The sequence below is a fragment of the Manihot esculenta genome, chromosome 14, assembly GCF_001659605.2.
Source record: "Manihot esculenta cultivar AM560-2 chromosome 14, M.esculenta_v8, whole genome shotgun sequence".
Lineage (NCBI taxonomy): Eukaryota > Viridiplantae > Streptophyta > Magnoliopsida > Malpighiales > Euphorbiaceae > Manihot > Manihot esculenta.
This window is the reverse complement of record NC_035174.2, coordinates 7,926,178-7,998,032: the sequence shown is the minus strand read 5'-3', so window position 1 is coordinate 7,998,032 and position 71,855 is coordinate 7,926,178. Positions and strand designations below refer to the sequence as shown.

Here is a 71,855-nt window from a genome sequence, read left to right as displayed (position 1 = left end):
TCAGGGTAACATTTTAGTTCTTTACCAAAGTTGACAGGTAACTTTGTTGTTATTCTTAATTGAATTTCCTTCATGTATTTTGTGCAAATTTCTTCCTCCCATAACTATTGTAATACAGTTTGACTCAAAAAATATTTACTAGGCTGACACAGCAAAATCTTATGAGATGACGGGGTTGAGTGAGGAAGTAATTGGTTCATCAGAATATGGGGATGAAGATGAAAATATAGCACAATCAACGAGGATGAAGCGGACTATATGATGATGATTGATGACGATCATCCTGGTGAATTTTCCATAGAGAAAAAAAAATCCCAGACATTTTTTACTACATGACGAATGACTTCAGTGCTGTCCTTCGGATCACATTTCTTTCTCTTATAGTACTGACAATATATGTACACTGTCCTTACTGATGCTGATGGAGAAAAAGAGATCAGCTGATGTGGGGCTGACCTTTGAAGGGAAGTACTATGTATATATGGCTTTGAGCTTTCACATTTTAATTAGTACAGCCCATATTTCAGATGAATTATTTTCCTTCCTTCATCCATCATTAATTTATGGGTCTGTGCCAAGCAACCATGGTGAATCAACCTCATCTTTGCCCTATTATATGCGACATGAAGAGGCAGGATCACTTGCGCTAAAAATCTCCCCGCATGCTTTTCTGCACGAAGAAGATAGAGCAGGAGCAAGATTCTCACAAGGAAGAATGATTACATTAATTGGCACGGTCAACTAGTGGCACAAGTTAATTAAACAAAAATTAGCCGATGCTTGAACAGCTGTGTTTCCTGTCGAGTGAAGTCTCAGAAGCTGGATTGGTTGAATAGAGTTATAAGCTTTGTGCGATTGAAAGTTCAAATCAATGTTCTTTCTTTTCGTTTTATAATTTTCTAATTGCAAATGTCAAATCTTTATGGCATATCCATAACGAACTAAAGCATCAACCTAATGATTGGTACTTGAATAAGTTGATTCCCTCAAATACTCAGTACTTGCTAGTTTCATCATCAAGCTCGTAAACTAAAAAAAGCTGGTTTATCTGTATAAAAAAAAAGATCCCTTAACTTGAAAATTTGAAATGTAAGTAGAAAATAATAATTAATATATATAAATAAATATTTTTCAGTAAATATGATAAATAGTGATTAACAGTTACTCAGCTGATATTTTTCAAAATAAAAAAGAGAGTAAATTGAAAAATAACAAAAAAAAAATCAATTTTTTTTTATGTAAATACGCCAAAATTTATATAATATTAGGTAAGTAAAGAAGCGTGAAAGATAACATTAAGTAGTCTGCGGCAGTTTCCATGGATTGTTCACTGTTGAGCTCTCTCCTCAATGCAGCCTCTCTAGAAAGGGGCAACCACTAAAAAAGTAATAGGGAAAAGGACATGTCAGTCTGGCAGGGAAAAAAAATTATTAGGAGCTATGTATAGTGTGGGCTATGCCTTCTCAATCTCCTTATCCTTGAGGTTCACCAACTAGGTAGTGTGGTCCATTTTCTAAGCTTAATTACTGCTGCGTTTGGGCCTTCTTCTTGTCTTCTTCTTTCTAACCATGCTTCTTTCTTCCACACCTTAACTAATTACACTCTGGCTTGTCTGGTTTTTAACCCGAAGGCTTACCCGCAAAATAGACACCGGTAGTCGTTGACTTTCTCCACGAAAAAATTAATAAATTTTTTTAAACGAACAAAAATTTAATAATAAAATAATTAATAATTAAAACTAATAAAATAATTAATTAATAAATTTTGTAAAATTTAAAAAATATTTTAATTTTTTTTAAATGAAAATTAAAAATTTAGAGGAGTAGAATCTAAATCATATTAGATTTATTTAGATATATTTATTATCAAATTAAATATGTAAGTGTATTTTAATATTTTTTTAAAATTAAAATTATATATAAACTGAAAAATAAACTTTTAATTTATTTCACATTCCATTACTATTAAGAGGAGGTGTGATTTGGTCAAGGACTTAATAATCAATTGGACTAAATTTATTTTGATAAAAATTAAAATATATTATTGTAGAAATTTTTTTATATGATAAAGGATTGGACATCGAAACCTAATTCAGCCGACAAATTTTTGTTAGGAAAAATTATTATAGGATACTTAGATTTTAATAAAATTAATTATTAAGTCCTTATAGTTATAAGTACCAACTAAAATGTTTCTCATATTTTCAAAATAAAACTATTAAGTTTTTTGGTTAAATATTCAATTAGTGTAATCATTGATCAAATGAGAAAGAGTACGAAAAAAATTACAAAATTATCATCAATTTCCTTTACCAAAATCGTATCTTTTCCTTTTTCTTATTTCCTCTTCTGGCACCCATCTTTCATTGGCTGAGTAATGGATGAGCTTCCCATGAATCTTTTGCTCGCGATTTGCATCATCAGTGATGGAAGCTCTCCTTTGACTACCATCGGCTTGCAGTAACCACCGATAATCAACTACGATCATTCCCAGCAACAACGTCCCGCACACAACGTCCTCGGAGCAACCTTTCCTCGCGATCAAACTTAAATGCCTCCATTAGGCTACGCCACCAGTTACCTGAAATAAATTGCGACTCCGATAATTACTCTCCTTAGCCAAAGACGATTTTTCTTTTTTAAAATTTTTTCAAAATTAATATTATAGTACCAATTATACTTTGTGCCATGTTGTTGTACATAATGGAAATTTGCTCTCTTCCTTCAGACTTTTTTTTTTATCAACTCATTTGATTATCATCATTATGGAGATTTTACTTGATATCACTTCTATTGATTGTGTAAAATTGGCAGCAGTGTATAATTTCGCTTGTTGATGGTTTGGGGAATTTTGTTGATTTTAAGAATTTTCTGGAAAGGAGAATGATGGGAATCATGTTAAAATTAGTATAGGATTGTAATGGGTTGGAGGATGTGAGCATTGCAAATTAGAAGAGAAGCAAAGGCTATCAGTGGTATCTCTTTCCACCAGACTAAGCCTTAGACCTTTCAAGACTACAGGATGCACTTTCCACCAGACTAAGCCTTGGAGTGCTTATTATTCAAGCGTTTATCTCTTGATATGAGAAGTTAGAGATTTAAACATAAAAAAGTTTAATATGAAAGGAAATAAAACAAATAAATCCGAAAAAGACATAAAGAGAAAAAGGAACCAATAGTGTCAAAGATGAGAACATGGTATCTATGAAGTGAAAAGATTTTATGTAAAAAGCGGGGCAATTGTTTTGTTGCCTTGAATGAGCATCTCTCAAGAACAAGCTGCTATTTACTCCAACAAGACTTTAACTCTTTCGCTAAACCTATTTGCAGGTTTCAGCAGTGTCCTTACTTTTTATAACCTCAATGCTTGTGCTGTCCTTTACTGTGTCTCTCTCTATCTGACAACTTCTAACTAGACCCCAATCCTCCCCAGAAAGAAAGAACAGAAAAGCGAAACCCAAACCGAAACTTTGTCTTGCATGCATTTACATGCATATCATTTTCTTCTTGCATGGCCAATGGATAATGGTCCCCCTTCTTCTTCTTCCTCCTCTCAAGCCTAACCCTAAGGCCTAAAGTTTTCTAATTCATATCTCCTCTTTAACCACCTCCCCAACCGTAAATTCTGAACCTGCTGCTTCCTTTTTACCATTCGAAGTAAAATATTTAATGAAAAACTTATAATAGCTTATCTTTTTTGTTAATGGAAATAATTCACAAATATGTGAAAACAATGTCTCTCGTGGGTTCATAGCAAAAACCGTATACCTTTCCTTCCTTTCGCTTTCTGAACAACACAACTCAATCTCCTCCACACTTACTACTAGATCTGTTCGTATATTTACTGTCATTACTATTATTACTTCCTCAGTTTTGAGATGTGTGCTTAAGTCTTGTGTTCTCTGCCTCTATATTTCTTTCCATAATCACAAGGAAGCCAGTGCAAGTTCTTGAGTTTTGCTTTCTTACTATGCTTCTCTTTTCTCTCCACTGCTGCTACTTTTACTAATACTTCTCTATCAGTGGTTTTCAACAGGGTCCCTTTTAAGATTTTTGCACCAATTTGGTGGTTTAAGTCCTCAATTTCGTTTCTTTCCTTTTTGTGCAGAGGTCTTCTGCTATTTTGCATTGACCAGAATGATGTTCACTTCACTCTGATTTCCTCTGTTATTGTTCTGTTTTCTTCTATCTAATTTTGAAGAACTTTGTTTTTCATTTTTTTTTCTTTCTTACCCATGAAGAGCTTTATCACCACTAATCAAGTCATCTTGATGTTACTTTGTTTGCTCGTTTGGTGCTCTGGTGAAGCAGAAAATGATGCTGCTCCAATGGAGAAAGGGGAGCAAGCAGTGCTGTACTCTGCTATACAAGGTTTTGTTGGAAACTGGTGGAATGGTTCAGATCTCTATCCGGATCCCTGTGGATGGACTCCTATTCAGGTACTTTCTATCTGCATATGAAATCTTTTACTGTTTCAATGCAATTTTGTCCTAAGCACAGACAACCACCTCATTTTCTTTGTTACTGTTCTTTTTCTCCGTCTCAGTAGATTCCTTTGGCACTTGATAGCTGTAACAGCCCGCTTACCGGACCATCACCGGCACTAGGACCCAGATCGGCTTAAGGCCGCCGGGACCCGTAGTAAGCCTACTGTCAACTCTGTGTACCTGATAAATCCCATACATGATCATAAGTAACAGTTTTAAGCTTAAATATGATCATGTATGGGATTTATCAGGTACACAGAGTTGACAGTAGGCTTACTACGGGTCCCGGCGGCCTTAAGCCGATCTGGGTCCTAGTGCCGGTGATGGTCCGGTAAGCGGGCTGTTACAATAGCTGAGATAATATTTGTCCAAATTTATATATTAATCAATTGAAAACCGTTATGCACCATCTCTAGTTTGAACTAAATTTCAACTGCTTTTCTACAGGGAGTCTCTTGTGATATCTTTGATGGGCTTTGGTATGTTACTGACTTGAGCATTGGTCCTATTCATGACAATTCTCTTGATTGTGCTCCAAATGCTGAGTTTAGGCCACAACTCTTTAAGCTTAAGCACCTGAGATCTCTATCGTTCTTCAGCTGCTTTATGTCACCCTTCAAATATCCCATCACCATTCCTAGCAAAAAGTGGGAAAAACTTGCAGGCAACTTGGAAAAACTAGAGTTTAGATCGAACCCTGGTCTTGTTGGACAAGTTCCTAGCAGTTTTGGTGGCCTAACTAAGCTGCAGTCTCTAGTGCTACTAGAAAATGGTTTATCTGGCGAATTGCCAAGAAATTTAGTTGAATTATCCAACTTGAAGAGGCTAGTTCTTGCTGGTAACCGTTTTAATGGTAGGATTCCAGATAGTTTCGGTGGGTTAAGTCAGCTGTTAATCTTGGATTTAAGCAGGAATTCGCTATCTGGGTCTTTGCCTTCTAGTTTTGGAAGCCTGTCTTCACTTTTGAAGCTTGATCTGAGCAACAATCTGCTGGAGGGGAAACTGCCAGTAGAGTTTGGTTATCTGAAGAATTTGACACTGTTGGACCTAAGAAACAACAAATTCTCCGGTGGGTTAATCAATTCACTTCAGGAAATGGGTTCCTTGGAAGAGATGGCCATGTCAAACAACCCTATTGGTGGAGACCTCCAAGCCATAGAGTGGCATAACTTAGAGAATTTAGCTATTTTGGACCTCTCTAACATAGGCTTGACAGGTACAATTCCCGTCTCCCTTGCTAAGTTGAGAAATTTGAGATTTTTGGGTCTTTGTGACAACAATCTCACTGGGAATCTCTCACCAAAGCTAGAAACTTTGCCTAGTGTTAGTGCGCTGTACCTAAATGGAAACAATCTGACAGGAGAGCTCCAATTCTCTGAAAGATTTTACAGGAAAATGGGTAGGCGTTTTGGGGCTTGGAATAATCCAAATCTGTGTTTCCCAGTTGGGCTAATCTCAACAAGCCATGTCCCATATGGAGTAAAACCATGCCAACAAAAGGTCACATTACTTGAACCTCATTCAGATTCCAAGTTGTACAATGGCAAATTGAATCAGAGTTCCCATTTAATGGTCTCTTTGGGATTCTCAAGCTACACTATTGATGGGTTTTGGTGGGTTACGCTTCAGATAATTGTGACGTTTCTACTTTTGGGTAGCTTCCAATCGTACCTTTTTGGGAACATAGCTTAGAGGGCAACTCATGTAACATGAAGCTAATTGCTTGTCTTGGATACAAATCTCTCATATGCAATCACGTGCTTGGTAAATTTTCTTACAATTGAATTAACATTTCCTCTTGTTCGAATATAATTCATCATGTTTATTGATAATATCTTTTGATTTCAAAAATAAACAGCAACGGTCATGGCTTAAACTGGGATCTAGAATTACTTTTTTTCTGAGTAATTGGGGTTAGCATTCAAGCATTTGGGACATTAACTTATATTGAGTTTGCAGGACTAGAGCTGTAGAGGACTGTAGTGTCTATAATGGGTAGACTTGTAGCCTGTATATATGGTGCTTTTATGGACATCACTGTATGCTAAAAGCTGATGATGATGATGATGAACTAGCTAGGATCCATCAAATATAAGACAAAGATAAATATTTAAAAAAGAGAAGGAAAAAACTAGTAAAGCTGCAGCCGCTGATCTCGGCTTCCCTTTTTTTCTAGGTTGGCTTCTCCTATAGCTGTGTCCTTGAGAGCATTAACTAATTAGCTCCGTCACCTGCTGAAGAAATTGAATGTTCTTCACTCCTTCCAGACTTTTCCATGGTTCCACAATTCCATAAGATATTTATTAGATTTCCTGTTTTTTTTTACCTCTCCAAGATAGAATTTCATTGAAATAAATGTCCAAGGCTTTTTTACACCTGAAGCCCATATAGGGCTAAACCAACTAGAGAAGAAACGGATCCATAAAAGACAAAGAAGAGCCCACTGAAACTTTAGACCCAACAACCGGAAAATGACCCGACTCTCCAACCTGAAAAAAAAAACCCACAATAATCCCGCTGCTCTGTTATTTGAAGGCCAAAATCACTTGCGACAAAGAGTTGGGAATCCCCAACAGGGTAGTCAAAGTCTTAAGACACCTAGAAGAAGTTCAGAGAGGAACCACCAGCCGTAGATGAATGCTTTACAGTAGCAGCTGCGAAAGAAGGAGAGTACCTGAATTAAAATAGTGACATCCAACTACTAGTTTTAAATTTTATGTCAGATTTGAATTGTACTTAATTTGACGTATTGAGAAAATACATAATAATTTTTTAAAAAAAATTTCGAAATGCATGAATTTTAAAAGTGTGACGAGTATTACAAATTTATCATAAGGTTTTATATAAAAATTTTATAGTTTAAATGTTAATTTTATATTTTAATTATTTTTTTATATAATCGATGTGAATTTTACATTTTAATTATATTTTTATATATTTTATAATTTTGCATATTCAATTTTTTTATTATTAGAAATAGTTTTTCTTGGTTATTAATGGTCCACCTTTCAATTATTGAAAAATTTCTATAAAACTATTAATTTTTTAATTTATTTTATTATATCGTTTAACCAAATAATATTATTTAAAACTTTTGACGAAATATAATCAGTTTTTTATCAAATGGCCAGCGACCATGATTCATATTTGAAGACTAAAATGTCACATGCAACCATAACTAGATAGGTAAAAAATGACCGAAATCATTGAATACTATAAAAAACAGAAGCACAACATATTTAATAGATTTCAAAACATTAATTTAATCCTTATTCATGTTTAATTTCTTCCCTGACACAACACAAACAACTTTTAGTTGTAGTTATGGAAAATTAGTTTCCCTTTTTCAACAACACCAACTCAGAAAAATAAGATTCAAAATGTCAAAGAAAGGAAAACGATGATGGACCTTAGAAAAATAAATTCTCATCCTTAAATTTTTATAATTAATATTTAATACTTAATTAGTAATTATTTAAATCCTTAGATTACATACTGACCACGTGTAAATGACTGAATGTAACAGTTAAATAATTACATTTTATTATTAAATATTAAATATGAAAAAATCAATATAAAGATTAAGAATAAGTTGATGTATTCAGCCAATTTAATTAATCATGTGCAAGATCCACAATGGAATAGTAGTGTGGAAGGAGAAAGTGAAGTTAGCAACTTTCTTCCTGTTGGACTCGACCCATACTCAGAATTTCAGTGTTTGAAAATGGCACTTTTGGTCTAGTGGCGGTTAATTAGTTGAGAATTTTTTACCTTTGAAATTTAGCTCAGAATTTTTTACCCTCTAAAATTTAGAAATTTAAAGTCAATATATATATATATGACATACTTGCCAAAATCATATATTCAGACGTATAGATCAGACCGATAAAATATATGATATAATTATTAAAATTATGTATTAAAATATATACTCTTAATTAATAAAATATATAATATAAAATCATGATATTAATGAAATTTACGTAAATCCAAATACTAGTAAGAAATTCCTTTATCTCCAACATGCTTTTCTTGGACGATTGAAATAGTCAAGCGGATGCAATCTTCCGAGAAAAACATTGCCAATAAAAGACTATGGGGTTGGAAGATTGAAATAATCTTTCAGGAAAATTGATCACAAACAAAAGAGTTGTATGCCAAATTGCCAATACCACTGTTAAAAGACAGTGACTCAACCATAGAGATAACGACTCTTAACAATGCATACACACGTCAAGAATTTTAGCCAACTTAGCTGGACCTTCCCAATCTAACCCAAGTCTATCTAGCTAACTGAAATCGACCCAAGTCGTTCTTTAACATCATCTACATTCCTGACTCTGTTCATGAGACGTTTTTAACATCATTGTTTCTTTTACGTTTAAAGAAAATATAAACCCAAAATTCATATATTGATCAATAATTAATTTATGTTTGTATTGATATTTACAAACCTAATGAGACTTTTAAAGATTAATTAGAAAAAAATGTTTTTTTAATCCCCAGTTTTGGCTTACGTTAATGCTTATCTTACCTGCTCTTAAATGTCGGTCTCAATGAGTCCTAATTTCTCCTACATAATATTATCAGCTTTCGTAACAAAAACAAAATCAGGGAAAAAAATTCCAAGTTTTTTTTTTTTAAAAATAAGAATAAAAACAGACGGATTAGATCATCAAGGCAGCCACGTTGACAATTGACATACCAAGTTGCTCACAAGCCATTCTTCAACACGTAATGCTTTGTTCAAAGCCATCGCCATTATATGGGTTTTTATTTTTATTTTTATTTATTTATTGATTGATTTTTCTTAACTATGTTTCCCCGAGTATCTACCTAGCCAATTTAGTGTTTTAGTTATTTTCTGAAATTATAATGTAACAGTGTAAAATGAGATTATAATTTTTTAATATTTAAATTTTATAAAATTAAAGATTTTTCTTTTATTAAAAGTAAAGAAAATCACAACTGATTTAGAACTTGCTAACAAATTAAGTTAATTTTATATTTTGGATTCCGATGACCGTCGAGTTTTTTTACTTTGGACGAGATCGGTTCTAACAGAAGAGCTCTGACCCAAAACTCATCAAACCCCTTTAGCTCCTTTAGCTGACCGACCCAATATTTTAAGCTCCGATTCAGATATGCGGGGCAGGCCGAGTCTACTACAAGCCTAGGTCTAATGAAAAGTAGACTAGCCCAGTGATGTGATGTGAGAGAGAATAGCTGACCTAGTCACTTCGCAGCCCTGTCCGTATCCCCACCGGGGGAATTAAATGGCCGCTTAGCGTAGAGAGGAGCTCTGACGCATCTGTATATACGAATATAAATGACTGAAACAGATAACACTATAACAGAGAAGCTGTAACGACCCGAAAACTGGACCGCTACCAGCGCTAGGATCCAGATCGGCTTAAGGCCGCTGGGACCTGTAGCAAGCCAAACATACATCCTGTATACCTATTAAATCCCATACATGATCAAACATATACATAAAATATTAAACTTTTTCATTCATTTACCAAGCTTAACCTGTGCATGCACAACTCATAAGCATAAAACCCCACATTGCAGCCCTCATCAAATGCTCCAATGGGGCAACATATCATACATTAAGTTTGGTTTCCATAAACATCAATAAATCATTTCCTCAATAAATCATTTCCTCAACAAGATCATGTACCAAAAAGGGATTAACCAACATACTAGGGTCAAGCACAACTCTAAACCTTAATAAACATCATTACATTACATTCTTGTACTATACTTTACATTACATTGTCTTTCTCATGTCCACAACTAGCTATTACATAAGATATAACTTTATTCTTGTTGACTTCCTGATCTATCCCGTACCTGCAAACCTGGGGGATTAAAGGAATGGGGTGAGCTACTAGAGCCCAGTGAGCAGAATAATAAAACATTATATTTAAAGTTCATACTTTCATGAAATGCATCACATCACAGACAAATCACCTTAAAGATGAACTTGTCACCAATAGCCCTCTACATTTCCATTAGTGCCAGAACGTAGAATGGGTCCTGGTCTTTCTCTTACATAACATATCATAACATTCCAATGTGCCAGGGACGTAAAATGGGTCTTCCTGGACTTCCATACCGTATCATCATTATATCATATCATACCATACGAGGGCTAATGGATCACTCAATGTTCATCCACATCAACAACATAATATGCAATGCAACATATTCGTGAATTCTAATACAAACAACCTAATATATCTCATGGCATTCATGATGCGTGATTCATGCTAAAACTTTCATTATTTGCTTTGAAACATAAAGAGTCATTCTACTCACCTCAGGCTAGCTCCGACAAGACACTGAAGCAGCTATCTCACTGCTGGGGTCCTCGGTTCCTCTGGTCGGAACCTACACAGGTGGACTCAAATGAGGGACCAAACATACATGAACATGACTTTAAACTATTCCCCAAAAACTCCCTAAAATACCTTAAAATAATCATAGAAAACATGCAAAGGAAGGCTGAACAGGGCACTTTCAGCCGCAGGTTCGGCGGCCGAAAGTCCCTCTAAAGCCGAAACTCAGCCACTTTCGACGGCACCTTTGGCGGCCGAAAGTGGTTCCAGAGCCGAAACTCATGCATGTTCGGCGGCACCTTCGGAGGCCAAATCTTCCCTCTAGAGCCGAAAGTTCACTTTCGGGGGCAGGGTTCGGCAGTCAAAAGCTTGCCTCCACAGGCAGGTTCGGCGGCCGAAAGTCCTTTGGCTGCCGAACCTGAGTTCTTCCAAATGGCAGAACTCAGCCTCTACATGCACAATTTGCCTCCCAAACCATTCAAACATGCATTTAGCTATTCTACAACATGCATACACAAGCAAATAAGCATTTAGGGATCTCAAACTATCCTAAACCCCAACACAAACACATAAAGCAACTCAAACATCATACATTACCCAAAAACTCAACATTTACCCTAACAACAAACAACTAACTTACACATGCATTTCTAACCCATAAACTTTCATAAAACTTGTTTAAAACATGAAATGAGCTAAGGATCTACTCTTACCTCTTGAAGATCGAGAGGGGAGGCGATTTAAACTTGGAGATGGGAGAAATCTAGCTCCTTGGGTCTCCAAGCTCCAAAACTTGATCTTAGCTCCAAAACTCTTCAAAACCAAGTTAGAACTCGTTAAAACTTGAAAGATTTGAGGAAAATCATCAAAACCAACCATGGGAGAGCATGGACTCACCGTTGGCCGAAAATAGGGGAGAAATCTCACCCATTTTCGGCCATGGGTCCTTTTATAGGTGGCTAGCTAGGCCACATTCAGAAGCCGAAGGCGACTCCAAAACGCATGCATGTTCGGCGGCCGAACATGAACCACATTCGGAAGCCTAACGTGCCCCCCTAAACTATCCCACGTTCGGCGGCCGAACCTGGAAATGCCTCCATGGTCTTTTTCATTTAAAACCAAATTTCTTTCTTACTCAAAACCATGAAATACATGAAAACATTTTATAAAAATATGATTTTATCCTTCTAGAGGTTTTCGACATCCGAGATTCCACCGGACGGTAAGAATTTCGATACCGGAATCTAGCCGGGTATTACAGAAGCAGTTAGATATCACTAACAAATAAAGAAAAAAGAGATAAAAGGAGAGGAACGTCTTCCTCTCCATCCAAATTTACACAACCACTATAAAACTACTTTTTTGAATTTAAGAATATCAGATTTTATCTTAAATTTCTTAAATATTAAATGTTTAGCTGTGTACAAAATTTTCAATAATAAATTTTGAATGGCGTGAGTTCAGATTTTAATATTAAATTGAGACTACAATTATATTGAATAAAAAATTAAGACAACAAATTTAAATTAAAATATACGAATACGTAAATTATCGGGTGTTGTTTTTCAATGTCCTAATTAAATTGGTTAATGGCACTTACTAATCATTAATATGAGAAATTAATTAATTAATTAATTAAGAATGAGATTAGCAGTGATTTGTTATTGCAGATGCAGGTTTCTATCAATGTCAGATTGAATGTAAGAAGGGATTAGTGGACCCCATTAATCTTGTTTCCTTAACAGAGCTTCGCACGCAAAAGATCCCCCACATTAAAAACTCCAAAAAAAAAAAACTAATATAATAAAATCATACATTTAATTTCTTAATTAATGTCTGTAAAAAAAATATTGCATAATATTATGTGAAGAGAATAATATGAAATTAGGCACGATGGAGATGGTAGTAATCTAATTTTGAGACGTATTGCTTTTTCATGAACTATTGTATCCATCACAAGACATGGGACCATTTGTGTAGCTTGTTCATAATTGTCTAATTGATAGGGGCGATTGTCATGTAATGACCAATGAGAGAAAGGCAAATTGAAAACGCATATCTCTTAAATATAATTGAATTGATAGCTTCGAACTCATCATTGTAATTATTTCTCAATGATTGTCAAGATGAAATGCTTTAGAATAATGTCTTTTGTCTATGAATTAGCATGTCTACAGGATGCGTGTAATTCCTCCATTTCGAAAATTTTAATTTATAATTAAAAAAAAAAGAGAAAAGAGAAATATTTTTGATGGTTGAAAAGGAAAAGGGGGAGATGGGACAGTAAAATATAAAATTAAGAAAGTGAGGATGTAAAGTCTAAGCCGGCACCAAATATTTAGAGAAAATGAAACTTGAAGCGTTGACATCACAAATATCAAAACGCAAAAATGCAATGGTCGTTAGCGTGCGTTTCACTCCTCTATTTCCTTCTCTTTACATACCCACTTTCCTTACTCTCGCTCTTTCCCATGCATTCATCCCATAATATAATTAACTTCCCCTTCTCTTCTCTTCTCTTCTCTTCTCTTCTGTAAAAAACCCATTTCTCTCTACCTAAAACCCTAGCCTTCCATGGCTTCTTCTTCGAGATCTAAACGCCTTTCTTGCAATATCATTTATCTTCTCTTCATCTTCGCTCTTCTAGTAAGCACTTCTTCTGTGTCCGCCAGACATCTCACGATTGATAAAAGGGTGGCGATGCAACCGGAAAACGTGAAACCTCCCCACCGGGGATTGTACGAGACGAGCTTCTTATATCAGAGCCAAATGTTCAACTTCTTGCCCAAGGGGGTCCCTATACCACCTTCTGGTCCATCCAAGAGGCACAACTCAAAGCAAACTTGAGTAACCAATCCCTTCTTGTGGTCATAATTTAATTCATTATACTCATATATATATTTTCCGTTTTCCAGTTTTTGGGTCAGTGAGTGAAGGACAATGTTAGAAATTCTAGGTTTGCTTTCTTTCAGTTACTGTATAGTTGAATAGGTGAAGGTCTTTTTTTTTTTTTTTGACACCTACAGTAATCGATTCATCTCAACATGAATTAAGCTGCAAGCTTTTACATTTTTTACATTTTGTAATGATCAAAGTTGATCCTGTTTTGCATTTGTTAAAAGTTTGAGATCATAATATAACAGATGATGATCATTCTTCTTTTTTTTTGGGGTGTGAAATTTGACTGTGAAACTTGGAAAAGTGGCAAAAGCCAGCGTTTGGATCTACTAATTTGAAATGGAGGACTGTAGATGAGAAGTCCACAGCCGTTACCTAAAAGTCATCGAACGTGGTTGTCTTGTATTTTTATAATAGACTTGGTGTGGTGGTCATGCCTAGCCCTGCCCCACATGCCCTAGCCTTCCTCTCTTCGCTTTTCCTTTCTTTCAGGGCAACCTTCTTCATTTTCCACGATTATTTTATTCAGTAGAACCTCTTCTCTTTTTTTTTTAAAAAAAAAAAAAATTTACCAATTAATCTCTAATCTTAATCTTAAGTTTAGTTGCATTTACTTAAAACAGAAGGATAATAAAGGAATAAAATATATAAAGTTGTCCAAGAATTTAATCCAGTACAAGCAACTTCAAAAATAAATAAATAAATACGAGATTATATTTTTAATCATGCAAATGAATTAATTTATTGCTTCTCATATTTCATTTTGTTTTTTAAATATTAAAATTATTATATATTAAAAAAATCTCGTGCAAGGCATGTCGACCACAAAATTCAATTTCTGCCATCTAATACTGATGCAATGTGCATATTTGTCACTTTGACCATTCTTATATTAATTAATTTTTATTACAATAAGTTTTAAATTATATAAATATAAAATAATTGCACGGAATATGCCACATCTGCGTATTTCCATAATACATTTATAATTTATTAATAATCATATATAGTAAATTGTGCAATGTATAATAAATTAATATTTATAATAAAAAAAAGGAATGTGCAATATGTCAATTAAATATTAAATTTATTTATTTTTTTACATTAAATTATTAATATTAAATTTTAGAAGTTTGCTGAAGCCGTACGTTTTATTTCTTTCTTCACGGAGATGAACTCATTAATAAATCAATTCACCGTGTAGTTTAAAGAAAACTCTATGCTTTAATCAAGTCATCTTTGTTAATGGTAAGTTCCCTTCATGTTTTATCAAAATTAAATATTTAATCTTTAGTTATTATTATTATTTGATAACCGCTGAATTTTTTACATTTAAAGTAAGGGTAGACCTTAAAAGAGAATACTGATTCAAACCCCATCAAATTCCACCCTAGCGAATCAGTCCTGCACTGTGTATCCTAGTTCGAAAATGTGAAACAGGTCAGACGGGTTGCGCGAATGGGTCCGTGTACGAATGAATTCGTGCAAAAAAAGTCTAACCGGTAATGTGACAAGAGATAGGAGAGCGAGCCAAATCACCTCGATCGCAACCCTGGCCTCATGCGCGTTGAGGGAATTAAATGGCCGCCAGGCATGGAAAACACATTCATACGTACGGGATTGAATGACAGAGACAAATGGTACTGTAATAAAGAAACCAGTTAGACATTACTAATAAACAAAATGAAAAGAGATAACGTATTATTTTTTAACCAAACTCATACAACTTTTTATTTTCTGAATTTTAAAATATTATTACTCAATTAAAAAATTGATATATTTCATACTAATTTATGAATGTATTGTATGGTCCTTGCAAAAGATGGATGCTTTGAAGCCTCAATTTTGAGCACAAGGAGACAAATAATTTATAGATGTTTCCATACAAACCAACTTCACATCCAATCATCTAACGTTTCAAAATCACTAATGATTAATTTCAACAAAACCACATAATTTATGGGAAATTTGTAAATTCTGAAAATTTTTAATGTCTTAGGTTACAACTTATACTTTGAATTTATATAACAGACAGAATATTAAGTAATTAATTTATCAAAAACATGTCTGTGTACAAGTGTTGAGATGTTACTTGCAGACAACTGCATAATTGAGTCTTGAGGGCAACCAAGGCCCTTATATTATTAATTCTAAATCTAGGTGTTGCCAGATTTTGTCTAATACCCTAAATTTTTAAATGTTATACCATAACCTCTAGATAGATTTAGTTTTCTGAAATGGTCAATCAATTTTATAAAAATATATATATTAGGTAGAATCTTAGGATTTTCTTTGCACTTTACATAATTTAAGCAAAATCCCAAATCAATCCATCAAAAATGGAAACTCAATCCCACTAAATTCTTGTAAAATTTTTAATTCAAATGTATGATTAATAATTCTGCAATGAAATTGCTAGTAACTAGAAGCAAATATGTCTGTCAACCGCTGAAATGCTTCATAGTTGCTTTTTTTCCTTTCCGTTCTCATTAGATCAAGTACCTAATTCACTTATCTTGCATGATATTGTTTTCTCTTTGGCTTCTTCTTGCTTGGAAAACAAATCGTCGAGTCTTCTTTGTTTATTTCTATTCATGGTCGACTATGGTGGATGGACGACGGCGCTGCAACCTTCTATTTGTGGGTTTCAACCACGGGTTGGAGATCCCAGTTGCCATAGGGTTTTTTTCATTTTTTTTTTTTTTTTGCTGTTGTACTGGGGTTGGGCTTTAATTATTTTTGGGCCTTGGGCTTGTTGATCTAGCAGTTTGAACTCTTGTGTTCTGGGTTTAGCTTGTAATCTGCTCTCTTTAATAATATTCTATCTTTGATATAAAATATATATATATATAAGGACCACAAAGCTTAGGCCAACATAAATATAATAAATAAATAAATAAAAAATAAAACGACATCGTTCCCTCTCTATCCTGTCCCTATGCTCACTCAACCACCCTTGCCCTTGCTTTTATGGTTGCCAATGCGACAGGCAATTCGGTGTTGCATGATCGCAAACCTACAGTGGTTGGCGACAAGTTTTGGAATTTTTTTGTTTAAACACACAAAATAAAATCATTTGGAATTTTTTTGTTTAAACACACAAAATAAAATCATTTTACAACTGAATTAATTATTTAATCAATTAGTTAACTGGTCTGCTATTCAATTGTTCCAACAATTTTTTTTAATTCTTTTCTATAAAGAAGTGTGGGAGCAAATTATACATTTGATTATTCATTAATAAAAAATAATAACTGGATAGCAGTATCAGTTTAACTTTTTATTTTTTTTAATTTTTAATTTTAAAAATTTCAGTTATTTCGATTTAATTTTAATAAAAAATTAAATCGAACTTATTAGTAGTAGTAATATATTATTTTTAATGACATAGAGAAATTATATTATAATTAAAGTTAAAACATTCAATTAAATTTTAAAATATTAAAAATAGAGTGTAAAAAATAAAAATTTAATAAAAATTTAAATCAATTAAATCGAATTAAATTAAACTAAATCAGATCGATTTGATTTAATTTAATTTTTTATCAAATTCAATTTAGTGAATTAAATCGGTTTAATTTGATTTAATTTCTAATAAAAATAATTTATTTAATTATTTTAAATATTAAAATTAAATTTTTTAATTTATTAAAATAATTAAAATTAAATTTTTTAATTTATTTAATTAAATTTAATTTTAAACCGAATTAATCAATACGCACCCACCCTAAAACTCAGGAGATCATACGGGCAAAATTGATCATTATTTGCAATATGTAAAATATTTTAAAAGTTTATGATACATATATATATATATTTATAATTTATTTTCTTAATTGAATATAATATCAAAATTTTACTATTAATTTAACTGATTTTTTTATATAATAAATTATAATTTATTTTTTCCTTTAAAATAAGGGTTGACCCACTAGTTGCCCTGTTAAGCCCATTTTCATGTAACCTCTTTTGAATTGGCTTCATACATAAGCCTCTCATTGCTTGCTGAAATGAAATTTATCTATTTATTGGCAAAAAAATTAAAAAAAAACTCGCAATCCCTTTTAACTAATTGGACAATTCAAATAAAAATAGGAAAATCTGGCAAACAAAATTCCTTCCCACCACAGAGAAAAAAAGGAAAAGTGAAAGAAACCACAAGAGGATAACAAGAAAATGAAAAATTTTACTACAAGTCTTATCTTTATGGACGGATTTTTTTTTTTTCTAAGAGAAAATGTCTTTCATTATGCCCATATAAATTGTATTATTGGGTATTACAAGAGAATTTATGGGATAGATGCAATTTTTAGACTTATTCTGCAGAGAAAAGAACACAATGTGGTTATCCTTTCTCTCCATTCAAAATTTTCTTTTACCATTTTCAATGCAAATATATAGCTTTCCTTTCGATTTCATCACATAACATAAACCCAAAAGAAAATAAAAAGCTGTAGCATTGGATTTTCACCTTGAAATGCTCAAGATGTGGAAACAATTAAACAAACATATTTGGATTATATTAGAGTCTTTCTTCCTCGTTTGACTCCAAATTCATAAGCTTGTGGATTTGAACTTTTACCCTTCTGTTAATTCCCCCCTTTTCAGTCCATAATTAAAGGGGATATATGCAGTAATAAGGAAATGAAAAGCAGAAATCTGGCACCAAATGTGTTCTACATGTTATTGCACTAGAAGCCATTCTACTCCAGAAATTTTACCTTTATGTATGATATTTGTGAGATTTCTTATCTGCCATTGTTAGTTTCCTTTCTACTCCGGCTGAAAAGGTTTCATGTAAAATTTCTGGCAAACCACCAAACCATGTTAAAGTAGTTGAGACTTTTAAATGGAGAAAAGAAGGGTTTATAAATGCAATCTCATCTGCGCCAAGATCCATTGCCCATAAAGGCTAAACCAGTTCCACCATCCTTTTATGAAACCATTTCCTTCACCTATACATAATTATACCCCACACCCATCTACCATACCATTCTTGTTCTGCTTCACCAAATTTCCTAGAGATTACTAAGCATGATATAAGCTACTATTAATCCCAAAAACCGAAATGAAGTTCAAAAAAAAAAAAAAACATCAGAAGCACAAAAGAAAAAGCACCATGAAAGTGGATGGATGGATTGCTGATGCTTCCCCACTTATTGGCAATAAACCTAAACTCTAAGCAAATAAACACTGAGTTCAGGACCTCCAGACCCATCAGGATTCATCATGTAAAATGCTTCCGAGTCTTTTGAACCCACAACTCTCTCAAACCTGGCTCTCATATACATGAGTTCCCCTTCGGACCCTGCTCCATTCCCCGGCAGCACGCCAGCACCCATTGAAATTGGCTCCACAGCCTTCAACACCTTCCACTCTTCAGGACCACACTCACGCTTCATTGCATACCCACATTTCTTGCCATTGCAATAAGTCCTCCATAGAGGCTCCTCCACCAACTTTCCAGCTTTTTTCTGTGGCTTTTTTTCACACTCTAAAGCAATTCTCACTAACCCAGAAGCCATTTCCCGGACTAATACACTAGTTGGCGTTGCAAGCTCAATCAAGAAAGCTGGATTCAGTTTGGCATCATCTTGGAGTGCAAAATGGACATGACCCCGACGATACCCAAAAAGAGTACCTATCAATTTGGTTCCTAGACCTGAGTGATATGTTGGTCGGCCTTTGCTGAAAACAGTAAGAGCTGATCGGAGCTTAGAAACAGCTACAATAGGAAGCTTTTTCCTGGGTGCTCGTACTCCAGAAGGCATCTCTTCAGAGGGCAGCGAGATTCTAAATTCCTGATCATCTTTCAACTCCTCCCCACAAGAGAAATGTGAGGAGGAGTTGAAAGTTAAGATTTCCTCATCATCATCTTCAACTTCAACAACCTTTTTTCTCCAGTTGAAATACCTCCTGGAGAAAGAGAAAGAAGAGTCGTGAGGGGTCTTGGCCATAATTGTCTTCATCTGGGGTGAAAAAGGCTAAAGAGAGCAAATTCTTCAAAAGATAGAGATTCTGGTTGTGTTTCCTTGCATATAGATTATAGTGGCTGTGTGGAGGGTGATTTGATTCTTTGCTTCTATAGACTTTTTGTAAGCCTTGTGGGACAGAGGAAAGGCCTAGCAAAGAGAATCCTGACAAAAGTAAGGTGAACAGCCCCACCTAACTGAACAGAAAACAAAGAATTGTGGAGCTTAAAGACAATAAACAAGGAGAAAAGAGGCAGATGGAAATAGACAAGAGATGAGATTTCGAAACGGGGACGCAGCAACAGTGGAATCTAAGGGGACAATGCCTTGTGTTATTTCTCAATCACTGCGTGGGGATGAAGCTCCAAATAAGGAGATGAATGGAGAGAGAGAGAGAGAGAGAGGCTTTGCTTGACTGATTGCTCTGACTTGCATTGGAATCGGTTAAGGGCAGGTAAGGCTACACCAACCATACCCACCCGGGCCACTCCAACACAACACTGCTCTTTAGTCCTTTCATGCTCCTCCTACCAACACCAACGCCACTGCGCTGCCAAAAAAGCACTAATGCACATCTACCCATGAGCCACCACTAGCCACCTTAGTGTTCTGCATCCTCCTAAATCTAAATCCTCTTCTATATTACGTATGCCTTTTTGGGTTTTGGAGAATGATTAGTCTGATAGCTGCAGCTAATGGGACACAAGAAGTAATTTATGGTTATAAAGAAGCTTCTGAATTCAGAGTTGTTTCGGTTATAAAATTGAAGCACTGAAACATCACTTAATAAAATTGCTAACTACAACAAAAGGTCCAATGGGAATCCACCAGTTGCTCTCACATGATGACCAAGTGATCCTGTCATGATGGCTATAGCCGTTTTGAGCCGATAAACTTCACCCCAAATAATAGATTTTAGCGATATGGGGTGGCCACTGTCCTCCATTATCATCTCTAGGTATGTTGAATGATGTAGTAGATCCCTAGGTCCTGAGTGGAGACAATATGAGAATTTTGTCTCACAGACTTTGCATATGCTCCACATGCGCCGCAGAATATCTCACCAAGTCAATTTTGGTTGAATTTTCAGGAAGCATGATTAGACAGACCATGGATCCACATGGAACTAATTGTAAAACCTCATACTATTATAAAAATTATCATGGGACCGTCTAAAGCTACGGATCAACTAACCATAATCTATAACCACCAACTAATGAAATCTCATACAGGTCTTAGATACTCCTGAGAAGCCCTTGATTATTGTTAATCCAGACCAAACATCCTTGAACAATAAACAAATTAATACAAGTACAGTTTGGCTGCCCAAAAACAAACTGAAGTCAAAACCCAACAACTAAAGGTAACAGCAAGATTATCTTCGAGACAGATAAGAAAACTAGGCACGTTTCTCCTTGGACTCAATTTCTTCACGAGCTTTAGGACCACTGAATCAATATCAGAATCCATACAGTGACCCTTCAGAGCTCATGCTGCTCAGTATTGGAATATTGCTTCTTGGTGTAGAGCACTGCCTTTCATAATAAAGAATCAAAGCCACTAGCTCTGCTACTGATCAGTCCGGGTGGACTGGTCTGACTCTGCTTCTATTGCCTGTTAACTCAACATCTCTATGTTGCTGGTCCACTTCTTCCCGTGTGCGTGCTCTGAGACAACAACTTCAGAGGAACAAGTTCAATTGTAGATTATTGGTCACTGCAAGCAATGAAACTCATTTTCATTTGAAGCTGTCCGGTGAAGTTCATATGATCTGCAAGTTCTGGCTGATGCATTGATTTGAGGGTATCCACCACTCATTTGCTTTATTATATTTGGATTTGAGGGTATTCATCAATTTCTTAATAATTCATTATTACATACGTAATACAAGTATAATAATATCTCTCGTGGATTCCTCCAGACAGAGGTTGTTGGTAACCGTTAGAAATTCCATTTTGGAAATATTCAAACCTGTTTCCTCCTCCATCTCCCTTGCTCGCATTCCTCAAACCTCTCGCCTGAAAGCCAAAAAAGATTCAATTTTTAAAGAGGTGAAAATGAAATTCCAGTCATTTTCATTTCTATTTGCTCTGGGAATCTAGAGGAGTTCTACTTTAAAATTTCTTTTAAGGTAATAAAGAGTTGTGCTTTTATTAAATCTTTGAAGACAGAATAACCCTTATGCTCTGAGTTCTGAACTAAAAATATAAGACATTAAAATTTGAACCACAGGTTTTAGTTTGACGTTGTTAAAACTCGTAATGAACAGAACTAGGATGGGAGAGATACCGCCGGGAAGGGCCCAAAACTGATCCAAGTGAAATGGGCCTGCTACCCGTTGACCTTTCTGTCTTTCTCTACAAGTTATTTGTTCTTTCTTCTGTTTTTCCTTTTAAAAAATAATAATAATAATTTTAGCCATTTTAAATGTGATGGAATTGTTTAAATTTTGACAGATTATTAGAGTAATTTTCATACATATTTACTTAAATTTGAGAATCGTTTCATTTTATCACTTAATTTTAATTTATTTAAATAATAATATATCTAATTTTCTTTGTTTTTTATTATTTTACGTCTAAATTAATTAATAATTATTGATTGACAGACTTATTTTGTTTTAAATAATTTTATATTTCGTAAATTTTATAATAGATTTATCATAAAGCTATATTTTTTATTTATAATTTATTAATAAATGCAAATTGATGTTAAAAACGTTTGTCCTGTGCTTTAATTTTTAATTACTATCGATAAAAAGTTTAAAAATCTCAACAATGAAAAAATTGAAAAATTTCTCAGATATAGAATGAATTAAATAATACTTAAAATTGAAAAACCTTGGTACTTAATATTTAAAATGTGATTTCCTTATTATTAAATCAATGGCAAATTATTATTTTCCATTAATAATTTTTTAATTAATATTAAATACAGAAATTATTATTCACATCAAATCAACTGTCTAAATCATAGTTTTCAAGAAATTTTCAAGCATTATCTATAAAACTCAATTATTAGCATTGAAAATATTATTGCCTTTATTTTGATCAAACATTCCATCTTTTTTAAGTTTAAATAGAATTATATATATATATATAATTTAAAAAAATTATTATTGCCAATTTAATTAAATTTTTATATAGTTTTAAAATTATTGATATGCAGGTTAATCATCAAACTCTTAATTTTAACTAATTATACATATTTTATTTTTTATTTTATGAAGTAGATAATTGCTTTTTAAAATTTAGTGTTGTTTAAATAATAAAATCACATAATAAATATTGATATTATACAATAATTATTTAAAAAAGTTATATGCTCGCACTCCAAAATAAGACTATACGATAAGAATATAATTAGATAAGGTTCAATCTTAATAAGATAAAAAAAAAAATTTCAGATATTTCAAATCGATTTCAATTTGATATTTTCTTTCATTGAGATAAGGTTTTTACATATGAAGTTATGATTCAGCAAACTCTTTTTTATGTCTGTATTATCAAATTTTTTATCGATTAATTGATGAAATTTTTTATTAAAAGACTGATCGAATCATTGAATTTTTATAAAATATTATAATTAACTCTGTTATTTTACGGTATAAAATATAATAATTACATAAATAAAATATATGTTATTATCTAAAATACTTTATTATCTTAAATAATTATTTTTGAGTTATAAATATTATAATTCTCTGATTCTTCTTTTCACTTTATTAATATGAGCATAGCAGTTGAGCTTACTTTATTTCTTACAATTTGATAAATTTCTGCACAACTTTATTTAATAAACTAATCGGCAACATAGTTTTATTTTTCAGTTCTATCAAATATATTATATAAAATTTAATTAAAATTTTAATAAATAAAATTTGATAAAATAAATTATCTTTACTAGTTAGTAGTTATCGATTAAATTCAATTAATAAAATATAAAAAATAAAGAGAAAATTTTATTATATTTAATTTTAAATTAAAATTCACATTAAATTAATATATGACTTCTAATGAATGTATATTCATTACATTATATTTCCGCTTAATACAACATTTGAAATAATATTATATCAAATTAAATGAATTAAATTTTGATGCTGAAGCTTTAAACCGGCTCAAGAATGATGGTTAATTTTCGATTATTATAGAATTAGACGCTCAACTTTTGATTCGAGTTATAACTGATTCCAATTATGAGGATTTATCATCATTTAGTGGTTTTATTTTTTATTGTAAGTCTCTTATTTCGGAGATTATTTTTATTTTTATTAATTTTGTTTTTAGGTCTGCTAATGGTATAGCTCATGCGTTTGCTCAAATTAGTCATAATATTCTGAGTCTGATTGAAATTTTTTCTAAGCCTCTTAATTGTATTTCTTCTAATTATATTTCTGAATTGATCGTTTTTAAAATTTAATAAAGTTTTTATTTTTTATTAAAAAAAATTAAATGGGTTAAATTTTATCCCTTCAATCTTTTTATTTATTATTTTATTACATTAAATATAAAAAAATTAATGAGTTAATAATTAATTTTATTTTCAAAATCTAAATTTTATATAAAAATTTGGAGAATCTCCTTAAAAAAAGTCATTTGATTTCCATATAATAATCAATTACTGGGGAGGAATATTCTGTGGCATGTTTTGTTTGTGCCATCGAGTGGTTTAGTCTTTGTAACTGGGGTCCCACTCCAACGTAATACTCCACTCCACCATAATAAAACTAGGCACTGCAATGCCATTACTCACTAACACTAATACTAACATACACTTCTTTAACCATGTACTCGATTAATTTGAACACTTATGCAAACTGCTTTCTAAGTTTTATATATAAAATTTAAATTCAAAACATTTAATTAAAAAATAAAAAATTTATGACATCTCACTTTAATTCTTGCACTACATACTCTAAAATTGCGGATTTTAATATATCAATTGGTATGTAATCACAATCAATTCGCACTCCTGAAAACAAGTTTTGGCTTCTTTTGGGGGAGAAATTTGTCAGCTATGGGACATGACTAGACTGGTTTCCTGACCTTCTTCATCACCATTCATCGTTGCGTGCTTCCAACTTCCAATCTAAGGAAGGCAGAGAGAGCGAGCCAATTCTGTGGCGGAATCCAAGCAGTTTTATCCACATAGGTAAAACGCCTCTACATGGATCCTAAAAGACCAGACACTGAGATATCCAAAGCCAGTGTCTAGTGTGATAAGGCAAGTGGCAGCAAGTCTCGTCCAATTTGAGACATGTAATTTCCATTATAATTCCTGATAGCTGGATATTCATTTCTTGTGAAAACGACGTCAAATTACAACGAAAAGGTTTATCAGGGAAGTGGAACCCCACTGCCACTGCTGGATGATAATTAATTAATAAAACCCATTTGGATTTGGAGATTTATACACGTTGATAACAATCAGTGTATGTGGGTCTGCAAGTGTCAACGTGTTTGATATCAATAAGACAAAATTAGGGCTGGCCCACCCAGGCCCCCCAGTTGTTGCTGTGTGTACGTCCAAATATCACACACTGTTCTTATCATTTTATAAATGCTGCAAAAATGAAAGTTAGCTGAGAGCTTATGCGTTTGGGCCCTCAATTTCTTTGATTGAGACTCCGTGGGACCCATCTCCCTTCTCAACTTTATTAATTTAGCAGCCTTGCAATTTTTTTTAATTTTTTTAATTTAAAATTATAACTGATATAAAAAAAAATTAATTGCATGTAGGTGTGTCTATGAATGATCATAATTAAGTTGTTTATATAATATTTTAGGATTAGAAAAATAAAAATTTTAAACTTTTTATCTTAAATTAATAGAATTATATAATGGTGTTAATAATTTCTAAAAGAAACCTTTTAAAAAAATAAAAAAAACTCATGATAATCTTTAAAGAAAGCAATAGAATCACAATTGATGCCGGATGATTCGTTGGGCGGCAGCAGCGAAGAACTCCGTGACACCATACAAAGAAAAGTGAGTGGAAATCACAATATCTCCGTTCCCAAAATTTCACGGATACGAGATGCTCAAGCCGCTTGCTTTTTTGATACAAACCGTTTCAAATAAAATGATTTATTATAAAATTTTAATAATTTTGATAAGATTTACTTTTAATTTAAAATTAATTTTCATAAAATTTTAAAAATTAAAATTAAAATTTTTTAATTTTTCTAAACATATATAAAAAATAATTTATTTATGATTTGAATAAAAAGAATGTATCAAATAATTTATTTATTTTTAATTATTTGATGCAATGTAATTTTATTATTAGTTCTTTAGAGACTTTTCCATAAATATAATTAGAAAAAGAAAACTAAAATTTAATTTAGTTATTAGCTAAAATCATATTATATTAAAAAAACATAAAAGGATAAATAGCTCAAAATCTTTTTTTATGTACATTTAAAATTTATTTTAAAATAAATAAAAATATAAAAATTATTATATTATTTAATCTAATAATAAATATATTTAAATAAATTTAAAAAATATCAAATTTTATCCATCTAATTATCAAATTTTAGGTATTACGGATAAGTTGTCAAATATCTGATGCATAACAGATTTAAAAAGACGGGTGCCTCTATCAGCTATATTTTCAGTCACTTTTAATTTTAAAAATTTTTTTCTTCATAAGATTTTCTCTTTTATTTGGTTATATTATATTTTTAATATTTATTGAATATAAATTTTTTATTGAAATATTTTTTTATATATTAACAAATTATTTATAATTATAAAATAAATAAATATAAAAATAATTATATTAGTTATAATATTTATTTTTATATAATAAAAAATATTTACATTAAAAAGTGAAATATATTTTATTAACCATTAAAGTTTTAATCTTATGTATATATATTTCAATAAACTATTAATTATATATAGCTTGCAACAGTAAATAAAAATAAATTATATTTTTGTTTTAAATTTTAGTATAATTAATAAATTAATATTTATATTTTAAAATTAAATATTTTAAATTATTTATTTATTTTTACTGTTAAAAATATAAAAATATCTTGATTATTTTTTTAAATAAATAAACTGTCCTTAACACCTTAAATTTTAATATAATTAATATATTAATTTCTTTATTTTTTAAATCATACACTTAAATCACTTAATATCTTTATTTATTATAATTTAAATATTTTAATTTTTAATTTTATATTTAAAAAATACTTAAATTTTAATTAACTTTTATTTATATTATTTCATTTAATTAATTTATAACACTTTTTATTATTTAATTTTTATTTATTAAGAAATTTCAATACTTATAATTTTAAAATTTTTTAAAAAATATTTATAATTTCAATTATTTTTAGATAGTACAAAGTAACTTTTAAATTTTGACACTCTATTAATTTTAAATTAATATATTTAATAAATAAAAAAATTATAATTTAAATAAATTAAATATAAAAAATTTAAAAATTTAATTTAAAAAATCTAAAAATTGATATATCAATTATACTAAAATTTAAAAATTATATTATAGTTTGTACAATATAAAATTTTTATTATATTGAAAAGGAGTATTTTAAATATTTTAAATATTTATTTTTTCTGTAATTGGTTTACTAATAGAATTAATTTTAATTTGAACGGAATAATTATATAAAAATTTAAATATTTAATTTTAAAAATATAATAATCAATCCATTAATCATAATAAAATTTAATATATTCATAAATAAATAATATCTTAAATTTTAATAAATTATTTTTAATTATTGTGGTTAATGTCTAAATAACAATAGAAATATAAAAGATATTTTATTTGCCATTAGTTATTATCTCAATTATTTCAGAAGAGCAGTGTAAGAGAAGCAATTGAAAGTAGAAATGAAATAAGAGAAAAGTGGAGGGGCTTTAAGAATTATATAGAAACATAATTAAATCTTTACACATCACTCACGAAAACTTGATGATTGATTCTGTTGATAATGTAATTAATTATTTAGATAAATACGTAATTTAAATTTTAAATCAATGAGAAACCATTCTATTTTTAATTAATTAATATTATACTTTTCTTTTTTTTTTTTTTCTAAAAAAAAATCTGATGGTATCAACATGATAGAAAAGCAAATATACTGCGGGAGGGATCTAAAGATTCTCTTGGGAAAGATACCATATATTTTCTGCGATGCCAAACAGTAGCAGAATATTGTGCATATAGAAAAAGCATATTTTCCAGGAAAATATGAAAACAAAAATAATTCCCGGAAACTCCTGGGTATCACAAGCTCACAATAGTTTCAGTACCGTGATAACCCAAAACCGTGTATCTCTACCTCACTGATCACCACGTGGCAATGCTCATCTGGCCTTCTCCTTCGGCCGTGAAAAGCCACTGGGCCCTGCATTTAACAGACGTTTTCGTACAAACAAAATTACAAAGGAGACTCTCTCTCTTTTTATGTGTACTCCATTAGCACGGCCACCTTCATCTTCCCCCATTTTGCTCTCTCCCTCGTATAAAACGAAAATACTATTTTTCTACTTTTTCTTTCTCTGTAGTTAGATTGTCAATCTGGGATTTTGTTTCTGTTGTGTGCTTAGGTGCTCTGTTTTAGTGTTGACTGTTGAGTCTTCTTTTTTTCTTCTGATACAATGACGGATACAACAGATGATATAGCTGAGGAAATATCATTTCAAAGCTTTGATGATGACTGTAAGCTGCTTGGGAATCTGCTAAACGATGTGTTGCAGAGAGAAGTTGGAGGCAGATTTATGGAGAAACTTGAAAGGATTCGGATCCTGGCTCAGGTTTTATTTAAATTTCGATTTCGTCTCTTGTTTTCTTCTCAAGTTGTTATTCACTTCTTCTGTGAGAAAAGTCACTTTGCCGATATGTTAAAATCGTTTTTGATTTTTGGGTTTTTGATGTGTTTGGCTAAAGTCCATGGATACTGTCGTCACTGTTATTTGGCTTTGCATGGTTAGTTTCGTTTTCATCGTTGAGAAAGCGGAAGCGGTGGGAAATCATTGTGAAAATAAATATGCGTTTTGAGTTTTTGTAATACAAAATTTTTTTATGTTGAGAATATATTTCAATTTTAATTGATGCTGGATATTCATCAAGTTTGGGCGCCTTTCTTTTTGGTGTGTGTATATGTTGTCTGTTTGGATACTAAGAAATTAGAAGTAATAATAACAAAACTACATACGTGGAAAAAAGTAGCTAAATGGTTAATTGGATTTTTGATGAATGTATTCTGAGCTTTTTCTAGTAGATTCAGCATCTTGGATTCCCTTTAATTTGCTTTTAGTGTGCTCAGTTAGGGACTGAAGAACTTTAATGTTGAATTTGTTTAGAACATGGACTGATATTTTTTATCACAAGATATGAAATCTGTAAAACAACTCATTTTTCTTGCATTTGATGGACATTTCTGCATTTCCTTGATAGGCAAAAGGGAGTAAAGTATATTGATATTGGTTGAAAATTTACGTGGGGCTTTTCTTATTGTACAGAGTGCGTGTAATATGAGAGTGGCAGGGATAGAGGATACGGCTGAACTGCTAGAGAAGCAGCTGGCGTCGGAGATGTCAAAGATGACACTAGAGGAAGCCGTGACTCTCGCTCGTGCGTTTAGCCATTACCTTAATTTGATGGGAATTGCTGAGACCCATCACAGGTAATTTCTGTTTGCTGTTGTAATTTTTCCCTTAGCATGCCTATTTAATCAATTCATTTATTTTATGTTTCAATGTCATATTGGTAATTTGCTGTCCTCAAATTGTCAAAAGATTGAAGGCTTACTTGAAAACAGTAACTTACATCACTGTCAATGCATTGTGCTTCTAGTGTTGCTCAGACAAAGGAAAGTAGTGATGTTTTTTTAGTCTTTTATTTTTTCTTTTGATATTAAGACATAATGAACTAATGCTCTTTTACTTCTTAGATGGTAGGAGGAAAGAAAAGAAAATTCCCAGAAACGATTTGCATTCTACTAACCACTAGGGAGTTAGTCACCTGAATAGCCTTTAATTTCCATTTCTTCCTCTTCTCTGTTCTAGTTCAGTTTTAAATATGGAAATGAAAACCTTTCTAGAGAAGTTGATACATTGCAGAAAAATTTTGCATTCTTCAGGGTTCGAAAGGCTCGAAGTATGACCCATCTATCAAAATCTTGTGATGACATTTTTAATCAGCTATTACAGGGTGAAGTTTCTCCAGAGGAGCTTTATAACACAGTCTGCAAGCAGGTTTGTTTGAACTGGTACTTTTGCTCTGTTCCCCCCCCCCCCCCCCCTTAGGGGCATGGTTTGGCTGGTTACATATGTTGAGAATTGAGGCAGTAAATGAGATTCCCAAATACAATTTATGTGGTTCAGGTTTCTGAAACATACAAGAGTATCTCAAATTAGCTAAATAATTGCATTGGATTTCATTTATTGGAACTTATGTTGCAGAATTTTCTAAAGTGTTCTTAGCAATTAAATGGATCATATCGGCATCATGCAATTGCAAGTTTAAGTGTGACCTTGTTATGCAATTATTAATGACAACAACAACAACAATAAGATTTGATTCCAAGCTATGCAATTAGTAACTATTTAGTATTTTTGTGCTAGATATTTACTTGACAAATTATTGCTGTCGCAGGAGGTTGAAATTGTTCTTACTGCACATCCTACTCAAATTAATCGTCGTACATTGCAATATAAGCACATTAGAATTGCTGTAAGTTTTTCATATAATTGCTGTCAATTAACATCATGATAATCTTAGAATTAGATGCTGTGTTAGTATCTTGTTTCTGAATATAACCTGATCCTTCTTGCAGCATCTTTTAGATTACAATGACCGACCTGATCTTACTCATGAAGATAGAGAAATGCTGATTGAAGATCTGGTAGAGTTCCCATCTTTTAACATCTAAATCTATCACAAAAGCCACTGAAAAGTGTGAGGATTGTAAAATAAAATGGAAAGCTATCTCTCTGAGGTTTTTATGGTTGACAGTTAACAGTTTGTTTTTCTTGGTCGAAAGACGGTTCACAGTTCGCTATTACACTTGCAGGTGAGAGAGATTACTTCAATATGGCAGACAGACGAGCTCAGGCGCCATAAACCTACACCAGTGGATGAAGCTAGGGCTGGTAAGCATTGGATTTTAAATAAGACGTTACTGCTCTGGGGCTTTGCTGTGTTCTCTCTCTCTCTCTCTCTCTCTCTCTCTCTCTAGGAGGGACTGATTATTGTAATGTTTAAATATTTCAGGCTTGAACATTGTTGAGCAGTCCCTGTGGAAAGCTGTACCTCATTATTTACGACGTGTCAGCAATGCCCTAAAGAAGGTTTGTTGCAATTTTATGTTTTGTTGCTGGTAGGTCGGTTGGATGCGTGCAAGGATGTTGCACCTTTCTCATTCTCATACATGATTCTGACTGCTGTTTCATTGTCGCTATTTTTCTCATTTCTTTTTCCACTATTAGCATACAGGAAAGCCACTTCCATTAACTTGCACACCAATAAAGTTTGGGTCTTGGATGGGGGGTGATAGAGATGGAAATCCCAATGTGACGGCAAAGGTGATGCCCTTAAATTTCTATTCTGTGGCTTGCTAGTCAATAACAAATCTTACATGGGTGAAAAGTTATCTATAACTTTGCTGTGGGTAGGATCTCGATATATTTGGTTCATTAATTTAAGTAATAAATAGTACATGTGGATGATGGGCTCGCTTAGCCTTTTATGATATTACTATAACATCTTTATAGGATAGGCATTGTTTTTGGTCTTAGAATATCAAATGAAAATGGAAAAGTGGTAAACATAAAATCCTTTTTATTTAATTATTGTTTTCTAGAAAAAATTGCCTACATAATTATTTTCTAGGTCTTTGAAGGATATTAGATAAGCATTTTATTGTTACTTAGTATTTTTAATTTACTTGCAATTAATTACTCTCTATATTCTACAAAAATAGGCTGTAGTTATTTTCTTGTGGATTAATAAAGCTATGAATATCATATTGTTTTTCATAATATACTCTCAAACTCAAATTGTTTTGTTACTTAGTTATTCTTGGAACTAATAGATTTTGCTTTTCCAATGCATATTAAACAGGGTTATATTAGGAAACTAATTTATAAATTATCATCTCAAACAGAAAGAGGCATAAATTCAGGACAAATGATGAAAAAGGAAAGCTATCATATCTTTGTGGAATGAAGGAAACGTATGCCATTTCACCACTTATCTTTTGTACATGTGAAAGACATGCTGATTTTATGGAAACATTGGCGGGAAATTAGGAAACAAGTTTAAGGCCTTGTTCGAGTAACTGTAGCATGTTATGCTATTATTTTTTGTCTAAGGCATGTTAATAATTTATGGTTTGCAAATTGTATGAGAGTCAATCCTTTAAATCTACAGGTTCTTTTGAATGAAATTAACTTCACCTTGAAATGTTGTCCTTGATGCACCATCAGCATTACATGTCCTTTTTACTGATGAATTGAAGAATCCCGTATTTTGCACCCCAAAGAACTCTGGCATTGCAGTGTGCTTTGTTCTCACGTTTTTGTATGTTTTCAGGTATTTTACTTTCATATCCCTTTGATTCTTTCAGTTGCATAATGAGTCTTCATTTTATTGTTTCAGGTCACACGAGATGTTTCTCTTTTGTCTAGGTGGATGGCCGTTGACCTGTACATTCGGGAAGTTGATAGCCTAAGATTCGAACTATCCATGAATCAGTGCAGTGATAGGATGTTAAAAGTGGCAAATGACATTCTATTAGAAGGTTTGGGCCACTGGCATGTTTAAATTTGTATACAATCTCTGAAGGAATTCACTTGAAATTTGTGAAAAAAGCCCTTGCCAATAGGTGATTGAGTAAATGCATAAAGAGATACCAAACGAACTGGAGCCTATAAAATAATTGATGTAAAAGTTGTTCTTAGGTGCACCATCTATTTAGCAAAACCTTAATATACAGGTTAATTAGTGTGCTCTCAGTATTATTGTCTTGTCATAATTTGATTTCATAATTGAACAATATTTTGTGAGAAATGGTGGTCAAATGAAGATGTTTTTTGGAGTACAAAAATAACAGATGTAATTGCTGAGAAATTATATAGTGGGGATATATGCTTATTTTATGTCCAGTGTTTGTTTTTTTACTGGTTTTTGGTTGTCACTGCTACTAATTGTGGCATGATATAAATGTAGTTCCTCATTGAGTTTGTCTAATTTCTTGTTGCTGGATAAAGAAATTGCATGTGCTTCTGTCTCTCTGTCTCTTTCTGATCTTTTGTTCTTTTGGGTGGAATTGCAGCATTATGATTTTTGTAACATTTTGAAAAGCATGATGTTGTCACCTTTCTCTTGCTTAATATTCAGTAGGATAGCTTTGGAAACTTTCTGCTTTTTCTTGTTGTGTCTGATAAGTTTTAAGTACGTAATCTGCAGAGAACCTGGTCCAATGGTTAGTTTATGCCAGTTTTCCTTTCAATGGTTGGCATAATAATGTTTTCCTGGTTTTCAGTATCTCTCCAGACTATTCCCTGTTTATGTGAGGATAAATTTACTTGAACGTGAGCTTCTGTAGCCAGCCTGCAAAGTTTATAGATGGTTGTAGGAAAAATTGTGCAAGGAGTTGGTTGTGCCTGAACTAGATTGGGGGTTTATGGGTGAATGGTCATCATTGATAGTTAGTGCCAGGTTGGGACTAATAAAACTAAAATGAGTCTACTTTTTGTCAAAATACTTTGGAGTTAAGATGAAACAAACTGTGAAGAAATTATATGCAATTGTGTATGATTTATTTTAATGTACCTTCCTGATACAAATCTAATAATGGAATGGCTTTAAATTATTTATGGGTGAATGGAACTCTGTTGGTTTTCATGAAGCTATCGCTTGCAACTATGTCTCCCTATAAGGTTCTGATGTTGGATCAATTTCCTGTACAGAAACTTCATCAGAGGATCGGTATGAGAATTGGAATCAACCCATGACTAGAAGTCAAATAAAGCCTCATGGCCAACAAACTCCAGCTCTTCCTACTCAACTTCCAGCTACAGCTGACCTTCCTGCTTGCACTGGTAAAGAAAATTGGTTTGGCAGATTTCCTGTATGAAGCATCAGACTTGTCTAAATAACTATGGCTTGCCTGAAGTCAGTATCACCATTAATTTTGTTTCTTTTAAATTTAATAATTAATGTCACAGAAACTTGAGAATACCTCAATTTATGAAGTTATTAAATCATAATGCTTATTTTCCAAGATCTTTATTTAATGCTGTTATCCTCTTTTTGGACCCCCTGAAGGATTTGAAGAAAACTAGAAATTTGACCAAGAAAATTTTTGTACTTATTTAACCAGTTGCATGTTGTGCCAAGCCCTCAACATGATTCCATTCTGCTGCTCCTCTATGTTGAGTGACTATGCAAATACGTTCTCAAGTCATTTGTTGTCTAATATGTGATGCAATTGCCATCTGGTTCTATAATTCCTTTATTGCACTTTATGACTTTGCTTAGATTGCAATACTGGTGGATCTCAGTATCCCAAATTGGAACTTCCAGGGACTGATTACATGCCCTTGAATCATCAGGTGAACCAAGCTCTTGCTTCTACTTAGGTGTTTCTTTTTCTAATGATCAGCATTATAATTCAAGTTTTTTTTACTGTTTTTTATTCTTCTTTCTCTTGCTGTATTAATGACAGGATGCCCTGGGTTCTTCAAATTCAGAATCTTCATTCCAGGATTCTACTCAGGGTTCACGCAAATCATTCCCAAATGGAAGTCTTGCCAACTCCAGTGGTCCTCCCTCTTCTGGGACTCCTCGGGGATCTTTCACCTCTAGTCAACTAATTGCTCAGAGGAAACTATTTGCAGAATCTAAGATAGGAAGATCCAGCTTCCAGAAGCTTCTGGAGCCAAGTCTGCCTCAACGTCCTGGAATTGCTCCTTACAGAATTGTTCTTGGCAATGTGAAAGATAAGGTATTCCTTGTTTCTGCTCCTTCTAAGTTGTCAATTATTACAAAAGATAGGCATACTGTAATTTTGATTCTTTGAGAATATATACCATTCACTAGAAGTAAGGCTATTATTAAAAATTCTATGGCTTGTGCAATAAAGTTGGTTCCCCTTCCAGAAAAGGTTCATTCGTTGATCAATGTCAAGCTTTTTCAAAAATTTCAGTTTGATATGGAAATTCTTTCAAAGGTATTACTGTTGAATTCTGTGAAAACTGGGACAAAATGCCAAAAAAGAAAAAGAAGTTAGCACCTCTTTACTCGGAGTATTTTAATTTTAATTCATGATAAATACATTCATAATTTGGAAAGTTAAAGTCCTTTATTTATTAGAAGTAGTGTGAATGAGCATAAAAATTATACGCCCCTTTAGCTTCTAGTTTTTAAAAGAATTTGGTTTGAATAACATGGAGTGCACAACTAGAGTTGCTACCTCTGTATGCTTATTGGGAGATTGTTAGATATATAAAACTATTCTTGATGCTCTCACCTACAAGCTTTGAACTTTTAGGTTTAGTAGTCTCTTGATATGACATAAGAGCCTCTTAGACAAAAAAGTCTAGATTTCATATCATTTCAGTACAAGGAAAAGAGGATCTATGCTTCTTCACGCTTCAAGCCAAGTGGAAATTCACATGCAGACGTGTGTTAGAGATATAAAATTATTCTTGAGGTCTCACTAACAAGTTTGAGCTTCCCTCATGGGAGTCCTCATCCCGAATCTCATTGGCTGCCTAGATTCTCTCATGCCCTTGCCAACACCCAACAACTCCCAATCACTCCATGTTCAGGGTGGCTTGCTATCAGTGGTAATGAACCCTAGGCATTACTTCACACCGAATCACAGCAATCTAAGCCCTAGATTTATCATGCAGCAATATAATGTGGGGGGTCTGACTTTTTACAATTTGGATAATTATAGCTTGGTAATGGTAAGATAGATATGTAATTCTAATGATAGAGAAATAAAAAGGGGTTTTCAAAATGAGATTTAGGCTCCTTTTGTTTCTGTAAAAATAACTTGTAAGTGGAAAATATTTTTTAGGAAAATAACTTATTTTCCATAATTTGGTTGTAATATTAAAAAAAGGGTGATAATAAATCTATGTATGGAAAGTTTAGTGGTAATAATACAATTCCAAAGTTTAGAAAATGATTTCTACTTTGAAAAGAAGAAATCTTTTTATTTAAAAATAGCAGTTTTGTCTTGTACCAAAATAATATTTTCTATTGACTAATTTTTCTAAGTGTTCCAAAATGTCAGAAGATGTTGATTTTCCATGAAATAAAAGGATACTTAATGAGGAAAAATGTATAAGGAATTGGTGATTGCAGCAAAGGAAAAAGGTGGGGTGGGAGTGGGGGGGAGAGTATTCAAGATGCAACAGTGGGGAAGAATCTTCAAAGTGCAGTAGGGAAAAGAAGCAAGAAGAGAAAATATAGAAAGACAGAGGTATCGTGGCACAGTGGATGGGCATTTGATTAAATATCCCTAAAACTATAAACCCAGGTTCTGAAAAATCTTGATTCAGTTCAGTTTTACTGAAAATTTTGCTTTAAACACTGAACTGAACCAAAATAACTTAGAAATATAAAAAATAAAACCAACCTGAAACGAATTAACTTTAAAATCGAACAGAAAAAATTGAAATTAATCAGTTCAGTTGAATTTTTTGGTTTGAACCAAATTCTGCTTACCACTGTAAAGCATTATGTTCCAAATGCCAATTAAAAAAAAAGTCTTCCAAATTTAAATGATCTGAATAATGTGGATATAAATATATATGTTTGTGGAAAATCTTTGATGTTTTGATTGGGAGGCTCAATTTTTTATGTTGGCTGTCAAGTTTTTATTGTAAAATGTGGTGCTGATTGATTTAATGATGTGGGGAAGGACTAGTGATATTGGGAAGAGTTTGAGATAAGGATAAAACTAAATTCTGCCAAATTAAGGTGCTGTTCGTTTATGCCATCTTCCTCAATTAAGAAACAAGTGAGCTTTAGATTAGTGGTACTGGATTTATCTAAGTGGGTTGAGAACCAGTCAGATCAAAATGAACTTGGAAAAAAAAAGGAGAAGCTTCTATCATCTAAGGGTTACTAATCAATACATTAACTGGTTTAGTTTCAAATTTATTCAGCTGTACTCATTTGCTTTACTATTGTTATTTGACACAGGATAAGGCTTGTAATTCCATTTACTCTATTTACTATATGATGGTGAATTTATGTTTGCTGTGCTATGATTTCTGATATCAGCTTACAAGGACAAGAAGACGGTTGGAACTTCTTCTTGAAGATCTTCCTTGTGAACATGATCCATGGGATTACTATGAAACAACAGAGCAATTATTAGAACCATTGCTTCTATGCTACGAGTCTCTGGTAATATCTCATGCATTCTTGTGGCAATATCTCTCCTACAAACAATAGTAGTAATTGAGTGAGGGGGAACTCCAATGGTTTTAGTTTAAATTGATTGTTCAGTAATCAATTTTTTCAGCAATCATGTGGAGCTGGGGTTCTGGCTGATGGTCGGTTGGCTGATCTGATCAGAAGAGTTGCTACCTTTGGGATGGTATTAATGAAGCTAGACTTGCGCCAGGTGCATCTTGTTTGTGGCTATTCATCATATATATGCTTATGTGAAGCGACTTCTACTGAAGTTTTTGCAATTTATTAGGAATCTGGAAGACATGCTGAAACACTAGATGCAATAACGAAATATTTGGACATGGGAATGTATAGTGAGTGGGATGAAGAAAAGAAACTAGAGTTTCTAACAAGAGAACTGAAAGGGAAGCGACCACTGGTTCCTCCTACTATTGAGGTAACATGTTTAGACAGTTTATAATGTTAAACTAAAAGAGTAGGGTATTTACTTTCTTGAGATTGTTGCAAAGGCTCCTTGTATCATGTGTCATGAACCAAAAATATTTTGCTATTCTCTTCCAAGCATTTATTTAATGGACATGTTTTCCTTTACTTGATTGTCTCTTTGAACTTTGAAGGTTGCTCCTGATGTTAAAGAAGTTTTGGATTCTTTTCGAGTTGCTGCTGAGCTGGGAAGTGATTCACTTGGAGCTTATGTGATTTCTATGGCATCCAATGTATGATCAGCCGCTGCTACTGATTCTTATAAATCCATTTGTTTTTTTGTGGACAATAGTAAATTTTTGCCCTCAATTTGAACATCACATTACTTATCCAGTCTTTTATCAAGAAGAATCTACAGTAATGTTGACTAGAACTTTCTGTTTGACAGGCAAGTGATGTCCTTGCTGTGGAGCTTCTGCAGAAGGATGCCCGGCTTGCTGTTAGTGGTGAGTTGGGGAGACCATGTCCTGGTGGAACGTGAGTACAAATTTCTTTTTGAAGTGCTCTGAGCAAACGGTTTTTTCAGATATGTTCACTGTCATGTACTTAGCAACACATTCATTTAAATATGCGCATGTTTGTTAAAAGTACTGTCATAAATTTCCTGTGACATTTAAAATTGTGCCACATGTATGATTAGCAACAGAAACAAAGCAATTTCCTGGTATAATTCTGGCGATATATGCTTTTGGGATTTGCAGAAGTAGAATGATTCCTATTATTGGCAAATGTGAAAGTGTGCCGCTGGTTTTTCTAATATTTTGTATCTATGATTATTTACTCATAGTTAAACATGCATCGGTAAAAATCATCGAAGCCATTTCATTCTGAAGGCTGCTTTCCTTTCTTCTTTTGCTGATGCTGCACCAATGTTTGATATATTTTTGGACATGACATCCTGTCATGAGGGTTTGTCATTTATTTATTTAATTATCTTTTTATTTTTTACAAACTATATAAAACCATTACATAACTTGATTGATAATCTACTTGGTCTCTTCTGCTTGCCATAAAATACTTAGCTGGGATGATAAATAGAGAAGTGCATGTCCTTTGTTCCTATTGCATCATCTTCAGTATATATTCTTATGAGATACATATTGGAACAGACTGCGAGTGGTGCCATTGTTTGAAACTGTGAAGGACCTGAGAGGGGCTGGTTCGGTGATCAGAAAATTGCTATCCATTGGTTGGTACCGGGAACACATCATTAAGAACCATAATGGACATCAAGAGGTATTTTTTATTTCATAAAGCTGTTTTTTGTTTTCTAAATTGATTTCAGTAGGTTTCTTATGGAAATTTCTGGAGCTTACAACAACATTTGTGGCTAGGTGATGGTTGGATATTCTGATTCTGGTAAAGATGCTGGGCGCTTCACAGCTGCATGGGAACTTTACAAGGCACAGGAGGATGTTGTTGCAGCATGCAATGAATATGGTATCAAAGTAACTCTATTCCATGGACGTGGAGGGAGTATTGGTCGAGGTGGTGGTCCCACATATCTTGCCATACAATCCCAACCACCTGGTTCAGTAATGGTGAGTTTATGCATCAGCGCTTCATGGAAACCGTTTGTCAGTTAGTTTCCCTCTTTCCCACGTCTCCCTTCTGCTTGCTTAGACAGTAATAGTGTTGTTTTCGTGGTGAATAAGATTTTATTATTATTATTATTGTGCCATTTGTTTCAAACCTAGCAGTATTTTAAGTTTCTTAGCTGAAATGAACTATCATTAATTTCCATGAACTGAGTTAATGATTTTTTTTTTTTGAAACGGAAAAAAAGTGTTACTAATTTTCCATGTTAAATGTGAATTCAATTGGCAGGGTACTCTGAGGTCAACTGAGCAAGGAGAAATGGTACAGGCCAAGTTTGGGCTCCCACATACTGCTGTAAGACAGCTAGAGATATACACAACTGCAGTGCTGCTAGCAACCCTGTGTCCCCCGCTTCCACCTCGAGAAAAAAAATGGTGCAATGTCATGGAGGAGATTTCAAAAATCTGTTGCGAAAATTACAGGAGTACTGTCTACGATAATCCAGAATTCCTTGCTTACTTTCATGAGGCTACTCCCCAGGCTGAGCTTGGCTTTCTTAACATAGGAAGCCGGCCAACAAGAAGAAAGAGCTCAACTGGGATTGGGCATCTTCGTGCCATTCCATGGGTATTTGCATGGACTCAAACCAGATTTGTGCTTCCTGCTTGGCTTGGAGTTGGAGCCGGTCTAAAGGGTGCTTGTGAGAAGGGATTTACGGAAGACTTGAAGGCAATGTACGAAGAATGGCCTTTCTTCCAATCCACTATAGATCTTATAGAGATGGTTTTAGGAAAGGCAGACATCCCTATAGCCAAGCACTACGATGAAGTGCTTGTATCTGAGAGCAGGCGAGAGCTTGGGGCTGCACTCAGAAGGGAACTCTTAACAACAGAAAAGTATGTGTTGGTGGTTAGTGGGCATGAGAAACTATCCGAGAACAACCGGAGCCTGAGGCGGCTTATAGAGAGCAGACTTCCTTATCTCAATCCCATGAACATGTTGCAGGTGGAGATTCTAAAGAGGCTTAGAAGTGATGATGACAACAATAAGCTCAGAGATGCCCTGCTCATTACCATAAATGGGATAGCTGCTGGGATGAGAAACACGGGTTGAGCAAACTCTTCAAGCTCCATGAAATGTGCAACTTGTCAACTTAAAACTATGCTTTTTCTCTTCCTTTTTAGACTTCTTTCAAGCGCTATCCTTTAATGGCTAGAGTTTGCTAGTTTGAGAACTGTATTTAGGATCAGATGTTTGTAAGAATATTTACAGATATGCGTACTGGAAGTCTTTGCAGTGGAAACTGGTTCTTGTCTTTGGATGATCCATTTTAAAATACTGGTTTTGCTAGAAACTGAAAAGATGTGCTTGCTAGTTGGATGATACCACAAATCTGATTGCCAGGGAACTAATCAGGACCCTTGAAGTAGAAGTCAAGCATTTAGAAATTTAGTTTAGAACTTGAAGGTGAAATATCACCATAGAAAATGCATTAGCGTCTTAGGGCAGATAATTTCAAGAATTTCTGTGAGTAGATATTGGAAGCCATTAATATTGTCATGAGTTGTCCTTGGATTGATGTCCTTTGATTAAATGATTTTAACTGAACTTAAATAATTCATAAAATAGAAATTTAATTTAGAGTCAGCTTGATAAATCACTTCAAAATTTGATCCATTTACATTAATTAAAAAGTAAATAAATTTTTAGACAAATTTTCATTTCCTAAGAGCCTATTTTGTTTAATGTTAGGTAGCAATACAATTAAGATATTGGTTCAATTTAAATAAACCTTTTTCATTGGCCCAATTTAAATAGTTCGGACTTAATTAAGATATTGGTTTGTGGAAAATAGGAAAAATATCTTTCAATAAATTAATTTATTTTTTATTATTTAATTTTAAATTAAAGCATAAAATATATTAATATATTTGTATATAAAAATTTTAATGTGACTTTTTTATAAATAGAAGTAATTTTTTCGGAAAATGATTTAATTTTTTATTATTATTTTTTTAATACGCAAAATGTTAAAAAATATTGAAAATATTTTTTATTAAACAAATGAAGCCTTTAACTTACAGTTTCTTGACGTGGGAATCCCGTGTCTTCCAAGACAAGCAGAACCTCTTTTAGTTGGTGTTACACTAATAACGGTTAATGGATTGTAAGTCATATATTCTAAGCGTTTGACAAAATTTATATAATTATTTTTATTGGTATATAAAATAGTCAATAATATAATATATTATATAATTTATTTTACTATTAAAGAAACATAAGTCTATTAATTTAGTATATATAAATTTAAAGCACAAATTTTTTAAAATATTATTCGTTAAAGTCAATTTAGAGGCATAATATCTAGTCTTATGAGTTATTATACAACTATTAGCACTCACATCCATAATTTCAATTTATTTTCATGTTAGAGATAAAATATATACTTAGATTTAGAGATAAAACTAAATTGTTATAAAAAATCATAAACATTTTAATAAAATTTTTAATTACTTTTATACACTCCACAATAAATGTAGAATTTAAAAAATTGATCTATAAAACACGCTCTCGAAGAAATTTTAATTTAAAATACTATCACATTACACATCACACCGATTCTTCTTTTAATTTAGTTTCATTAAATTTTATAAAATTATTAAATTTCACGAGAATACTCTCCGCAATATTAAAAAAAAAAGATAAAATTAATAGATTGAGTAAAATGAAATGTTGCCACTAACATTTTGGGTTCAGATTGTCAGTGAAATCTTTTTTTTTTTGGTATCAATACAATGATGTACCAAATCTACCAGAGCCTGTCTAATTTCTTTCCATCACTCTTCTGGGAAAAAAAAAAAGAAAAAGAGTATGCATTAAAATTAAGATGCCAAATGTTGTTAAAAAGAGAGATACAGTGTGAGCAACAATGGTCAGTGAGGTTCAATCAACCATGTCTCTGTAAAATTTGCTATAATTGAAGCTTCCTCAAGCATGCAAGTTTCCCCTTTTTATCTTTTTTATTAGTGATGTCCAGCTTTGTTTTGAATCTTACAGTTTGAAGTTCTCAAATCTTTCATAGGCAACTCATACTGGTATATATCAGACTCTGTCTAGCTAGTTTCCTAATTTTAATATTTTTCTTTTGCTCTTTTTTTGAGTGGGAGGTCACTTCATTTCTTCTTTTTTTTTTGGATTCTGACTTCCATTAGCTCAAAATTTTTTACGTACATGATTTTTCTTTTTAGGTGCCCAGGCATTATATCTTGCTGCATTGCATTTCTGCCTAACTTATTCCATCCATCCATCCAAAACCCTAGCTCTAGCTGGATATATTATATATAATACCTCATAACCTAGTCCTTCTTGAAGAAGAAAAACAAAATCTATAGAGTACAGCTTATAGAATATAGTACTAGCTATAAGAATTTGTTCTTTCCTTTCCTTACAGGTCTTATTTATATATTCATTTCTAGCCTATCATGTCCATTCATCATACTATTTAATAACAACCACCTATTTCCTACTGCATGCTTCCTTTGTATTTTTCTTCATATATAAATATACTCTATTTTATGTCAAATATTTAAATTAATAATTAAAATTTAAAAATATTCAAATATAGTGAGCTTGATTTACATGGAAAAAATTTTATAATATGCTATGTGCAATGATTTTTTTTTTTATAACAATTAATAATATTGAATTTCATGTAAATTCTATTATAACTGATGATTAATGCCAACCCATTTTGCCAAATTGTATACTTTAGAATTAATTAAATTTAATTGACTAATTAATTAGTCCTCCACTGGTCTGTAGCCATTGCATACCAATATAGAGGATATGAAGAGTACACGCATCAACAAGTGAATTGCATTTTCTACGTGAAAATGGGTCAGATTTGTCAATTGTGAATTGAGGGAGAGATTGATCAAACTCCATTATATTTGGTCAATGTAAGAATTTCCATATATATATCTATACTTTTTATTGGACAATTTGGCATTCTCCAATTAAGGTATGAAAAAAAATGACATATTCTCATTCCAACCTAGCTACACTTGTTTACTTTTTGGATTATTGGGATTTTATTTATTTATTTCTTGAAAGGATTAGTTTGTATCCTTCTGCAGTGAATCTATATACCCCTTTCTTTAATACTTAAAAAGATCTTTTACTTTTAGGGTTTTGATAACTAAAAAATCTACGGATCTAGACACGTTGGTTAGATTAAAGATTAAGGATAGTAAATATGTGAGAATAAATGAAGGGTATAATTCTTCTGGATTTGAAGTGTTTGGAATGCTTAAGATTGGAGGGTTGCAGAGAGTTATCAAGCTGAATAATTTTCATTCCGTTTTCAACGAGGGTAAGGGTATTTATACTTTCATCCATATAGGTACCTCTAGCACATATTTCTTCAGTCGTAGACTATTATATTTTCAGTAGAAACTTTTTGGTCGATTAATTAATGTTAGGTAATTGGCTCATTAATGTTTAATCGACTAAAACCTTACTTTTTCAGATACACATTTAATGTCCTATATAAGCATATGAGATGTTGGGTGATTGGGTATTAATAATTAGGTTATTGGAGAGTTTGAGCCATTTTGATTCCTTTTGAATTTTTTTAGATTGAAATTTAAGTCTCATTCTTTTTAAATACTGCTTAAACATAATCAAATAAAACGCTATATAGTATACATGTGTTATGATTTCAAGAGGTTTCAATTCTTAATCTATACTATTAAATATTCAATCTTATTTAATATAAAATTTATTAAAAATATCAAATACATTAATAAACTTTAATTCACTTATACTGCAATTGTGCGTTTAGGGTTAAAAGTTGTCGGTATATATAACAACACCAAATTGAAAATAAAGTTTTAACTAGGATTTGGAGGGATTTAGTTGAGGACAAGTTGCAGCCATGTGTTATAGGACATTGATGGTGTTATTGAAGGTATGGTTGTCAAATGGACAATTGATGAATATATGTAATGAAGCTAAGGCAGATTCCCCATGAGAAGATCTTTTGGGGGGCCAAGCAACTAAGATTACAAATTTCAACTTAGAGGTTGTGGAATTTGACATTAATTGTTGATGATGTAAATCGGTGCAAGTAGTAATGTTGTATGTGTCAATCTTCAATTAGCACCTTCTTGTTTTTCCAAGTTATTTTTACAAATTCCTGACAAGTGGAACTTGTCCTTTGTCGATGGGGGAACATTAGTATATGCTTCCACCATGATCCCTAGGACATACCCTAAAGCTACAAGTGTTGATAAATTCACTCTAGCTCTTCTTTTTCGTATACATATATATATAATTTGCTTGCCAGTTCAAATTTTAAAATATAAAATTTATTACTATGATCTGAAATTTGAAAGAGAGTAGGATTAGGTTGGATGTAAACTTAACTTCTATTTTCACTGTGAATCTATAATAGGATATACTGATATCATGTAGAACCGTATGTATGTATAATCCTTCTCTCTATTATCAGTCGACTATTTAATTTTTTTCGGCGTCTATCTTAGCATGATCCCAAATGTATGGAATTTGCTATTTCGTGAGTTTAGTTGATCAACCGAATAACGTTTTTTTTATTGGACTTAGATTCAATTCAATCAAGCCCGTTAATACGAGTTTTGAACAGACCTTTTGAGAATAAATCAATACAAAGCTGTCGTTGAGATTAAACTTAATTTTTCTTTCGTGGAACTGACCGCAGATTTAATATTAGAAATCCACGTATTATCAATTATTATAAATTTATAGTAATAATATATTATCGTTATCTATTAATGATATAAAATTATAACCTTTAAGTATTTTATAACTATATTGTGATTGCTATTTAAAAAATATTATTAATAACTATAAATATTACTATTAAAAATAATTTTTTTTATTAATGACTATAATTGTCGTTATTATTATTTTTTTATACATTATTATTAACCTTATTTATATTATTGTTATATGTTAGTTTTTATAATAATAAGATTAATATCAGTGTAAAACATTTTGTAACTAATTTTAATATTTGATACAGTGTTAATAGTTCAAATATTAAATTTTTTATATTTAAAAATTCGTTGCAAAATTTTATTTTAATTTTTATATAATATTTGTATGTATAATTTTTAAAAAAAAATAAAATTATTGAGTATACTGATTTAAACTCAAGTTTGATCATTGCATTATTATAGTGGAGTAGGTAATTATAAACTTCATGATAATTAGTTTTCAGTAAAACATACTTAAATAATAATAATAATACATTTATAATTTGAAAGAAAAATAAACTTAAATCTTATTAATTTTAAATAAAAATCATAAAATTATCAATCTTCCATCTAAAGTAAGCCCCGTATTGACTAAATATTATAAAATAGGTATTTTAGACGATGAATTAACATTGACTAATAAAAATCATGGAAGTAGTAATTAAATTAAGATTAATTAATTAGGTTTGAATCAGATGAAAAGAAAGATTAAAAATTATTTCACTTTCAGCAATCACTACTATATTTATAGAGTTTTAATGGCAAATTATTATCTTAAATACTATTAATTTTAAAAACTAAATACTATTTTAAAGTTAATTAGATATAAATAATTTGTGTTCGCACTCACAGATTTAATTTGATGATAAGTGTATCTAAATAAATCTGAAAAGATTTCAAATTTTACTCTTCTAATCTCCATATTTTTAAAAATTAAATTTATGTTCAGGATTCAGGGTCCAGGGTTCAGAGTTCAGGATCCGGTCGAGAGTTTAAGGTTTTAGGTTTTGGGTCGGGACGAAAAATTAAAGTATTTTTTAAAAATTCTAAATTTATTCTAAATTTAATTATACCCTTTAAATTCATTTCGATAGCACTCAATGAAATCGCATAAAATACCCGAACATTATCATCCATCTGTATATATAGAATATCAGAAGATGCAGCTCTAACCATGGCCTCAAAATTAATAAAAAGAGAGAAGCTAATGATCACGAGTGACAGCATGATGGCGATGCCACCACCTTATCACACCGTCAAAGCTTCAAATAATTATAAACATCCCATGATCTGCGATTCGCCACATTAACATTTTGCCATCATCACCCTATGCGTCATCTTCACTTTATCTCATTTTGCTGCTTCTTCTTCTTCTTCCTCTTGGGTATCAATGCTCATGATAAGTTTTGGACTACGCAATGGATCAATGCTCATGATAAGCTCTGTTGTCTTTTTGTTCTTTGTACACGTAGCTTGGTTGCTCAGAGGGGAGGTTAGATTTGGACCTATTTGCTCGTGCTTGTGCCATTTGGAGGGTCCGTTTTAGTTTATATGGAAGCAACTCTGGTTTGTCAACCGAAGGCAATAGATTTATATAGTGGTTGACTCTGAAAGCCTGAAGATTCAAGGATTGCTGCTTTCATCCACCTTCAGAGATTGACATTGCTTCTTTTTCCTTTTTTTTATTTTTTCTTATTTTTTATGATAGCCCCATAACTTCAATGAGCTTATTAATCTTGATGATTCTAAAATTTGACATGTATAATATTTTTAACCTAAAGTTTCTTGTGTGCCTTGAAAGTATTTTTGAAAAGGTTTTGGAGGATAGAAAATATTTTTTTTCCCTAAATTTCTATAGGCTTGAAAAACAAGAAAAGCTAGGTATCTAGTTCTTTAAAATGGGTAATTAATTTCTGTTTTATTTAGACTTTTACAAAATTAAATACCTAATTTCATAAAATTCAATGCAACTTAGAGTTTTAATTAATTAAGAAATGGTCATCACTCACGCTAAAAATCAAAAAAATTACGATAATTAAGAGAACAATTTTTCAACTAAATTTTTTAAAGTTCAAAAAGTTCAAGTTAAATGAGTATTTAAATGTTTTTGCATGCTTCCATTTCAAAAAAAAAAAAAAAGTTTTTGCATGCTTAAACAAAACAAATATAAAAAAATAGTGATAGAGTTTTAGCTCATGCTATTTTTTTATAAGAACTTTTTATATATTAATAATATTTTCTTATAAAAAAAAACTTAATATATATGTTTTTTGGGGTCCATGCATGCAGGATAAAAAGAAGTGAAAACGACTTCTCGCATGGGGTGACAAAAACCTAATAGACAACTTGTGTGTGTCTGTCTTTATTTATTTATTTTTAATTGTACACAATAATAAAAAATTAAATATAGTTAAGACAAGACATGCGAACTAAGAACAGAAGCATGACGAATATGGTATAAAAACTAAAATTTAGACAATACACATGAAGAAACAAGAAGAAGAATACATGCATGAACAAAAACGATACATGTAATATATTAAAGCTTTCTTGAGAAAGTGATGCAGCTTAGCTAGCCAGAATCAATCCCATTGCATCCCACCTTCAACAATGGATAATCACTTGAACTTGGATAATTCTGGAACAACTGGTTGTTCGATGAATTAGAATTAGATAAAACTGTATTCGGTGGTAGCCAGGAAAGGGTACAGTGAATGTGAAAGTGAACAAGGGTAAAGTGGATGCCCCACTTTAGCAAGACAGTGAGAAATAATTTTGGGCATTAAGATGAGTAGGTAGTCCATTTAATGGAAGCAAAAATTGATCATAAGATTCAAAGGGGGACAGTGGTGCTTCCTCTTTAATCTGTTTTTGGAAGAGCCACTTCCTTCAACTTGGATTTCTTGTCCTCTCTTTGCTAGTTGCTACCCACTTCTTCTAACCCTATTTTCCCACTAACTTATGTCACACCATCACTTTATACATGACGTTCCTGCATTAATCAAATTTCTTGTATTTTTTTTTTTTCTAATGAAAACCTTATGCGAAGGCTTATGAATTAGGGCAACCATTAAAGTTAATTAATAAACGTGGTACATTGATATTTGCATTACATTTTTGTCCGAGTCAAAATAGACAAAACTACTACAGCTACACAAAAACGATAGATGTCCTAAAAGTTGAGAGTCTGAGTGGCCACTACACATAAAAACTTTCTTACACAAAGCTATAAACAAGAAGAAACGAGAGCAAGGGAAAGGATAAGCAAGCTAGCAAAAGAAAAAAAGAGAATGAATGAGTGATGGACGGAATTGTACTGGTTGGTCTATGGTGGTGGCGCTAAATGGGAATATGCATTTCATCTCTTTTTTAATTAATTTGATTTAGGACATTTTTCTTGTCTCTTTTGTTTCCCCACATGATGGTCCCTTAGATGTCGTGTCCCTTTCAGATATATGCAGCCCCTGCTTCGCTTCATCTTCAAAGCTTGCCGTTTCCAAATTTTGATTACAGAACTCTCAGGGAAACTCCACCTCATTTCAAAAAGCTGTTTTTCTCCAATGCTTTATGCTGCAACCCTTTTATTTTTGTCCCTCTGGATAACTCATCAAACTTTTCTAAAGCGGAGAATCTGACCTTGCAAGATTAGAATTATTATCAGAATATTTTATATTCCATCTCATCGATTGATTAATATGATGGACTTATTTACTTTACCATAATTAATTATTTCTGATCAACAATAAATAACTAAATCTTTTGCTAAACTATATAAAAAATGAAATAAGTTATCATTTTGGTAAGAAGGGATTATTTAAAGTATAATATTTATTAAATACATCAAATTAATTCCTCCTAAATTTTCTTTTATATAGTATTTATTTATTTATTTTTTTAAATAAAATTGAAAATCGAAAAAATAAAATCTTAAATCTTTTAAATTTATTTAAATATATTTACTATCAGATTATATACTATCGAGCTATGTCTGTGAGTGTGAGTGCATATAATATTTATTTATTAATCAGATTTATAAATTTAAGTGTGTATAAGAATTTTTTTTCTAAAGTTTGATATATATAACTTGGAATCATTTCTATCGCTTGGCAAAGTATGATGTTTACTTGTTGAAACTTTAGGCGGCATGGAGAGATAGGATGATGCATCACAACACTTTCATAGGTAAAATAAATAAATAAATAAATAAATTGCATGAGAAATAATTAATTAATTTTTTTATTTTCATCACACTGATGTGCTGGCGTGATCTGAAACTTTGTTGTTGCGGATCGATTGAGCACTAACTAGTCCAACGTGATCGATTGAGCACTAACTAATTCTATCTAGTTTCAAGATAGAATTAGGTTGACCAACAACATAAATTATCAGAAATTAATATTTTCACACTTTTCTTTAATTATTATTATTATTATTATTATTTAAATTTTCGTGACACCTAAATCTCTGCTTTTAAAAATATTGACGCAAAAGCAAACAGGTTTTTCACATATCACTGAATAGCTTAGATTGTTTATTTGGAAAAAAAAAACTTTTTCAAAACTATTTTTTAATTTCTTGATTATTCCCTAATAGATTCAAGATATCTTTTATATATATTATTTTTTTCATTTTCAAATAATTTTCCAGTCAATGCAAAAGCAACGGTAGAGAAACTGGCACCCAACAGGTTGATATCCTTATAAAATAATAGCATCATAATTTAATAATTTAATATTCAAATCAAATCATATTTTAAAAAAAACTATTAAAAAATTAAAAAAAGGGATAAATTATAATTTTAAAAATCAAATCAAATCAAAAGGCACTAAAAAGAAAATGTGAGGAGCAACGTGGGGAAGGGAGCATCATCCACTTTGACAGCAAAGTGGAAAGAAGAAAAGGAAACTCTTGCCAAAGAGCCTTCGGAAAAAAGCTACAGATTGGACACTTGGCAGATAAATTTGTTGTGAGAGAATCCAATTTACTGTTTCTCACAGTAAAAGTATGCATCGAAAACACAAATCAGAACAGATATTTCAGACATCTTTCACAGTAAGAATCCAAGGCAGCCAAACTGTTCATCCATATCATCTCCATTTATAGCAAAAAACGCTGACACATGCAACCACATTTATATAAAAAATAAACAATGTTCCAGTTCTCCAAAACTACACCGTATCTCTTATTAGCATTATGCTTGTTGTGAACATAAGTATTACTTAAGAATATTTAGGCAAGGGCATCGAATGCTTAATTATTTCTATCATTTTAAAAGAAAAAACCTTGTTAGGTACGTATTTGATTTTTATGTATTTATGATAATTTTTTCTTTTTTTTTATTAAAAAAAATTAAAAATTAAAAAAATAAAATCTGATATTTTTTAAATTTATTTAAATTTACTTATAATCTAAAAAATTTGTTAGTACAATAATTTTTTCTGTTAAATAGAGAATATGATCGGATGAAAATTGTGCTATATAATATGAAATCTTTATTCTGAAACACATCTGTGAGTCATAGCTATAAATAGCTTATATTCCTAAACCTTAAAATAGTAGGAAAAAGAATCAAATTTCTGAAAATCTTATGTCGCCTCTTCTCTCTGGTAATAAAATCTAATTAATTGCTTTCCAAAAACACCTACGTGGCTTTTATTGTTCTAATATATATTATCTTATTTAATATATATTAAAAGATACTTTTTTTTAACTTTTTCTATATATTTTTGTGGGATCTTGATCAGAATGCCAACTTTTATCTTTTTCTAATAAGATTTTTCCTCATCAAAAACATAAATTTATTAACTTTAAAAATATTGAGACATGAGTTATTGAATTTTAATGGAGAAATTGAATTTATATTAAAAAAATGAAATTATATTATTAAAAACTACTAAACATAATTCATTGCTTTAATTATATCTTTTAAAAATAGAAGAGAATCTATTTTTTTAATTATCATAGGATATTAATTATTATTTCAAAAGTTATTCTTTCACTTTTTATTACACTTTAAACAAAAAATATATCATCCTTTGACTAAAGGATAAAAGTAGACAAAATTTTTTTAAAATGATAAAAAAAATAAAATAGATAAAAATTATGAATCGAGAAAATATTTATTTTTTAATTATTCTTTTAAATACATTTCATCACTATGTTGCTATTGTCACTTAAATTTTATTATTTAAATGATTGATTGCTGAAACTCAATGCATGTATTTGTGTATGTATACAATAAATATGTTTTTTATTTTTTAAACATTTTTATTACATTTCATCAAATGTGAGCATAATTTATTTTAATAAAGATAAATACATCTTTAATAATATCAGTCGAATAATATTTCATGAAGTAATTTTGGAGGGTTTATAATTTAATTAAATTAAATAATATTAAAAATTTTAGAATTTATTAATTATTTTATTATAATCGATAAAAATAATTTTAATAGTCTTAATCAGAATTAAGGTGAGACTATTAAAATTATAATGTTGGTCAATTTTCATAATAGTAAAGGATTTTATTAATGTCAATAGTTTTATATGATGAGAATATTAGGTAATTTGACTTAAAAATTATATAAATATTCTTTTCAATATTTTAAAAAAAAATTAATATATTTAATTAAATATAAAAATTTAAAAATCATGGACTTAGCTAGTTTTGTTTAGCCTGGAGCATTAATTGATTAAAAAGTTATTAATTGTAATTGAAGAAGAAAGTCATTAAATTAATCAACAGCTTCTAATTATAATGACACCACTCTCAGCCAAATAGCCTTTTCTAAGACACACAACACAATCTCAGCCACTATCTTTGGGATTGAATAAGCAATGGACACCTATAAAGGGCACGAGAGGAACCCACTTTTTTTCTTTTTTTTTTCAATCTCTTCTTGGGAACCTCCACAAAAGGATAAATACCCATAAAATCCTCCTCTGTACCATCACAGTAGAAAATAAATAGTTTTTAATTTTTATAAATAAAATAAATAGTTATTATTATCCTCTAATAAAAAAAAATAAAAAATGAAAAAAGGTAGCTAGAAAGAAAATTTGGAGTTGGGTTGCAGTTCTCTCTTAGTCCAACACATAGTGGACGATGATCATAACCTTCTACTACTTTATTGCCAAATTATTGTAGTTGATATCAAATATACGAAACTGTATATATTCTGTGTGCTATATATATATTATATACCACGCATGATACTGTTGATCATTGATTTCTTGGTTGTCAAGATCTGCCTCCACTTTGATTATAAGCTACAGTCTCCATTAAAATAGAGCTTCCTCCATGGACCATAATCATCTATTCAGCTATGATCCATATCATATGCTGTCATGAAACTATAATCTGACATATGGGTATTAATTTGTTCCATAAAAAAACTGAAGATAATTTATAACAGTTTACTTGACTTAGGACAAAAATAATTAAAGGGGACATCAATTCGGATGATGTCCACTCAAGAAAAGTAAAATACTTTAGCACGTACTCAGATGTGTTAATAATCTACCTAAAAGAAGAAAATGGTTTTGAAAAATAATGGTTTTTTTTTTTATAGTCTAGTTTTATCCTGTAATAATAATAATAACTCTTGACCTTATTGGACTTGGATGACTCAATTGTTGTTCCTCCACGTGGCAGACACAAGCTCACAACGAATGAGTTAGTAACATGTATATAATTCACGTATACATCTCCCCCTGCCCTGAAAATACCAAATAGGCAGTAGCAGTTCATGTATAGCTATAGTTGTTTACCTTTGTTAGTGGTAGTTGCTGAGGCTATATCATGGATCACACCCAAGTCCACTTCTCGTGCCTTCTCCCCTTTATAAGCCATCACATGTTCTGTTCTTGCATGTGACTTCTTCCCCATTCTCTTCTCTCCTCCTCCTCATAATCTCTTTCCCTGATATGATGCCCCCCGAGCAAGAAAGTTCCATTGCAGCTGGCAATTGTCCAGCTAATATTATGCTCTCAAACTGGACGGAAACTGTTTCTGTTCATGCTGAGCCACCTGTTTCTTCTATTAACACCACCCCATCTTCACAAGATAGATTACCTGATCAACAACAATCAAATCCATCAAGCTTCTCGATTTTACTCGAGTGTTTACGTCCCGTAACTCTCAAGGTAATCAACAATCTATCAATCGTTTTCCTTATTCAATCACATCAACTATATGTATGAACGAACTTTTTTAATTACTTTCGTTTTTGCAGTTTGAAGACGTTGCATATAGTATTAGTTTGTCTACAAAAGGAACTTGCTGTTCTCCGAATGGAACAAAATCGACGAGAAGTGTACTCAATGGTGTTAGTGGCATCTGTCGTCCCGGCGAGCTACTAGCAATGCTTGGCCCTTCAGGAAGCGGCAAGACTACCCTTTTAACAGCTCTCGCCGGTAGACTACCAGGAAAGATCTCAGGTAACATAACATACAATGGTCTGCCCTTCTCTAGCTCTATGAAGCGCAAAACAGGCTTTGTCGCACAAGACGATGTCTTGTATCCCCATCTAACAGTGATAGAGACCTTAACATACTCTGCTCTATTAAGGCTACCAAAGAAGCTCACCAGAGAAGAGAAGATAGAGCAGGCTGAGATGGTTATCAAGGAGCTTGGACTAACCAGGTGCAGAAACAATATAGTGGGAGGTCCCTTACTTCGGGGAATATCTGGTGGTGAACGCAAACGAGTCAGTATCGGGCAAGAAATGCTGGTAAACCCGTGTTTGTTGTTGCTTGATGAACCCACTTCAGGGCTTGACTCGACCACGGCTCAACGAATTGTGGCCACCATTAAGGGCTTAGCACGTGGAGGTAGGACCGTGATTACCACCATTCATCAGCCTTCAAGCAGGCTTTACAGGATGTTCGACAAGGTGGTGGTTTTATCCGATGGATGTCCCATTTACAGCGGGCAGGCTGGTCGGGTCATGGAGTATTTCGGGTCAATTGGTTACGTGCCTGGGTTCAATTTCATGAATCCTGCTGATTTTCTCCTTGACCTTGCTAATGGTAAGTTATAATTCCATTATGAACCGTGAAGCTACCTTTTTTCACGAATTTTTTATTTAATATAAAAATTTAAATCTTGACTTTTAGAAGGAACAAAACAAAGAAAACAATTAATAAGAAAAGATGGGATGTAAAGTGAAGTGTATCATAAAAACATGGGATATGAAAAGGACTCATTAGTTACATATTCATTAGTTACAAAACTGAAATTGTCGCACCAGCTGTGTCTGTTAATATTTTGTTAAATTTCTTGCTTCATAATTAAATCAGCGTCTAACATATGCCATGATGCTCACGGTTTTATCAGTGTCAGTTAGCCTTACAACTTGAAGTTGCCGACAACTACCCATTAAAACTCTTACAATTTAATAATTTTGGGAAAAATAAAAGCTGATAATTGTCAGATGCTACTCATGGTATATAACTTTTTGCAAAATTAATTTGACAAAGATTGTTGAACCATCGAGTTTTCTTAGAACTTTCAACGTCGGATGGCGTATCAGGTCAAAAAGGGAACCATCGAGTTTGATGGGGATCTTTTTTTTGTTTTTTTTTTTTTTTTTATTTATGTTTTTTAAACCTCTCTTTTGATTTTATCTTTAGTTTTTGTTCTTGATTAATTTCCAATAACAAGAGAACCTGTATTCTAGTCTCGTTAATTCTCGTCTATTTTCTTTAATTCTCATGACGTCCTTTTGGAAATCCAGGGATAATTCCTGACACGAGAGAGGATGATCAATTGGAGGTTCATAGCAAAGTAGATCACCTTGAAGATCAGAATTCAGTCAAACAATCTTTGATATCATCGTACAAGAAGAACTTATACCCTGCATTGCAAGCTGAAATTCGCAGAAATTTTCAGGACCCAGCTCTTCCAGCATCGTCAGGAGCATCATCATTAAGAAGTATGCGAAAAAAAAAACTTCCTAATTAAATATTAGGTGTTCTGAAGTGCAGTCTTGTAGTTTGGTGGAATATGTTGGTGATCATCTGCTAACATTTTGCAGATTCTGAGGATCAATGGACCACCACCTGGTGGCAGCAATTCAAGGTGGTGCTGGGAAGGGGTTTGCGAGAAAGGAAGCATGAATCCTTCTCAGGCTTGAGGATTTTTCAAGTCATGTCTGTTTCGATTCTTTCAGGGCTTTTATGGTGGCATTCTGATATCTCACACATACAAGACCAGGTATATATCTCTACCCTGCTGTCACCATCCTTTCTTTCAAGCTTTTAATGATACCATCAATGGCCGATACTAATTCTCTGCATGGTATATTTTCATGACAAAAAAATTTTTTTAACAGGTGGGACTTCTCTTCTTTTTCTCCATATTCTGGGGCTTCTTCCCTCTGTTCAATGCTATATTCACATTCCCTCAGGAGCGACCAATGCTAATAAAAGAGCGTTCCTCGGGCATGTACCGCCTCTCGTCGTACTACTTTGCTCGAATTGCCGGCGACTTGCCAATGGAACTTATTCTGCCCACAATTTTTGTGACCGTCACATATTGGATGGGCGGCCTGAAGCCTTCCTTAATCACATTTATACTAACCCTCTTGATCATCCTTTTCAACGTGTTAGTATCACAAGGGCTCGGATTAGCTCTTGGTGCGATTTTAATGGAGGTAAAGCAGGCAACGACTTTAGCTTCAGTGACGATGCTTGTTTTCTTGCTAGCTGGTGGATACTATATTCAGCATATCCCACAATTTATAGCCTGGTTGAAGTACATTTCTTTTAGCCACTACTGCTACAAGCTGCTGGTGGCGGTGCAGTACTCGGCCAATGAGGTTTACGAGTGTGAGCTGGGAATGCATTGCCGGGTAATGGATTTTCCGGCCATCAAGTATCTGGGTCCTGATAATAAGTGGTGGGATGTGGCTGCTCTGTCGATGATGCTGGTGGGATATAGGATTGTTGCTTATATGGCTTTGAGAATGGGCCAACCTCACTGACCCATATGAATGTGATCATCTCCATGGTTTTTGAGTAACATCATCTTCATCTCTTGACTAGAAGAAATTAACCTTGATGAAGGTTAGGTTGCATAAATGTAAATTGGATTTCAGAACAACTGAAAAGATTGTCATATTGTTGTCCAATTACATTAAATTTGTAAAGTGGACTGATTATGATTAATGAGAATTTCTCTTTATTATTAGTTTGTCCAGCTGATTCTTTTTAAGGTCAACATATGCAGCTTGCGCTGGGCCATGCTTTGGTCTGCATAAAGATTTGCTTTGTTATTAGAGTTTATCTAGGAAGGTTTTTTTTTTGTTAAAGGTAGAGATAAATTCATAAAAACAAAAAATTCCATACACTCATCTCAGATTCGAATCCTCCATCCCCCATTTCCAAAAAAAAAAAAAAAAAAAAAATTCCATACACTCCAAGGTCCCTGGCCTAAAAGATCCATAATCTATGAGTCTTTACAGACAAAAAAAAAAAAAAATTCAAAGAAAAACAAACTCTAAAAGTTTAAATTCGATATAAATAATATTCTATTATAATAGTTATAAGTTATTCGTATTATCAAATAATTTGATAAAGAATAATTAATTAAGATATATAACGCTTTTATTCACTAAATTTTTTTTCATAGTCTTAGTTGAATTAAATTTTTTTTTTAAAAAGTAAGTTTTATAAAGTTATTTTTTACTTTTAGAAATTAAAAGATTTATTTATCTCAATTTTAAAATTTCAAAAATTTATGTCTAAAGATTTAATTTGATATATTTTCTTCATATTATGCATTATCTATGTATAACTAATATCCTTTATTTATCTATCAACCATTAGACCATAATATTATAAATCGAATACGCAAATAATTAATAACCACGATATGCACTATTTTTTTTTATTCATGATTTGGTTAAATTTAAATTAAAAGCAAATTATATATAGTTAATTTTTTTATTTATTTTATAAAATGAAAAGATTTATTTGTCTTAATTTTAAAATTTCAAGGACTTATATGTTTTTAAGATTTAATTTGATATATTTTCAAAGTTAAAAAAATTAATTTAATTTATTTTTATAATTTTTTTTTTTGAAATAGCGATCGGAGATTGAAAGAGTAAAACCTAAAATCTCTCCAATTTACTCAAATGCATGCATTTATCACTGTATAAAATCTGTAAATGCATTTATTTTCATAGTTAAACGGTATATTTAAAATAAAAAAAAATTAAAGGTTAATATGTCTAATAAAAAAAGTATAATTTTAAATGTAGTATTTAATATTTTATTTCGATCAAATGATTAAATGAATGAATTATAAAAAAATTATTTTTAAAATAATTTAAAAATTACTGCTGGAATAACTATCTCCTATTAAAACAAATAACTAGTAGTAGCCAAAGAATAGAGCATCACAAAAGAAAGATAGCAAAAACCACAAATTCAATAACATGGTGGCCCAATGAGAGAATGCAACCACAACTCTCCTCAATGCGAATGCAGCCATAAACAGAGCTACCAAGGACTCCAACCCCCAAGATATCCGACCATCTCCATTAGCAAAATCAAATAACACTAACAACGGACAATCTCAAGGGGACAACAATATCTTTGACTAAACTGCATTTCTAGAATTTCACACAAAATTTAATATTATCATCTCACAAAATCTGACTATTCAGTTAAAGAAGGGAATAATTTAAAAAAAAAAAAAAAGTAAGCATCCAATAATGTGACGTGAAATTGAAAATAACAATCCTGGCATCAGATGCAGCCTTTAATTTCTCTCAGGAACTTGGAAATTTAGTTAAATATTCCATTCCTGGAAACCCACCACCTATCTCTTCACCCATTTGATGAAATTATTGATGCCAATTCCATGCCACAACTCAGCAGGAAACGACATCTATAAGTATGGACTCGTGCATGGTGCTCTGCAACTCCAACCCAGCAACCTAAACCTCCGTTTTAGCGTACAAAACAGCTAATAATGGCATCAATCAAGGCTGAGAAACCTGCAGCTCAAACCACCGCTCCGGTGAAGAAAGAGCCTGCCAAATCTGGCAGTTCTGCACCCAAAGCTCCGGCCTCCCAGCCGGCCCCTAAGAAGGTCCAACAGAAGCCCCGGCCGGAGCCTAAGAAAAAGGTATCAAACTTTGTCTAACGCCAATGTTTTGCCAATAATTTGAGTGATGTAATTAAATTTGTTTGTTTTTTTGATGTTTGAGCAGACAACAGGAAGCAAGCCAGCAACAAAGTAAGAAGAAGAATGAGAAGAATCCATGAATTAATTAAGGATATCCATATTAATGTGCAACTCTGTTTGCTTCCTGCCTTGTACACGTCTCTCTTTTTAGGCTTCGCCTAATAATTAAATAAAATAAATGTTTTATTAAGAGAAGATGCTGCTTTTTTTCTTTATATATACCCTCTTATTTTTATTTTTTTATTATTAAATTATGCTTATGATGTACTGGTTTCAATAAATTAAAGTAAAACGATTTAATTTTTATGAATGGTAAAATAATATAAAAGAATAATTTAAGATGGATATTTATTTTAGACGAAAATGAAAAAAATATATTTTAATGCGAATGAGTAAAATACCAAAAATATTTTTCAAATTAGAATATGATGACAGCTGGGTTTTATCATCCTAATATGAGACCAAACCCGTAATAGCACTATTAGTTTAAGGTTCATGAAACCTCTCAAGTGGGTCGGTCCAGTCCATTCGGCCCTGACTCAATTTTACTAAGCAGATCGGGCCCTCAGTCTCTCCACTCTAAACTCGACCATGAGACTTAACAAGAGAGGGAACAGCAGGTCCAACTACCTAGCAGTTCTGTCTACACGCGCACCGGGGGAATTAAATGGTCGTCTGGTATAGAGCAGACGTCTGACACTTTCGTACGTACGGGTCTGTATGATAGACAGGTGGCCCTGTAGCTGCGAGACCATTAGACGTCACTAGCAGATAAAAGGAAAAGAATAAAAGGAGAAGAGAATCTTTAACTCAATCAACTACTGTAAACCCTATTTTTTCTAAATCTCAAAACATTAGAGGAATTTTAAATTTTATTTTTTTTTTTCATTATCTGAAAAGTCGAACTCATAGTTTGTTTAAATAGATATTTGAGACGTGGGTGGATATTAAAAACGTTAATTTATCGATTATGTAAATCATGCAAGTGCTTTTTTTTAACTGATTTAAATCATCCTTACATCAAAATTTTTAACTCATAAATAGAAAACAAATTCAATGGAAAGAAATGTAAATGATTGGCTATTAGAAGCTTATTCATTCAACATAAGCACAAATTCGTCCGAAAATTTAATATACCCAATATATTTATTATCCCAATTCAGCAATAATTAATATAAATCATTTATTTATAATTTCATTAGTTTCAGACATTTGCTATCGGTAATATGAAATTTATTCCAAATTAATTCAAATAATTTTTAGATTTATTTTCTATTTAATTTAAAATAATTAATTTAATTCATACTAAATATTATATATAATTTTGATTTTTCATATTTTATCAATATGGGACGTTCCATGTCAAGCAACTGAATATCACATAATAAAGTAATTATAATTTAAAAAAAAATTTTCTAAAATTTTTGTTCTTACTATTAATTATTATTTTCCGATTTAAAACATGAATATGTTATTTCTTCATAATTGGTTAATAACTTTTTATTATAAATTTTATATTTCATCGGTAAGAATTTTTTAATATAGATATGTTAATTCTTGGCTCCATCCATCACCAATTGAAGGTGTTCTTAATAATTTTAAATTCGTAAAAGAATTTTTTTTTTATCTAAATGCCACTCGAATTATTGAGTCACTTTTTTTTTTTACATAACTAACTCTCAAATGTTATGATAATTAAGACTCTAAGTTTTGAATTTTTCTACTATTATGAGGCTCTTATTTATTAGAATTTGATTGATTTAAATCGGTAATGTTTTGAAAACGCGTTGTATAAAATTTTTTTTTTTTTGTTCTTCAGCTTGGTTGTAGGCAGTTTTGGTGGTGTAAAATCCTTTTTTTTTTTTTTTTGTCATCTTTGATGACCTGGTTCTTTGACATCTCTGCTTCGATAGTGTAGGCATGGTGTTTTTCCTTTATTTTATTTTGGTTGCCTTGAGCTAGGTTACTGAGTGGGTTTCAAAGCTTGTTGTTTTGCTGGATATTTGGATTATAGGGTCAGGTTTTGTTTGTAGCCGGCAATACCTTGGCTGTCCCCGGCGGTACTACTCCAAGCTTAAGCTTCCCTCCTATTGTTTGGTGGGCTGACATGTGGTGGCCTTGGCCCTTTCTTTGCAATTCTAGATCTCTGGTATATGGCGTAGAGTCCATGCTTACTATTACATTGTGTCTTTGGGCCAAATCTTTTATAAATGAATAATATATCTTTTAGAAAAAAAAATACAATTATTAATTTATCATGATTTAGTGTATTGCCTTATATTAAATGCAATGTTAATTTAATTTTGAATACGGTATTTATTAATTAATTAATATATTATTTATTTATTGGCTGTGTAAAAATACATTAAGTGTATAAAAATATTTTATATCTTAAAAAATTTAAAAATAAAAATCCTACGTGTAACTTAATTCTTGCTGAATTAATATATATATAAAAAATAATATGAGTGAAGAATAGTAGGAAAGCATCTAATGCCATATCTATCCTACGTAGGAAATCATATCATTTATTCCATTCTCTCCGGTTGCCACCATCCTCTTGTCATCTCTTATCTTTGCTTCCTTATTCTAATTCCTTTTCACACAACTCGCTTCTCTACACTATAAATATATGTTGGAGATTGGGGCATAGCAGAGCCAGAAGAAGAAGTTGAGAGGCAAACCCATCTCTTTGTGAAGGGCTAATTTAAATTTCCAGAACTAAAATGGCATCATTGAAAGCTGAGAAACCTGTTGGCACTCAACTTTTTGGGCAGGGCAAGAAGGAGCCTGCACCCAAGGCTGCTGATGGGGCCACCAAATCTGCAGGCTCCAAGTCTTCTGCCTCCAAGAAGGCTCCACCCAAGGAATCCAAGAAGAAGGTAATTAATTAATTAACTAACCAATACTCCAACACGTGCATATAGTGAGCTGGTTAATTTATGAAATAATTTTTTTATTTTTCAATTTTTGTTCAGGGAAAAGGTGGTAAATCAGGGAAGAACTGATCACAGAGCCTTGCACATGATGTGTGAAAGCAGCAGTTCAATTGAAGACAACAACTATTAGTTGTTTTTATTTATGATGTTTTATATTTTTAAGTTTTTTTTTTTTTTTTTACTAAAAAAAAAAGGAAAAGTGTGACCATGGTCTTGGTGTATGTAAATGTAAGTCAGCTTCTTGGACTTGCTCTAATGAAATAAATTTTTGTATTTGAAACTCATGGCTGAAATCAAGGACACAAACCAGATGCAGTTTCTATTTCATTACAGGCCACTTCTGTTCCAAACTAAACTCTAAAATGCACATCTCGTCTTGTATAAGCAAAAGTATGAATTTTTTTCAAATTAAAAACTAATTTTCAATTAAACATTTTATACATCAGGAAAATCAAGAAATTTACAATAAAACATTTCAGCTCCAACAATTTTTGTAGCTCTCTTCTGTACAGAAGCAACAAATTAAGTGCTAGTTTGGGATTGATGTCAGAGTTACAGTGGTTTATATAAAAATATGTATTATTTTAAATTCATTATTTAAAAAAAAAAAACATTTTGGAAAAATTATTTCTATATTTTTACCACTCAGCCCCTCTAAATACAACAATAATAAGCCGAGGCAAGATTGAAGTCCCCTGGAATTTTCAATTGAAAACATCTCCAATGGCTGCAAATACCAATTGCAGTTTCTGTCGCGCCACCTACCTTTTCAATCCCACGCTCAGGCCTCACCAACCTATCAATTCCCTTTCCGGCGCTAACTTCTTCAAACCTATTTCTTCTCCCAGTTCCTATCCTAACTTCTCGCTCCACAGGTCTATGGTGCAAAACCCTCTCAGTATTCCCAAATCTTCCTGATTAGAATTTCGTACTTTGCTACTGAACTTTGAAATTAACGTTGTAATTAATGTTTTTTCAGGCAGAAAATTTCTCGAACAAAAGGCGCGTACCGATTAGTGGAGGTTGCTTGTTTGGTGGATGACAATTCTGAGACATACCCAGAAGCAGAACCCAGCTATTCGAATACGGTATATGGTTTTGGCCAATTGCTTGCAGCTTAATTAGTTTAATTTCGGTTTAGTCTTTCATGGTAAAATACACAAAATTGGGGACTTTTTATGGGATGAGCAACGGTGCTTAATTTGGTAATGAGCTATGCGCTTTCTATTATGATAACAAGTATAAATAGTTCCAATTTTGCTGCTTTCCAACATGCAGTTCCTTTTTTCTTTTTCTTTTTTTTTTCCCACTTTTCAACCGACACAAATATGCACTTTCTTGTTGGTTGATGTGCATCTTTTTTTTTTTTCACTCTCTCTCAATTTGCTTCTCAAATTCTAATTTTCTCCATGTCTTCTTTATAGGGTGCAAATATTGACATAAAATTGCCTAGAAGAAGCTTGCTTGTGCAATTTTCTTGTAATCAATGTGGCGAAAGAACAGAGAGGCTCATAAACAGATTAGCCTATGAACGGGGGCTAGTTTATGTGCAGGTATCTATTTTTTTAACTGTGATTGATGGAATTGTAGTAAGATGTTTCCTGATGAGAGTGAAGCTGTTGAACATTTATTCTGATATTTTACAAATTTCTTTTATTCTCATTCTTCCTTGGTGATGCTTCAGAACTGAAGATAAGGATTTTCATCTTATTCTGTTAGGAAAGAGCAGTTTCTGTTCCAATATCCAATCGAAACTGATATATTGTGTTTTACTCTGTTTCATTGTTTGACTTGCTATCTGTGCAATTATTATCTAGGTCAATAATTGTGTGTGACTGGATATTCTTTTCTGCCTGAATTATGCTCCAGACAAATATAATGATTTTGGTATTTTACTTTGAAATTTGTATATTCTTCTAATACTTTCATTAATATAATTACTAAATTCTTATATTAGAGCAATTTTCTTTACGCTAAGTGCCCAATGTCAATGTAGTATTTGGCAGCATCTATTATGCTGCTAGTTACAACTTTTGGCAACTTGCGTTGCATAATTTATGAGTTTGATGCTGTTCCTATAGAATTCGTAGCTGGGGATTGCAAAGTTGCACCTCTTTATTGTTGAATAATTACCTAAGAGGAAACTGTTTGCTTTTGTTGCAAGGTTTTTTTGTGCTTTTAATAGTTTAAAATAAAATTTTCATGTTCATTTGACAATTGATGGTCTTCTTATTAGTGTGCAGGGTGTGAGCAATATCACAAATTAGCTGATAATCTTGGTCTTGCAATCGAGTATAATTTGATGGAGGACGAAACTTCAGAATCAGATTAAGCTTGATAAGTGAATGAATTTCAGTCTTTATGCAGTTTCTTCTTTAGATAATGTTGTCTGTGGTTGTAATTCAAAGTTTCAAACTTCATCTTTATTATGGAGCAACTTTGTAAGAATTGGAAAAAAAAAAATACAAAAATGTTGACAATCCATTGGCATGTCACTTACATCATAATCCTATTTATATGAAATTTTAATTGATATTTATTTTGTACATATAAAATTATCTTTCTTCACGATGTGAGATTGCTAAAAGTTGTAGCCTACCAGCAGCAGAAAGGCAGTAGCTAATGTCCTTCCCCAGATTCCAGACCTTTCTCCCAGCTGATACATTGCATTTCCTCCATTCTACAAGGGAAAAAAAATGCAAGAAAAACAAGTAATCAAAATAATTTGACATTATCAATCATTGTTATATAATTCTAACTATTAATATTTTCAGTTGTTCTCTCAATAATTTATATGCAAAGGATAGTGTATCGTACCAGATTTGGGGATGGTGCAGGGGCTGTATCATCAGAATCTGTCAATGTTGTAGGCGGAGCCGGGGGACTGGGGGGTGTTGGTGCTGGAGCTGGTGGGTGATGATGCTTCTTGTGCCTGTGTCTTCTTCGCTTCTTGTGCTTGGTTGGAGCTGGTGCGGGTGAAGGCACTAATTCAGGTGTTGGGGCCAGTGGTGGAGGAGCTGGCACTGGGGCTGGTGGAGTAGCTGGCGCTGGTGTTGGTGTCGGTGGTGGTGTTGCTGGTGATGGTGCTGGTGCTGCAGGTGCTTGGGCCGGAGCAGGAGATGCCTGTGGTGGTGGGGGAAGTGCAGGTGGTTGCACTGGAGTTGCAATTGGAGGAGTTTGTGGTGGTGGAACTTGAGGAGGTGGGACAGTTGGGCTGATAGCTGGTGCTACTTTAGGAGTAGGTGGTGATATGGGAGTGGTTGCAGCTGGAGGTGTTGCTGCACTTACTGGTGACTGTGTGGGTGCAATTGGTGTAGTTGTGGGTGGAGGTGTAGTAGGCAAAGTCACTGGTGATGCTGCTGGTGCTTGAGCATCGATAATGGTTAATGGGAAGCAGAGGCAAACCAAGGTGAAAGCCAAAAACATTGAATCCATTTTTGTTGTAATGAGAAGAGAAGAAATAGTTGATTATATAGAGTCGTGGGCAAAAGGAATTATAGCTGTAAAGAAAAAAAAAGTTTGGTGAGGTATTGGAGGGAGAAATGTAGTCTTCATGCGAATGCTACGTTTCTTCTAATAATTTAGAGTGAGCGAGCAGGCAATTCAGCCGAGCCAGCAGCTAGTGGGCCAGTCCAGTGCAATCCTGGAATTGTTTCTGAATCTTGGAAGTATTGTAGAAGGGAAAGAAAAGAGTCGTTTCTTCTAGATTTGAAAATATTGGTACGTGGTCCATTTATTATATTTATGATTACTGATTTTTCTGTTAATGTTATTTAAGGATTTAGGAGATGACATCAGCCCCAAAGAAAGATTACACGAACAGGTGGGGTTTCTTCAAAGGTTGGAACTTGGAAGTACTCGCAGGCCAACGTGTGTTTCTGTTAAAACTTGAGATGTAAGTTTGTGTTTGTGGGGCATTTTTCTTCCCAAATATTCATTCATGCCAAAATGGAATGGACAAGAAACGAAACAGAAGGATTGCAGATGGCAAAGCTTGTCCTAATCTCATGCCAACTGTGGATTGAGCATGATGTTAATCCTAACATTGGTGACCAGTCGCTCTCAAAGTTTAAGCCACAAAGAAAACAAGGTCAGGTACCCTTTTCTGGTCTTATTTTCAATTTCTCCCACGTATGGATCTCTTGCTTTTTCAAGACACTATCAGCCTTTCATAGTTTAGGCCTAGGCATTTGATACTTTGTGCATATTGATGGAATTGTATATCATGTCCAAAATATGGTTGAAAATCATTGTATTTAAATTTTCTTTTGTTTTTTTTGAAGAATCTACCTTAATCTGACTGGTGACTTCATTGAAATAAAAGTAGAAGATTAAAAGTTGAGGGATTGCAAATTGTAGTGAGCTAGCTTAAATCATGTGTTCAATGTCAGAGAGTGAAATTATTTTTAAATTAAAATTAGAAAAATTGAAGCATTGCTTTCAGATGGTTGCCTGGATCTTGAAAAAATACTTTGCTGCAAAAAGGGGAAAGGTCTTGGAAACAAAAATCGTCAACTGGATACCTAGCTCTCTGTTTAAACTACACAACAAACCAAATGAGATCACAATGGTTTACCAAAGCTAAGACATCACTACTTTATTGCAATTACTGCTACAGGAATGAATCTAAACATTATAAATGGAACAGCACAGCAATGTCGTTCAACAATTGAAATAAAATATTGGTGAATCAATAGAGATATGTTATCTTCAGGAGAAACTGATGGTTCTACTTTCATGCATCTTGCTAAGGATTTTTTTTTATTGATGACTGGCAATAGGAAGAGAAGATGGTAAGCAAAGCTCCACTCTTCACCTTTTTGCTCCTGAGTTGGAAAAATTGCTTCATCACATCTTCAAACTCTGTAACCATTATCCTTTGTCAGACTTCCATTTTTGGATGGGAAGTGTAAACTGGAGCAGCTGGCTTAGCTGTCAGTTCTGAGTCATTCTCTCCTCCAGGAAAATTTTGCAAAAATTTGTCGTACATTAGAATTTAGGGAAACTTAAGGTTTCACAGAAAATCAGAACAAGTGGCTTATTTCTGCATTTTTCTGATATTTGAATTACTGAGGAAATATTCTTTCTGAAAATCTCATCTATTGAACGAGTTTTTGGAATCGTCCGAGTGGAGTCGCTAAGTCGTCTGCTTCGACCATGGTTGCATTGGCTGAAAATGGGCTTTTCTTTTTAAGAGTTTCTGATATTTTGGGGTTTTTGGTAGGTTTAAATTGATGAAACCCTAACTCAGAGTTGACTATGTCTCGTTTCTCAGATTGGAAAGTTAGCCCTCTATACTTAGTCCATTTTTATCTTTTCTTATTTATTAGGGCATGTTAATATGTTATAAAAATTTAATTATTGTAAAATTCGTAGTTATCGTTCTAAAGATATTTTTTTATAGAGATTGAATTTAATTTTTCTTTTGGGAAAATAAAATATTTATTTATTTTTCTCTTTAATTTTAAAAAGGTGAGTTTAATCTTGATTAAAAAAAAAGGTGAGTTTAATCGATTTTCCAAAACATATGGTGCGCAAAATTATTAATTAGAGTGAGTATGAGATCTCAGATTAATTACTTAAATTATAGAATGAGTGAAAACCTAATATGGCTGAATGGCTAAGTAATAATTAGAAATGCTAAATTACTAGTAATAATTAGGAAGTTAGTTGTATTGTCAACTTCAAGTGGTCTTATGTAGGGTAGTATTCTATTCAAAAGTTTAGTTTGGTTTTTTATTTGGTTCGATTTGATTTTTAATTTTAAAAATTTTAGTTATTTCGATTAAGTTTTAAACAGAAAAATAAAAAATTAAAAAAAATCAAACTGAATCGATTAGTGATAATATATTATTTTTAATAATATAGAAAAATTAAATTATATTAAGATTAAAATATTTTAATTAAATTTTAAAATATGTAAAAAATAAAAATTGAAATTAAAAATTGAAATTAATTAAATTGAATTAGATTGAATTGGTTTAATTTAATTTTTATTTAATTTTTAATTAAAATTAATTAAATTTAATTTTTATAAACATTAAAATTTTAATTTTTAATTTATTCAATTTAATTTAAAATTAATCGAATGATTGTGACACAGGTGGCCCACTAATGCCTGCACACTGTTTAATATCTCTATTTTAATAAAATTAATTATTATATTTGAAAATATATATTAATTCATTTCTAAATTGTTGTTATGTTCATCTTTTAATTTCTCTATTTCTTTTAAATGTTAATTTTAATTTTATTGCTACACTGACCACTCTTCAAGCCCAGCTGATATTAAACCATTAAACGATATATTAAATTAAAACAATTAAATTTATAAAAATTATAATAATTAAATACAAATTATTAATAATTTTAAAAAAAATAGAAATGCTTCCATTTATTGCTACCTAAATTTTAAATTTTACCATTTGTACTTTAAATTTTCATAAAATTATAAAATTATTTTCATCTAATTTTATTGATATGTAAAAGTTTAAAATATAATCAATAAAATTTAAAGTGTTATCAATAATATTTGTGATTAATTTTTATTTTTTAATAAATAATTTATTATATTATAAATTTATATTTAATTATTATAATTTTAGTTTAAATATTTAGATTAACGTTATTCAGCGAAAAATTATCTGACTAATAGAAGTGCATCTCAAAAAAAATCTGTATCTTAATTTTTTTTAATAATTAAATAAAATTATATAATAAAATTTTATTGGATTACTATCTCATATATTCATCCTGTATATAATTGTTAGGTGGTTACAGGCTTATGGGATTGACTTTTGTGTGGCTGCACCTCTACATTTCTTGTGCTTGCCACTTTCCCTGTGGGTGGATCTTGTGATCTTACGTATGAAATTATGCCAAAACTAACACTAAACCCACCTAATCGATTTTTAAAAGAATTACCATAACATTTTAGATTTTCAAAAATTTATTAATTCATTCCTATTTTAAAATCACTCAAACATCCTTATATTTAATAAAATTAAGCTTTTTAATAATTTCATAAAAAAATAGTTAGTCAGTTTAGTTGAAAATCAATTAAAGAAACTAAATAATATGTATAATTAAAATTATAAATATTAAAAATATAAATATTTAGAGCAGATTAATTCTATTTTTTTAATTATTGATTAAAAATTAAATTTTATAAATATAAAAATATTTTAAATAAATAATTTTAAAATAAATATAAATTATTAAATTTTGTAAAAACTTTTTTTTATCATGCGAATGAAATTGTATTTGAAATAACAACTTAAATATAAAAAAAAAAAGCCCAAAAATGCATAGGAAACCCACAAAATCTACAACCGAACATCCAAACTAAACACGTTGCAAACATGCAGGTGCCTCACCACCACATATGTCAGACTCACCGCGCCGTCGTTAGATCAGAGAACCTTGAGAACCATTCTTGAAGTCGAAACTATCCAACCAAGCTTGCAGTAACAGGAGAAGAAAATTGGCAAAGAAAACGCAGGGAAAATGCAGGCGCAAAAACTCCCAAACAAACAATCAAAACCGACACTACAACCTAGCAGCATCTCTGCTCAATGTCTCTCATGGACCTAGCACCCATACAAGACTTTCTCATGCCAATTTAGGTTTCTAAAATTACCGACAGCATCAAATGGAGAAGAGTACCAGTCCATGACAGTTGTAGTCTGAAACAGCCTTTTACTCCGATACCGATCTATTCAGTGAACTCCAACACCTCTATCAACACCAGCGGCATTTATGAAAAATAAACTCTAATCCAAACCACATATCAATAAAGTCCTTTCTATGCAAACTCTAGATTTGTGACAAGACAAGAAATCACAGCTAAACACTAGCGAAACTGAGAGAAAATCTTCGCAAGAAAGCAGGGAAATGAAAAAAAAACCAAAACTTAAGTAAACAAAAATAAAAGAAAGGATAAGCAAAACAAAATAAAAACAAGAAAATTACAATTCCCAGACTATCCTACCGTTTTTATTAAAGGCTAATAAAGTTATCTAAGTCATCATTCTTCATTATTAATTATATTTAAAACGTAAATATTACTATTCACTTTTATTTTAATTTTTATATATAATTTTAAAATAATAATTTATCTTAATTTTATTTCAATTAAAATTATTTTATCAAATTTTTTTAAATATATTTGATACGCTTACTATTTAACATTTCTTTTAAATCTTTTGTTAAAAAATTAATTTATTAAATATATTAATTATAAAATATTAAAAATTAATTTAAAATAATTTTAACATCAAGGATATCAAAATAATAAAAAAATTTCAAAATGCTTTTTCTAAATTATTTTTTAACTATTAAGTATAATGCAATTCATAAACTTTTTTAAACTATAATAATTATAATTATAATGTGTTTTAAAAAATAATAAGAGAAATTAATTTAAAATTTAATTAATATAATAAATAATCGCTGAAAAACTTTCATCTTTTTAATTTATTATAATTTTATTCTATATTATTTTTTATCAATTATTTTCTCAAATAATAACTTATGAAAATATAATATAAATATGTAGCTGTAAAAATCAACAAGAACTACAGTGATGACACGTGGTTAGGTCAAAAAATGCCTGCCTATGACTCAACTTCCACTGGGAATTATATGATTTGATTTAACTCCAACTTGCCAATCCATTTGATGTTTGGGCACAAAAGCCATTGGTTGCATCAGAGTGGCGGCCTTTGAATAAGATGGAAATAAATTTAAAAATAATTTTATTAAAATTAACATATTTTTCAAGTGATTATTTTATAAAAATAAATATTACTTTACATAAATTTATAATAAAAATATATAATTATTATTTTATTTAAATTAAGTAACAATAAAAATTTCTTATATATATGATAATTTCAAAATTGGCAAAAAAAAAAAAAAACTACTTTATTACCTGACTTTAGCCATTGTCCATAAAATCTGGAAAGCAAACTTTTCAATTATGCTAGTGATTTTTTTAAAAAACTATTTTTTTTCCTGCGGCGTGAAAACGTCAGTCCAATTAATTATAATTTTTCCTTTTGAAATGTATCAGCTTTAAGACTTTGACTCTGGCCGGGCGTTTTGCCTTTTCAAATTCTTATTTATATGATAAAATTCATTCTTGAGAACACAATAATTTAGTATCAGAATTTGGACGATTCCAACTCAAGAGAAGAATTAAGAGCTCTTTTCCAAGAAGCTTGCGATGCAACTGAAGCTAGAGTAGCTATAGCAGAGTCAAAGCATGGAGGCTAGAATTAATATTATGGATTCGAATCAAATTGGTTTATATAAATAATTAATTTAATATAAAAATATATTTTATAAAAATATTTATATATTTTTTATTTAAAAATTAAAATTTAAATATTTTTTAAAATATTATTTTTTAAATAAAAATTATTAATAAAATTATTTGTTATGTAAATTATTAATTAAATGAATTTAAATATTAATAATCAAATTTAAAAAATTGTAAATAATTTATAATAAATTTTAATAAATTCAAATTCAATATAATTTTTATGGATACTATTCATTTACATTTCTAAATCAAATACTCAAATAAATGATAAATCTATATGAAAATTAAATAAAATTTTATTTATTTATATTTTAAATCCATTTAAGTAATAATTGCAATCAATTCATACAGTTCGGATAGGGTTCATGAAATTCAAGGCGTTAGACTGGCCTATGCAGTTATTCTACTACGACCTCAGCTGCATATTACACTCAATATTAACATTTAAATAATTTTTAGGGCGTGACAATTCGTTATAGCTTAAGAGATATTGAAATGTATTTTATTTATTTTTTTATAAAAATATTTAATTATTTATATTTTAGTTTATATAAATTAAATTTAAATAAATATTTTTTTTTTAACAGTTAAAGTGGTGGAAAAAGCAACATTATTATGGAATCAATTAAGATGATAGATAATGTAAAAATAGGATATTATTATCAATTCCTTCTAGAAAGATGATGTATCAATTTCATTATTAGATATTCTTTTTTTTTTTTTTTCATATAGTTGGTTGAAAATCCATCCATCTTACATCCATAAATCGACAAGAACTGAACTTTGAACATTCTAGTTTTCTAGATCAACTCTTCGTTTGTGGAGCCAGATTGAGAATTTCCCCTAATTTCTCTTATTCACACCTGCATTTATAGAGACCAAGAAGATAAGACCAAGACCAAGAGAGGTCATGATTAAAAAAAGCATACATTAACCATTATAAATCCATATGCAAGAAACCGGAATTCATGTCTATGCCACTCCTGATATGTTAAGGCTACGTTTGGACTGGTAATTTTTAATTTTTTAAATAACTGAATTATTAAATAATTATTTTTTAAAAGAGAAATTAAAAATTAGGAGAATAGAATTTAAAATTTCTCAAATTTATTCAAATGTATTTACTATTAAATTAAGTCTGTAAATGTATTAAGTAATTATTTATTTATTTTTAAATTAAACATGTATTAATAGCTCAGTTGTTCAATGACAAAGATATGAGTTGTATTTTGAACATCTCTCTAAGTCTTTCTTCGCACCCAGATGCCTGGTGCTGGAAGTTTGCGTCCAAGAGTCACTATTATGTCAATAGTGCTTACAAATTTCTGGTTGCTGAGTTTCGACATAGGGAAGGTAGTGAGATATGGAGTCGTTTTTGGAAGACGAAGGTGCCTCCTAAAGTGCTTAATTTCTGCTAGCGTGCTTTAGTTAATGTTGTTCCTTACC

At 31.6% G+C, this 71,855-nt stretch overlaps 6 protein-coding genes and 2 long non-coding RNA genes across 10 annotated transcripts; 6 read left to right on the top strand and 2 right to left on the bottom strand.

The window, feature by feature from the left end:
• Positions 1-3,490: 3,490 nt before the first annotated feature.
• Positions 3,491-6,298, top strand: LOC110599631 (piriformospora indica-insensitive protein 2). The gene is made up of 2 exons (XM_021736104.2): positions 3,491-4,438; positions 4,934-6,298. The coding sequence occupies exons 1-2, from the start codon at positions 4,235-4,237 to the stop codon at positions 6,176-6,178; spliced, it is 1,449 nt and encodes a 482-aa protein (XP_021591796.1). The 5' UTR covers positions 3,491-4,234; the 3' UTR covers positions 6,179-6,298.
• Positions 6,299-18,571: 12,273 nt separating this feature from the next.
• Positions 18,572-20,396, bottom strand: LOC110631154 (protein MIZU-KUSSEI 1). Of its 2 annotated transcripts, XM_043950149.1 has the most exons (2): positions 19,593-20,396; positions 18,572-19,547 (listed from the first exon to the last, which is right to left on the bottom strand). In XM_043950149.1, exons 1-2 carry the CDS (start codon positions 19,695-19,697, stop codon positions 18,900-18,902), a joined length of 753 nt encoding a protein of 250 aa, XP_043806084.1. In that variant the 5' UTR covers positions 19,698-20,396; the 3' UTR covers positions 18,572-18,899. The 2 variants fall into 2 exon arrangements, with proteins under 2 accessions (XP_043806084.1, XP_021634577.1); XM_021778885.2 differs by having other exon boundaries at positions 18,572-20,389.
• Positions 20,397-28,022: 7,626 nt separating this feature from the next.
• LOC110600619 (phosphoenolpyruvate carboxylase 4) lies at positions 28,023-40,464 on the top strand. Its single transcript, XM_021737489.2, has 20 exons — positions 28,023-28,501; positions 29,210-29,373; positions 29,830-29,944; positions 30,345-30,422; positions 30,526-30,594; positions 30,763-30,841; positions 30,963-31,039; positions 31,178-31,273; positions 32,349-32,490; positions 33,662-33,793; positions 34,233-34,306; positions 34,420-34,698; positions 36,993-37,118; positions 37,237-37,338; positions 37,417-37,563; positions 37,745-37,843; positions 37,999-38,087; positions 38,720-38,846; positions 38,945-39,151; positions 39,438-40,464. The coding sequence occupies exons 1-20, from the start codon at positions 28,346-28,348 to the stop codon at positions 40,260-40,262; spliced, it is 3,183 nt and encodes a 1,060-aa protein (XP_021593181.1). The 5' UTR covers positions 28,023-28,345; the 3' UTR covers positions 40,263-40,464.
• Positions 40,465-52,689: 12,225 nt separating this feature from the next.
• On the top strand, positions 52,690-56,144 carry LOC110630823 (ABC transporter G family member 21). Its single transcript, XM_021778418.2, has 5 exons — positions 52,690-53,092; positions 53,182-53,977; positions 54,685-54,882; positions 54,985-55,163; positions 55,282-56,144. Exons 1-5 carry the CDS (start codon positions 52,874-52,876, stop codon positions 55,930-55,932), a joined length of 2,043 nt encoding a protein of 680 aa, XP_021634110.1. The 5' UTR covers positions 52,690-52,873; the 3' UTR covers positions 55,933-56,144.
• Positions 56,145-57,688: 1,544 nt separating this feature from the next.
• On the top strand, positions 57,689-58,340 carry LOC110600176. The gene is made up of 2 exons (XR_002485655.2): positions 57,689-58,085; positions 58,171-58,340. It is a non-coding gene; the product is annotated as an uncharacterized LOC110600176 (long non-coding RNA).
• Positions 58,341-61,705: 3,365 nt separating this feature from the next.
• On the top strand, positions 61,706-63,568 carry LOC110600035. 2 transcript variants are annotated; one of them, XM_021736723.2, is made up of 4 exons: positions 61,706-61,959; positions 62,064-62,172; positions 62,509-62,637; positions 63,328-63,568. In XM_021736723.2, exons 1-4 carry the CDS (start codon positions 61,808-61,810, stop codon positions 63,349-63,351), a joined length of 414 nt encoding a protein of 137 aa, XP_021592415.1. In that variant the 5' UTR covers positions 61,706-61,807; the 3' UTR covers positions 63,352-63,568. The 2 variants fall into 2 exon arrangements, with proteins under 2 accessions (XP_021592415.1, XP_021592414.1); XM_021736722.2 differs by having other exon boundaries at positions 61,749-61,959; positions 63,321-63,568.
• LOC110600034 (lysine-rich arabinogalactan protein 19) lies at positions 63,548-64,695 on the bottom strand. The gene is made up of 2 exons (XM_021736721.2): positions 63,902-64,695; positions 63,548-63,764 (listed from the first exon to the last, which is right to left on the bottom strand). The coding sequence occupies exons 1-2, from the start codon at positions 64,517-64,519 to the stop codon at positions 63,666-63,668; spliced, it is 717 nt and encodes a 238-aa protein (XP_021592413.1). The 5' UTR covers positions 64,520-64,695; the 3' UTR covers positions 63,548-63,665.
• LOC110600036 lies at positions 64,352-65,424 on the top strand. Its single transcript, XR_002485634.2, has 2 exons — positions 64,352-64,493; positions 64,863-65,424. It is a non-coding gene; the product is annotated as an uncharacterized LOC110600036 (long non-coding RNA).
• The last annotated feature ends 6,431 nt before the right edge of the window (positions 65,425-71,855 follow it).

Bases quoted from the DNA above. Each gene is read 5' to 3' on its own strand.
- LOC110599631 (XM_021736104.2), top strand. From the start codon at position 4,235: ATGAAGAGCTTTATCACCACTAATCAAGTCATCTTGATGTTACTTTGT. The intron at 4,439-4,933 runs GTACTTTCTATC...GCTTTTCTACAG, and splicing joins GTGGATGGACTCCTATTCAG to GGAGTCTCTTGTGATATCTT.
- LOC110631154 (XM_021778885.2), bottom strand. From the start codon at position 19,697: ATGAAGACAATTATGGCCAAGACCCCTCACGACTCTTCTTTCTCTTTC.
- LOC110600619 (XM_021737489.2), top strand. From the start codon at position 28,346: ATGACGGATACAACAGATGATATAGCTGAGGAAATATCATTTCAAAGC. The intron at 37,844-37,998 runs GTATGATCAGCC...TCTGTTTGACAG, and splicing joins TGATTTCTATGGCATCCAAT to GCAAGTGATGTCCTTGCTGT. The intron at 38,847-38,944 runs GTATTTTTTATT...ATTTGTGGCTAG, and splicing joins ACCATAATGGACATCAAGAG to GTGATGGTTGGATATTCTGA.
- LOC110630823 (XM_021778418.2), top strand. From the start codon at position 52,874: ATGATGCCCCCCGAGCAAGAAAGTTCCATTGCAGCTGGCAATTGTCCA. The intron at 53,093-53,181 runs GTAATCAACAAT...TCGTTTTTGCAG, and splicing joins TACGTCCCGTAACTCTCAAG to TTTGAAGACGTTGCATATAG. The intron at 55,164-55,281 runs GTATATATCTCT...TTTTTTTAACAG, and splicing joins TCTCACACATACAAGACCAG to GTGGGACTTCTCTTCTTTTT.
- LOC110600035 (XM_021736722.2), top strand. From the start codon at position 61,808: ATGGCTGCAAATACCAATTGCAGTTTCTGTCGCGCCACCTACCTTTTC. The intron at 61,960-62,063 runs GTCTATGGTGCA...ATGTTTTTTCAG, and splicing joins CCTAACTTCTCGCTCCACAG to GCAGAAAATTTCTCGAACAA. The intron at 62,173-62,508 runs GTATATGGTTTT...TCTTCTTTATAG, and splicing joins AACCCAGCTATTCGAATACG to GGTGCAAATATTGACATAAA.
- LOC110600034 (XM_021736721.2), bottom strand. From the start codon at position 64,519: ATGGATTCAATGTTTTTGGCTTTCACCTTGGTTTGCCTCTGCTTCCCA. The intron at 63,765-63,901 runs GTACGATACACT...TTTCCCTTGTAG, and splicing joins CTGCACCATCCCCAAATCTG to AATGGAGGAAATGCAATGTA.